The sequence below is a fragment of the Magnolia sinica genome, chromosome 15, assembly GCF_029962835.1.
Source record: "Magnolia sinica isolate HGM2019 chromosome 15, MsV1, whole genome shotgun sequence".
NCBI lineage: Eukaryota > Viridiplantae > Streptophyta > Magnoliopsida > Magnoliales > Magnoliaceae > Magnolia > Magnolia sinica.
Window position 1 is genome coordinate 5,713,455 of NC_080587.1, and position 72,089 is coordinate 5,785,543.

The following is a 72,089-nucleotide window of genomic DNA, read 5'->3' on the forward strand; positions in this document are numbered from 1 at the left end:
GAGCACTAAGACTTGAAACATGTAGTGGTGACCACCATTACTTTTTATATAACCATTTGCATACTTTTTTTACACACACACTCCATCCTTACACACGCACACAAATCCTCACACTCACACCTGACGCAGGGGAGGACGTGAGGTCGAGCACCATCTTCCTCAAGAGGATAACTATTCCGAATCCACGGAACTTCTCTGGACTCCTCACAGAGACTTCTCGAATCCACAAGGAAAGAAAGTAGAAAATAGAAATAAATTCTAATAAATTCGAAATTGATTAATGAATAATTGATAATAAGTTCACAACCCTTTAAATAAGGGTATCAAGCAATGGGAAAGAAATCATAATCAAACTACAACTCAAACTCCTAGAATCCGCGACTTACTATAAATAGTAAACTTACTATTTATAGACAGTCGTGATGTCTACTAGTGCGCAAGGTTTTCGGCCAAAAATAGTAAGTGTCCTATTTGGCTTCACCAAACCGTTCCCCTAATTATTCTAAGCTCTTTTCACGTTGGGCGCAACTCCTAAAGGCCGACGGATGAAGAGTTATAATCAAACTAAAACTTACTATTTATAGTAAAAACGAAATTAAAACAGGGAAAAGACCGTCAATCAAGGGGTTTTTCATAATTCCGGGCTGCGTAACCCAACGTAGCTGGGTTGGTTGGCTAAAGGAGCTCGTTCTACCCCAAAATCATATATTTTACGTTAACTAACTCATTCTGGATTGCGAGATATGCCCGATCAAAGGTCCGATGGTCTGGATCACTTCTGTCGTCGACCGGGCCTTTTCTGATCCATCTTGGCCATGAAACTGTCCGCGACCCGCTCTACATCAGTCCCCTCCACTTCAAAAGAACTCGTCCTCGAGTTCTCATCCTGCGCTGGTTCATGATACTCGGTCAGGTCCGTGACGTTGAAAGTCCGTGAGATTGCCATGTCATCTGGAAGATCAACAACATAAGCGTTGTCATTGATCTTTCGGATGATTGGTACTGGTCCAATCTTTTTATTCTTCAACTTATTGTACGTTCCGGTTGGAAATCGTTCTTTGCGCAGATGGACCATTACGTGGTCACCCACCTCGAACACTTTTTGTCGTCGATGCTTGTCGGCTTACTCCTTGTATTTTTCGTTCGAGGCATGTAGCTTGGTTTGTACTTCCACATGAATGCCCATGATCTTGTCAGCCATATGTTCCGCTGCAGTGCTCATGCCTGGGAGCTTAGACAGAGGGACCAAGTCTAGTGTGTGGCGAGGTACTCGTCCATAAATAACCTGGAACGGGAATTTTCCTGTCGAGCCGTTCACCATGTTGTTGAATGCAAACTCCGCTTGAGACAAGGCCAAATCTCACTGCTTCGGTTTTTCTCCTGAAATACATCGAAGGAGGTTTCCCAACGTGCGATTCACAACCTCAGTTTGACCGTCAGTCTGTGGGTGGTAGGCGCTGCTGAACTGAAGTCGTGTATTAAATCGAGTCCACAAAGTCCACCAAAAGTGGCTTATAAACTTCGTGTCACGATCAGAAGTAATAGTCTTGGGAACCCCGTGTGGCCGCACAATTTCTCTGAAGAATAGATTCTCTACGTGTGTTGCATCGAGAGTCTTCTTGCATGGAATAAAGTGCGCCATCTTGGAGAAACTATTTACTACCACGAACACCGAATCTATGCCATGTTGTGTTCGTGAGAGACCAAGCACGAAGTCCATAGATAAATCCTCCCAAGGACTATCAAGCACGGGTAACGGAGTGTAAAGGCCCATATTATGAGATTGCCCCTTAGAGGTCTGACAAATATAACAACGTTAGACTGTCTTTCCCACATCACGTACCAATTGCGGCCAGTAATACCATTCTTCCACAAGAGCTCGCATCTTATCTCACCCAAGGTATCCACTGAGGCCACCTCCATGTAGCTCTTAGATTATCAGTTCCCTTAGAGAACTATTTGGGATGCACAGTCAATTTTTCTTGAAAAGGAACCCGTCTTGCATATGTAAGTCGCCGAGGTGACCTTCTTGGCATCTAACTCATGCGTCCTTGAAGTCGTCGTCATCGGCATATATGTCTTTGAGGCGCTCGAACCCGACAACCTCATTGCTCATAGTGACTAACAAAGTTGCATGGCGACTCAGTGCATCAACTACTTTGTTCTGTTGTCCTGACTTATGTTTTAGTACGAACGTGAATTCCTGCAAAAATGAGATCCATCTAGCATGCACACGGTTAATGTTAGCTTGACTATTAATGAATTTGAGAGCTTGATGGTCCGTGTAAAGTATGAATTCCCTTTGAATCAAATAATGTCGCCAGTGCCGCAGTGCTTGGACCACCGCGTATAACTCGATCTCATATGTAGACCACTTCTTACGTGCATAGCTAAGTTTCTCGCTGTAGAAGGCTACCGGCCTACCTTCTTGAGACAAAACTCTCCCAATTCTGACATATGAGGCATCACATTCGACTTCAAACAGTTTGTCAAAGTTGGGAAGTACAAGAACCGAGATCGTGGATAATTTGCGCTTAATTTCGGCAAAGCTCCTGTCGGCTTCGTCAGTCCACTGAAACTGCCATTTCTTCATGTAATATATGATTGGTGACACAATGGTACTGAAATTTTTCATGAACCGACGATAGAATGTCGCCAGTCCATGAAAACTTCACACTTCATGAATATTTGTAGGAACCGGCCATTCTCTGATTGCCTTCACCTTTTCCTCATCCACCCGAATGCCCGTGGATGTGACGACAAAACCCAGGAACAATAGACTATCAGTCATGAAGCTGCACTTTTTTAAATTGAGGTACAGTTTATTTTTAGTGAGCACTTGAAGGACCTTCTTGAGGTGTTCCATATTAGTGGTTTCGTCTTGACTGTATATCAAAATATCATCGAAGTAAACCACAACGAACCGCCCAATAAAAGGTTTCAGAACTTGGTTCATCAACCTCATAAATGTGCTAGGCGCATTCGAAAGATCGAAGGGCATGACCATTCATTCATATAGTCCTTCCTTAGTCTTAAAGGCCGTTTTTCATTCATCACCCGACCGAAGTCGAATCTGATGGTAGCCGCTCCTTAGGTCCAATTTAGAGAATATTTTTACACCCTCTAGCATGTCCAGCATATCATCCAACCGTGGTATAGGAAACCTGTATTTTATGGTGATTTTGTTGATGGCTTGGCTGTCAACACACATGCGCCAACTCCCATCTTTCTTTGAAGTTAATAGAGCTGGTACAGCACATGGACTCATGCTCTCTCGAATAAGACCCTTACGGATCAACTCCTCTACTTGTCCTTGCAGAATCTCACACTCATTCGGACTCATTCGATAATGGGGACGATTCGGTAAACTGGACCCAGGGACAAAGTCGATATGGTGTTGGATATCCCACATGGGGGGTAACCTATCGGGAAAGTCATCGGGCCAGATTTCTTTGAATTCATATAGCAGGGGCCTTAGTCTTTCAGAGATGTTGGTAGGTTCGAGTTCTTCCCCTTTTACAATTAATGCATAAGTCTGTCCTATTTCCTTTGATTCTTCCACGAAGTCCCATATGGTTAAGAGAAAATGGCCCTCCACTTTAGAAGTTTCAGGTGGTCCCTCTGGATCCATAGGGGCCAATATGGTCTTTCGGCCATCCTTGACGAAGATATATATATTATCTCGCCTTTTATGAGTGGCGTCACGGTCAGATTGCCAGGGCCGATCGAGTAGTATGTGACATGCTTCCATGTCAACCACATCGCATACTACTTCATCCTTATAATGTTTACCAATTGAAAAGGATATGGTGCACCGTTCAGTTACCTTTGTTTCGCTGACCTTCTTGATCCAACCAATTGTATATGGAGAGGGATGACGCTCCGTTTTCAATTGTAATTTTTCCACCATGACCTTGGAGACGATGTTCTCGCTGCTCCCACTGTCAATGATCACGTCACAAACCTTTCGATTCACCGTACACCTAGTGCGGAAGATGTTATGCCGCTGTGGATGCACTTCTTTTCTTGGCGCATATAATAGTCGCCTCACGACGAGTGACTCGCCGTGATCTTGCTGAATCCAACCTGAATTATCTGCTTCGTCCTCGATGGTATGCTCCTGTTCTTCAATATCTGGATCTTCATAAGCGTTATCAGCACTACCATCATTGATGGCGAGGTTTGCCACTTTTCGCTGGGGACAAGTATTTGATAGGTGGCCCGGTTGGCCACAACGATAGCAGTTATCGGACTTTGGCCGAGCATAGGGGTTCGGGATTCTACTTGGACCAACAGTAGTCAATACGCCCCTTTGGGGTCTAGCTTGCCCGCTTCCCTGATCTCGGTTCTCAAATGTAGGAGGTTGAGTGCGTGCTCCTACGGGCTCCTTCCCCTTAGGCTATGTAGTTCCCTAGGGCAGACCTGCCACAGGGATCCTTGCAGTAAGATAGGTCCGTGTGTTAGGACGTTCAAGTTGCGCTTCTGCCCGAGTAGCCAACTTGATCGCATCATTCATCGTCCAAACGGACTGCATCTGGACCCGATCCTAGATAGCCATACGTAATCCACCGTTGAATCGGGCGACTTGCTGTGATTCAGTCTCGACCAAATCGTTAGCGCCGCCAGGCGGTAAAATTCTTCTGCGTATTCTCTCACCGACCGACTACCCTGTCGACAATTTTGGTATTGTTGGAATAATACCTGATTGTAATCGCTGGGGAGGAATCGGGCACGTAGTAACTGCTTCATCCGCTGCCAGGTGCGGATTGGTACTTTCGTTTGCCTGGTTCACGCGAGTTGCAGTTGTTCCCACCAAGCAGAAGCTCCTCTTTTTAACTTGTAGGCCACAAGCTTGACCTTCTTTGCTTCAGGGATGTCCATATAGTCGAAAAATCGCTCAACTTCAGAAAGTCAATCGAGAAAATCCTCAATGTGTAATTAGCCATTGAAGCTAAGAATATCAACCCTCATCTTGAATTCTCGATCCGTTCGATCTACTCGATCGCCGTCATGTTTGGGGTGTTGGAAGATTATGTCGTCGATTTCCTTCTTACTGGAGCCCCCTTCCTCAGGAATGACCCTTGGATGCACTGTCGGTACTATCCTGCGATCAGGGCGATTAATTGGGGGTGAAGGATTGTCACCAGGAACACGGAGTTGCCTTAGGTTTTCCGCCAAGAGATCCGCTATGCGGTCGATGGAAACCTGCAGCCCTTACATGGCTTGTTAATTCCCTCGTTACGCTACTTCGAAAGCTACCGCCGTTAAAAGTAAATTTCCTGGAGCACCGCCCATGGGATTGTTTCCCGACCCGTCGTTAGAAGCCATCAATCCAAAGAGAAACCTCGCTCTAATACCAAACTGACGCAGGGGAGGACGTGAGGTCGAGCACTGTCTTCCTCAAGAGGATAACTATTCCGAATCCACGGAACTTCTCTGGACTCCTCACAGAGACTTCTCGAATCCACAAGGAAAGAAAGCAGAAAATAGAAATAAATTCTAATAAATTCGAAATTGATTAATGAATAATTGATAATGAGTTCACAACCCTTTAAATAAGGGTATCAAGCAATGGGAAAGAAATCATAATCAAACTACAACTCAAACTCCTAGAATCCGCGACTTACTATAAATAGTAAACTTACTATTTATAGATAGTCGTGATGTCTACTAGTGCGCAAGGTTTTCGGCCAAAAATAGTAAGTGTCCTATTTGGCTTCACCAAATCGTTCCCCTAATTATTCTAAGCTCTTTTCACGTTGGGCGCAACTCCTAAAGGCCGACGGATGAAGAGTTATAATCAAACTAAAACTTACTATTTATAATAAAAAACGAAATTAAAACAGGGAAACGACCGTCAATCAAGGGGTTTTTCATAATTCCGGGCTGCGTAACCCAACGTAGCTGGGTTGGTTGGCTAAAGTAGCTCGTTCTACCCCAAAATCATAGATTTTACGTTAACTAACTCATTCTAGATTGCGAGATACGCCCGATCAAAGGTCTGACGGTCTGGATCACTTCTGTCGTCGACCGGGCCTTTTCTGATCCATCTTGGCCATGAAACTGTCCACGACCCGCTCTACATCAACACCGTAGTAGGATTTCACCACCTATGAGCACTCAAACCCCATACCTCGTGTTGAAACTCCCGGGAGTCTACCAGCGAGGCAAGGATAAGGACCTAACCATTTGCATACCTCGTTAACGATAGTAGTTTATTGAATGTATGCATGCTATTCAAAAATTGATACATTATGGCTTGTAATGGCTATTATGATAGTAATGACTGTTATGTAACAGTCATGTGGGGCCACAACGTCTAATTTACACAAAAAAGGCCTATAATAGGTTGATATATTTTCTTCCTTTAACAAATTTTAACTATTATTCGACCTTAACAATTGTTGTGGTGTGGGTTATGCCCATATCGTAATGGCCATAATGTTGGTCATTATGGCCATTCTTGTTTAGGGCTAATTGAGATTAGGGTTTTATGAACATTCCTTTCTCTAATTTATATGAATAAACTATAAACAAAAACGCACTATAGCTCATACGACCACCCAAACTACAATATTCGCACTCTAACAGCTACCATTATTGTTATTGAATATCTCAATGTATAATCATTAACTTTACTCATGGTATTAGTTTTTTGGGCTTGAAATAAGATGACTATTGTCTAATAAAAATGAAATTTCCACTTATATCTAAACAAACCTTAAATTTAGAATCCCACCTTTTATAATAAAGATAAAAATAATTATTACAATTTCCAAATCCACACCTTAAATTCGGTAAAATATTATCTATCACGTTAGAAAGTTTTGCAAACTAAAACACCCTTGATCATGGAGGTAACATGGCCTACTTCAGGTGGGCCTTATATCAAAAGTGCAAGTCCTGTCTGGGTCGAGGTATGATTAAGCCCAGCCTGCCAAGCAAAACATAAGCCCAATCTATGGCTGGGCCATGATGGGCCAAAATCAGCCCAAAGCCTAGCAATAGCACTGACCCATTGACCCACTTTTGTTCAGGGTCTAACCAACAATGAACTGCCTGACTCTTCATCTACCATGCCCAAAAATTAGGTCAGTTTAATAATTATTTGGGCTGTGCATTTATGAGAATGCCCTTGAAAACACAAATGGCCCAGGCTTGGCCACGCACGAAACCCCCGAATCTGGTACGATTAATAAATTGGCTTGAACTTTTTCTTCGCCACAGCCCTCGGGCCCAACACATCAGCCCAAGCCCAACCCAAAGTGTGCCAGGTTTCTGCAAGCCAGATCATGTGGAAGGGGTGGCCTGGGTGGGCCCTACCATAATGTCTTTCTGCAATCTACTCTGACCATTAGATGTGTCAGCTCATGTTAGACCCAAGGCCCAAAAATCAGCTACATCCATGATTGAGGTGGGCCACACTATGGGAAATAGTTTGTAGAGAGACACCCACCCTTAATATTTTATGGGTGTCACCATGATGTGTATGCACAATGCACTCCAACCAATAGCTGAAATGGGGCCCACCCATCATTCTCAGGCCCATCTGTGATCCCCAAAAATTACATTATTTCCCCTCTTACACTTTCCAATTACAGTCCACCTAAATCACGGATGATGCTTGTTTTTTTAGCTCTAGAACTAATATTAGGTCACACACCTGGTGTAGAAGTAGATTTGAAAAACGTATTGTTGGGACCCACTAGCAACATCACAAAGAGACAGTAGCGATTGAATGCCTACCATTGAAAAGTTTTAGATCAAGCTGATATTTGGGGTTTCGCTTAATCTAGGTCTGTATGACCTTGTGAATAGGTTGGATGATAAATAAACATCACAATGAGCCCTAAGAACGTCTCAACGGTAAGGCATGAATCATATATTATATATTTACTTGGCATAAATATAATACCCGTCAATGAAATAGTTAATTCTTTTTAATTAAACAATTAAATATTAACTAAAGAAAATAAAAGCACCCATATCCTTAAATATTAAGCCATCACTACAATAATCCAAAGCTCCAGTTGACGATGGTCTATACAACGGCCACTGTCCAAAGTTGTTTCGTTCTCTGGGAACACATTGTTGTTTATTTGTCATCTAACCCATTCATAATATCACATGGACATGGATAAAGGGAATACACAAATATCAGCATGATCCAAAACTTTTGTGGGGGGCGGGGTGGGGAGCCAAGAAGTTTTCATCAGTAGCGGTTCAGTTTCCATTGTTTCCTATGGTGTGGTCTACTTGAGCTTTGGATCTTCCTCAATTTTTTGGTTCACGCCCTAAAATGGGAGGGCAGAAAGGATGAATGGCATGGATATGTTACATACAACGCAGCGGACCCTATAGTTTTTACCCTTGAGTACCACTATAAATAGGCAAAGGAGACTGGCTTATTATTTACAATCTTTTGAGCTATATGGCAAGGACTCGTGAATGATGATTGCGTGTCACAAAAGATATCTTCGTCCTTAGTCGTGATTGATTTCTGAAATACTCGATGACTATCCCAGAGGATAAGATAATATATTATAAGTGTATTTGAATTCTAAGGTGGTGTTCTATCCTAAGCCGAGGTTGGTAACGAGGCCAATGTAGATTTCCGAGGTCAACTTCTAAAGTTTGAAAATAAAAAATTGAATAAATGAAGTTCCACCTTGTCAAGGGTTCGAGTATCCATAGGTGGTGAAATTCCACTAGCGTGAGTGTGTGGGGTGTGTGCGTGTGTTAAAAAAAAAAATCATGAATGAATAATGCAAGCCATACATAATCTACAATGATCATAATGATTTATCCTTTTAAACACCAAGGCCAATTTATAATATTTGGCCAACAATTTCCTCCAAACTAACCTAGCTTAATATTAAGAACCTTTTACAATCTTGACATGGTCATTTACTTGGCCTTACAAGGAGTAGTTAGTGACTTGTCCATGCATTAGCCAGTTAGAATATTACCTTAGTTGGCTTGACTGTAGTCTCTAACTTGGCCTCATGGTATAGGTTTAAAGTGGTAAAAAATGGACTTTTAAAACATTCAATGCAAAATTTCCATCATCAAAATGCTAAAAACCCAAAAAATATAAATATATAAAGCATGGAGTCAAATCTAGAATTCTGAAATATCACACAGCAAAGCCTGAAATTACACAAATTTGACAGATTAATGCTGCAATTGCATAAACTAATTAAACAACAAATTCTAAAATTTCAGGGAATTACACAATAGTGTTGGAATTACAAAAAAACTGTACAGATATATCTGTACCTATAGTATATCTGATGGTAATAACCCTATGAACGGTTTGGATGGCATATCAACGTCATGGTCACAAGTGCACTTGATTAGGGGTGTCAATGTGCCGGGCTAGGGCCTAAAAATCTGAATTTTGAATAAAGCTGTCCCATTGACCCGGCCCGAAACAGTTCAAAACCCGGGCCGAGAGCTACCCAGGCCCGGCCCATTGACAGCCTATTGACTTGATAATTTTACTTACACGAGTACGAGCCTCTGTGAACATATTTTTGGGAACCACTGGCAGCCTACCTGTTTCCTACCAAAATTGTATTTAATGGGTCGTCACCAACCTTTTTTCTGGTTCATTTTAAGCCATGAGCCCAAAATTGATGCATATCGAAAGCTCAAGTGGACCACACCACAAAAGACGGTGGAAATTGAATGCCTACTTTTGAAAAGTTCTCAAGGACCATAAAAGTTTTAGATAAAGCTGATATTTAGGTTTTCGCTTTATCTGCATGTATGACCTCATAAATAGGTTGGATGATAAATAAACATCACAATGAGCCCTAAGAACGTCTCAACGGTAGACTTCATTATCCCCACTTTCTTTCTTTTTTTGTAACGTAGCACTCAAGTATATTCAATACCGATCCGGCACCCAAAGGCATGAATCATATATTATATATTTACTTGGCATAATCCAAATGCATACCATTATATAATACCCATCAATGAAATAGTTAATTCTTTTTAATTAAACAATTAAATATTAACTAAAAGAAAATAATATACCCGCTTCCTTAAATATTAAACCATTACTACAATAATCCAAAGTGACAGGTAAAGCTCCAATCTATGTCCATTACAATAATGGGGTATTTGATTTTTCAAATCCTTAGTAAATACTGGTATACAGGTAATTATTACTTGCAACATGTGTTTGAAAAAGGATAAAATTCCTCCACCTCAAAACCAGTATGAAAAGGGCTGATTTAAAATAGTGGGTCCACTGTTATGCATGTGACTTATCCAAACCGTCCATCCATTTTACCAAAATGAAGTAAATCCAAAGCTCTAGTTGACCACACCATAGGGAACGATGGTCTATACAAAGGCCACTGTCCAAAGTTGTTTTGTTCATTGGGAACGCATTGATGTTTATTTGTCCTCTAACCCATTCATAAGGTCACACGGACATGGATAAAGGAAATACATAAATATCTGCTTGATCCAAAACTTTTGAGGCCCCGAGAAGTTTTCAATGGTAGGCATTCAATTTCCATTTCTTCCAATGGTGTGGTCCACTTGAGCTTGGATCTTCCCAATTTGTTGGCCCATGCCCTAAAATGAGGGGTCACAAAGTATGAATGGCATGGATAAGTCACATACAACGCAATGGGCCTCAAGTACCACTATAAATAATAATTACTTATTTATAATGATTTATATGGAAAATTAAAAAACTAAATACGTCCCAAGTTCAAAAGCTTAAGGGAAATTAAATCTAAATAAAAATAAAGATAACTAGAAATCTACTCATGTATCTTGGTGAAGTTGTTGTGTTCTTAAAATTCAATATCCACAATAATGAGTGAACTAGGCAACTCATATATCTCACACAAGTTTTAAAAGAAAACATATTCAATCCGAATAAAATATATTTATCAGAATATGGTAAGTTTTTATGCAAAGTTTGTAAATCAAAGATTGAATAAATGAAGTTTTCAATGTAAATTCACATGAGATAAATCATGAATGAATAATGCAAGCCATACATAATCTACAATGATTATAATAGTTTGTCCTTTTAAACACCAGGATCAATTTACAATATTTGGCTACCAATCTCCTCCAAACTAATCTACCCTGATATTAGGAACTTTTTACAATCCTAACATTCTCACTCACTTGACCTTGTAGTGAGTGATTGGTTCATACATTAGTCAATTAAACTATTGCCCTACTTAGCTTGACAGTAGTCTCCCACTCAGCCCAACGGCCTAGGTTTAGGGTTTAGGGTTTAAAGAGGTAGAAGTTGAGCTTCTAAAACTTTTAATGCATGAATCTCAATCGACCTACTTATTTACACATTAATGGCTTTCAATCCACAAGACTCAATCCTTCCACTCATTTTCTAACATTCTGAGTACAATTCAAATAGTTCACATAATATATGATTTTGCTAAAATTAATATTTCAAAAATAAATAAAAAATACAACGCCATAACAATGTGAGGTTCAGAAGTTCATACCTTCATGATTAAAAATATTCAATCTCCTCAAATGGTCCCCTCTAAATTATGGGATGCCCTAAAAATCAGCCGTATACAGAACTCAGGTGGGCCAAACCATCTAAAATCATGTGAAGACACCGTTAAAACATATAAAAGCACTTGGTGGGGCCCACGTGAGTTTTTGGTGTGAACCCTCATGCAAGTGGAACACACATAATGGATGGGCTGGATTTGCAAACCACATCTCAGTGGGCCTAAAAAATTGATTATGAATGTTTTAATGGTGCACGGCCCCTCCCCACTTCTGTATGTGGTGTGGCCCAAAAAAGTACGGATTGACTTGATTTTTGAGACTAGGCCCACGATGGAATGGTGCATCTGACTGATGAGTTAGATGTTCGAAAAGAATCACGGTGGGGCCCACACAGCTCGACCTCATGGGACGGACTCGTGAATGATATATATATATATATATATATATATATAGTAAAGCCTTAAATTTCACAAATTTGACAGATTAATGCTGGAATTGCATAAACTAAACCAAAAAACCCTAAAATTTAAGAGAATTACAAAATAGTGTTGCAATTACAAAAAACTCTAGGAAGGCAGACGTTTTCATTTCCATTGTTTCAGTCGAGATGGCCCACCTGAGTTTTCAATCAGCCTGATTTTTGAACTCTTGTCCTATTGTGGTCTTTAAAAGTTGATGGACAAAGTGAATTTGTCACAAACATCTCTACACGCCCCACACAGCACCATCCACAAGTATATCTCTGTGGTTAGGTCACTGGCAGTCCTTTCTTTTGCTCCGGTGGTAGACTCACAAGTATATCTCTTGCTTCGAGTACCCATAGGTGGTGAAATTCCACTATGGCGTAAGTGTGTTGGGGGTGTGTGTGCACGTGTAAAAAATAAATAAATAAATAAAATAATCCACTTCCGGTGAAAACATGTGCACTTGATTAGGGGTGTCAATGGGCCAGGCTCGGGCCTGAAATTTTAAATTTTGAATAGGGCCATTCAAATGACCCAGCCCGAAACAGTTCAAAATCCGGGCCGAGAGCTACCCAGCCCGGCCCTTTGACAGCCCTACTGACTTGATAATTACTTAACACGAGTACGAGCATCAAGTAGCACAGAGAAAGAGCTCCTTTGCATCCTTCTTCCCGGCTATAATATCACTTCTCTCAAAGGACAGACAATCCTACGGACCGTAGCCTGACCAGTCGGCCCCACAAAGGTACAGCTGTTAATGGGCCACGTACCCGTTTCTTTTATAGATCTAACCTTGGGCATGACCTTACTACCTATGGTTAATAAATGGGCAAGAGTAGAAATGGGAAGATTGGAACTTTCCAGACTTCATTTTCAGAGATTTGGTAATCCATCATTAATGCTTTCTCATTATACAAATTAAATCCATGATCCGTCAACGACATGTAGGCCCCACTCCACATGATAAATGTCTAATCAAATGGACCACCTAATTTCATTTACAATGAACTGTAGTTCTATTGAAGATTACTGAAATTCTATTTAAGAGTCTTGGAGATTTATGTCACCGACATTGGTGTACATTCGAACAGATCTAACTGGACCATTACAGGCCAAAAATCTTTAGATGAGTCAAGAAAGTTGGCGCGAATTAATAACATGTGTCATCCGAATCAAAGCACTTCTTACGGAAGATCTACACAAGCAACATGTTGTGCATTGGTATGGTTGTCTCATGTTGGATCCTTGCCCTTCTTCGGGTGGTAGACTCTAAGGAGTTTCAACACCCGGTCAAGGGTTTGAGTATCCATAGGTGGTGAAATCCCACTACGGTGTGAGTGTATGGGGGTGTGTGTGCGTGTGTTAAAATAAAAAAAAAAAAAGAGTCAACTTGTTAACGAAGGGCTTGTTTGGATTCACGTTTGGGATGGTACAATATCGTATTAGGGACCATGATGGGACGTGACCCATGTTTGTTTTAGAACGCCCGCGCAACGCATTCCACGCCCTCGAATATGGCGTGAAACCAGTTTTTGTAATCGAGTGTACATCACCTGCTCATACATCTAAACTCGGCCACCAGTAGACTAGTCGAAAGATCGTCTTGATTCATCTTCTGGGTTATGATTCATCTAAAGTGGGGCCCATGGTTTGGACGATTTAACTTGCGTTACAAGAAATCCAAGTGTCAATCATTTTAGTTGATGCATATGAATCTTCACACTCTGGATAGCAAGCAACTACCATATCTATATATATATACAACATATGCCCCTTATACGTCGTATCCAAACATTGATTTGTACTACAAATTTTGTATACATGGAATGGCAATACGTCCTATCTAAACATTGGTTAGTGGCACGTTTCTACTGGATGTATTCTAAATTTCACCCAACGTATACATGAACAGTATCGGAATACAATACAATACAACCAAAACGTGAATCCAAACACGCCCTAATATCAGGTGGTTGACTAATACGGACTAAGTATATATATGAAGTTCAAGCAACAATAGATCTCTATAAACTTGGGTTCCAACCTATAGCTCCGTGATAGATAGACTGCATTTTAATATTGAAGTCATGGTTCGAGTGCCATATAATTGGAGTGTCTCTTAAAAAGGAAAGACAAAAAAAAAAAAAAATCTCTACAAGCCCCTCACTCTATGGTCTTCATCTTTTTTTTAAAAAAAATAATAACATGGAATTAATCTGCAGCTTTTTTTTATGCAAATAATAGGAAAAATAGGTATATTAAGAAGGGGGCAGATTACAACTTAACCTCAAAGTAAATCTAAACAATGAAAACGAACAAGCAATGTAGTCCTATTATAAAAAGAGACTGGAGAAATTTGAAAATTACTTTATCCTAATAGGCTTTGGCAATGGTACCAATGTAAGAATTTTCATAAATAATAGTAAAAATAGGGCTCGACCTATAAGCAAAATTGAAAAAATGAAAACCAATAAAGAAAATCGAGTCATAATATAAAGAGAACTCTAAAAAATCTTTTTTTTAAAAAATAATAATAATAAAATAAAATAAATAAAAAAATCACCTGCATTGATGAAAGCAATTTTCCAAAGAATCACATCACTTAACTTAGAATTGACACAAGAAAATCAAGTAATAGCATGTTGTTATTGTCTCTGTTTGCCGCCACTTAACCGTTCTTAGTATAAATTAGGGCATAAATTTTCTCAAAAATATTATCATTTTATAGTGGCCTCTCTTGGAAGAAATTAGTGGCATATATGGATACCACGAATCTAAGGAGAAAAGAAATAATTTGTTTTTCTTTGAACGACAGCCATAGTTCTTCATAATGGTAATTGTGGCCATAACAGCCACCACCGCTACTGTTCATACACAACACTATGGCTTTCTTTTTCAAAAAAAAAAAAAAAAAAAAACCATGTATTACCACATAACAGATCATTAAGGAGCATTGCGGGCTGTTTTTGTTGCAGCGGCGTCGTTATGATCCCATAACATGTTTGGTGGCCACTATTACCTTTAAGGACCACAATGGCCATTGCATAAATATTGTTGCGTACCATGTTGACAAAGTAGTTACTTCAAAAATAGATATGTCATATCCGTAACGGTAACAATGGTGACCATTATCTTATATGGGGTTGTAATGTCCAATTTTTATTTTTATTTTTTTAAAGCCCATAATGGACCAATTTAGGGTAGGTATCTTTTTTCTTTAAAATTTCTTTTTATCATTATTGTGCCATAATAGCTGTTACAGGACCCATAACAACCATTATGGCCCATATGTAAATGGTCATAAGGCTCACCATTATGGCCACCACCATTGTCATTTAATATCTCACAGTATATTTGTATCCTTATCTACTTGTTGCTTTTCTAGGACAAGAAATAAGGTGACTATTATTTAATGAAAAAGTAATTTTCACCTGTATCTATTCCAGGCACCTAAATTTAAAATCTTACTTTCTATAGTAAAGATAGAACCGGTTCAAGTACTTATAGGTGGTGAAATCCCACCACGGCATGAGTGTGTGATGGTGTGTATGCGTGTGTTAAAAAAAACAAAATTAATATAAAAAATATAAAAAAAAAGTGTTTGGTCTCGCTCCCGCACACCTAAATGAATGATTGATAATGTGAGGAACCTTCCTGAATTAATGTCCATCTCCACAGGGTGATTTGAAAATGAGTATAATAAGGTGACTATTATTTAATGAAAATGTAATTTTCACTTGTATCTATTCCGGACCCCTAAATTTAAAATCTTACTTTCTATAGTAAAGATAGAACTAGGAGTTTCTAAATACTTGCCGGTCGCGGTTTCGTTCTGCGCCAGTGCCAGCCTCGTAGACCAAAAATGTGCAGGTTGATCTCTCTTGTTGAGTCTGCATTCATTTATTCAACTTGACACGAGGGAAGGGCTGACTCTTAGCTCAGCTTGGTCTCACTCCCACACATCTAAATGAATGATCGATGATCTCAAGAACCTTTCTGAATTAATGTCCATCTACGAGGGGTGATTTGAAAATGAGTATATCCCTCTCCTTGTAGGGCCTTGAAAGATTCTCTTCCAAACAACCAAGTTATAATTATATTAATTTATTTATTTTTTTATTTTTATTTTTTTGGAAAGTTTTGCAAACTCGAACAGCCTCATTTTTCAAGGAGGTAACATGTTCTACTTCAGGTGGGCCTCATATCATATTGGAAGTCCTGACATGCCCAAGCCCAAACCCAGAAACAGAAGCACTGACCCATTTACCCACTTTTGTTCTGGGTCTGAGAAGTTTATTAGGCCTGTTTGACTCTTCATCTACCATGGCCCAAAAAATTAAGAGAATGCCCTTTAAAACACAAATGGGCCAGGGTGGGCCATGAGCGAAAGTTTAGAACGGGCATGATTAATAAATTAGCTTGAACTTTTGGCTGCGGCCCAGCCGTCGTGCCTGACTCATCAGCCCAAGCAGGGCCCAATGTGGGCCAAGTATGAAAGCCCAATGAGCTGGCCAGAACATTTGAAGAGACTGATCTTTGTTTCTTTTACATGCGCGCGACGACAGTCTCTGGCAAACCAAATTGGCTATGGGCCGAGTGGGCCGTACTGTAACATGTTTCTGCAATCTACTCTGAACATTTAATGTATCAGGTCTTTTTAAGCCCAAGGCCCAAAAATCAGCCACATTCATGATTGAGGTGGGTCACACCAAAGAAAATAGTTGGGAAAGACACGAGCCGTTGATTTTTTTACAAGCCCTTCATGATGATTATGTAAATTCCATGCCAACCATTAGATGCCATCCATAGCCAATCACCCCTTTGCCAGCAATGGGTGGTTGGCTATTGCCCAAGTGGGCCACTATGCAATCTACTACCCATCAAATGTGTCAACTCATGTTAGACCCAAGGTGTAAAAATCAGTTACATCCATGATTAAAGTAGACCATACCAAGGCGAATTGTTGGCAAGAGGGACGGCCACCCTTGATTTTTACAAGTGCCACCATGAGTTGTGTTATGGGTAAAAATAGACCGATCAAATGTATAGACTCGAAGATTATAGATTGCTTGAGGGCCGAAAATTCACCAGCGGCATCAAAGGTCGGCCTCGAATATCCAACGTTAACTTCGAATACAAATATAGTTAGAATATATTGAGATAACGAAAGAAGATCTATTCCGTAATATGCAATCATCATCCAAGAGGTATTGTCATATACGTCATCACCTTCAAAAGCTTATAAATACACCCGCTGTCATGAGTAAAGGTATACAACAACTATCCCGATTCTTCTACTCCTCTTGCGAAACTACCTGACTTAGGTATCGGAGGGTAACCGGCCTTAACTGGCGCCTCCAATGTCTTCTCTTATTTTTCAATAAATTGCAGGTACTCCGGCTTACAGGAGGTGAGGCAGTATCGACTAGATTTCTACATCAACAAGTTGTATGCGCAATCCACTCCAACCAATAGTTGTGTCATCCACTATTTAGCATAGGGCTCAAAAATCACTCTGACTTGTGATTCAAGTGGACCACACTAAAGAAAACGGTTGGGATAAAGACGTGCACCTTTGATTTTCATGGGGCCTACCATGATGATTATGCGAATCCATACACTATCCAATGTCACACAATTTTGAAATTGCACATAAAGATCCCATGGTGTATACACGAAAGCTTGATGGAACTATAAAATAATAACTATGTCTTAGAGGAGATGATTAGGACCAAATAAAATTTTCGCCTTTTAATAAAATTGTCAACTTAAAATAACCTATAACATTAGTGTTGAAACTCTTGTGAGTCTACCACTAACCCATGAGTAGGGACCCTCATTTTGAATTGGTTTACTTCTTGGTGGATGGAGGATAAAAATTTATAATAATAATAATAATAATAAAACTTGGATTGAATTATATTTCAAACCTTTGATCATTTAAATATTTTCATTATAGGGCTTGCCCAAGTACGGCTGTAAATTAGCTGGGCTGGCCCATCGGGCTTTCCAGCTAGGCTTAAGCTGGAGTATCTGGGCCACAGGTCAAGTTCAGGCTTAAAACTCAAGCCCCTTTTCTAAATGCACCCAGTTTAGAGCACTACAACAGCACGTCAGCCCAGCCCATGTCCAACCTGGCCAGCCCATTAGGGTAAGATCATTGGAAATTTTTTAAAAAAATCCCCACCATTAGCAACCCTCTCTCTCTCTCTCAAAAGGGCTCGGGCTCAAACCCAGCGTAGACACTTCGAGCCAAGCTTGGGCTGGATTTTTGGCCCGTATGGTCCGGGTCGGGCTTGGCCAGACATTGGCCCGACCTTAACTGGGCCTTTTGATACTCATGCCCCCAAGGCTTTTTCAGCAAGATTATGGCTAGGTCCAGGCCAGGGCTTAGGGTACTATGGCTAGGGCTAAGCCCACTGCCACCCTAAAACAAATCACTTTGGGCAGTGTATACAACAGTCCCAAATCCACACCAAGTGATAGATTTTGCCTGAACTTCAATTCCATGGTTCTCAAATGAAGTGACATTTTAGGGATGGCGATGCACCGGGCCGCCCTGATAGCTGACCAGCTTATGAGGCGGTTTGGGACGGTCAAACTAAGGCTAGAAAATGTGAACCATTTAAGCAAATGGGTCGAACCCACAACAAACCATACCCAACTCAGCCCACCCATATAGATTATCAATGGGTTTGGCTAAATAGGACTAGAAAATGTGGCCCATTTAAGCAAATGGATCCAACCCACATCAAAGCGTACCCAACTCAGCCCACCCATATAGATTATCAATGGGATTGGCTAAATATGACCCCACCCAACCTGACTCAAAACCTGAAACAACAGATAGAAGATAAGTATAGATGTGATGTATGTGTATTCATTCACTAAATGGGCCTGATTATGTGTTCGTTTGGGGCCCATTTGGTTTCTGGTCGTTCGTTTCCAGAAACAAACTTGCCAGCTTTTCCAAGGAAAAACAGAAATTAAGCTTCCTCAAGATTTCCCCAGTCTCAACCAAACAGAATTTAAAATTTCCTGGAAACATTTACCCTTTCCCAAGATTCCAGAATTGGAGTTAATTTTGGAATGTTCTGTTGTTGACGTCTTAAATATGTGAGTAATAGAGTTTGTCAAAGCCATCGACAGATTGCTCGGTGCCATTGAATAGAGTTTGATGTCATCGAACAGGTGCTCGATGCCATCGGAAAAATCCAAAAAATCCATATTTTCTTGCTAAAATGTTTTTGTGATTTACAAACTATCAATGCCATCGAACTACCATCGAATGTGCCATCAAGCGTGCACGCAGAATTGCATGAGTGCAGAATTTGTTTCCAATTTCAATTGTGATTCTCGTAAAAACTATATATGTGGGTGTAATTAGGTTGTGGGAGAATCAAGAGGTCTTTCTAATTCATTCCTAGAGTTTCAAGAGCATAGCTTGGGTTGTAAAGAAAATTCAAGACTTGTTCGAATTGGTAATCTCTATCTTTTGTAATTTCTACTTTCATAGTGTGACTGTCGCTGGATGCTGTGGTTTTTTCCCTCAAGGGTTTTTCCATGTTAAATGCAGCGTGTGTGTTTGAACTTAGTTGTGCAATTGGAGTACTTTGCTTGATTCAACTTTGTGTGTTTGCTTGATTCAACTGTGTGCTTCCACAATTCCCAAACATGTTCATGGTCCCCAATGTGGATGACTAGGATCTTTTGTAAACTGTGGTTGAAATGAGAAGGGGCCTTCTTATTCTATCTCATCCACAAGCAGAGAAAGCAGGAAAATACTGGCCCACTCAATACAAGTTCTGTTTATCATGGCACCCAAACACTAAATACATAATTACAGTAGTAAAGCCACATCACAATTTGGCAATAATCCAAATTCTCCGTTCGTATGCACAAGTGAATTGAATTGCAGATAATCAGACTCACCCAAAATAAGAATGCTCAGAAAGGAAATTACAACTTGGTTATTTCCTTTCGGGTATGTTTGGTTGCACCGAATATCATGAAATCCATGACATTAGGTGAAACCGAATGCATCCAGCTATGCGAATAATAATTACAATTCAATTCAATTCAATAGTGCATCCAAAGGCACCCAAAATAACACAATGATCACACATGGAAGGAGATTCTATATTCAAAGAACTGACATAAATCCATGACTAGCAATTTTAGTTAACCTTTGATGGGAACTTCAGATTCCCATCAAATCTCTGTCATTAACAGTTACAGATTTCAGTACAAATACATCAAAGCTTCTCAGTTATCCTGATCATAAAAGAATTCACAGCAACGGTATCCAAAACAATCCAAGACGACTCGAACAACTCATGGAAAAATTCACCTCCAATCTCCTCAGCTGCAGCTCTGAATGCAGCCCCAAACGCATTCCCTTGAACCGCACCAAGCCGTGGCTTCCCGCACACCCCAACAATCAGAACCTTGCCAGGTTCTCTTGCTAAGCAAGCACAGATCAAAGGCTTCATCTTCGCCCCCTTCTCACGCAATGCGTCCATCAAGAAAAAACAGAATTTCGTCAATGCTTGCGGATAACCCAACAGCTTAGTGTCCAGTGCATCCTCGAGCTTCACCCACCGGAACTTCCGTCCACTTCGTATGAAGCCGCTTTTCATAATCGCCGAACTCCCTTGCCTCAAAACCGCCCGTTGCACCTGAATTGCATTTTGCATACCCTTTCTCAATTTATCAAGATTGCTCAAGGATAGAGCCGAATATGCAACCCAAAACTGCTCAGCAACTGAAGAATCATTCACTTCCATGAATGATTCTAGCAATGCCGTGACCCCATAAACCACATCAGCAGCCGACACCTTTGAGCTGTAACCATGCAGCCTTAGAAAGCTCCGGTAGTAGAACTCTGTCAGCCCATATTCAGGCAAGAACCTTTCAAACTCATCTTTCATTTTCTGTTTTACTTCAATGCTCATGTACTGGAATTTCTGCTGGCAATCGACAAGAGCAAACCCCATTCGGGCAAGAAGCAGCTTCAGTTTCTTCAACCCATTGTCACTCCATGTCTTCAGTTTGGTTGCGATGTAAGAAGAACAAAGCATCGAATCAAACAGGTTCCATTCCCGTAAGAGCATCAGTCTCGGTTCGTCTTCATACGCTATTCTGGAGGCATCGGGTGCTCGGATTTTTGTGCCATCTTTCAGGGTCACAGACGTAACTGCATCCAGATTACCTGAGCTGTTTATATGCTGTTCGAGCTCCATTACTCCAGCTTGGTACCGCTCATTTGTCAGCCTCTCGTGGACGAACTGATCAGTGAGAGATACACAAGCTAACCACAGCAATTCATTGGAGTTTTTCCGGAGCAAATGAGATAAATCAAACATAAGACAGCCAGACGGCCTCCCATGGAAAGTACCCAACTTGTAATACTCTGATTTCAGCTTCCCAAAAAGCTTAACAGGATCTGACTCCGATTCTTCTGAAACCCGTCTCCGCTTTCGAACCCCTCCTTCACCTTCCTCACCCTCGCTCTCACTATCCTCATCACTATCAGAGTTCTCATCAATCTCATCATCACTGTTCAAGTCTGATGCACTTGCAAGGGCAGACACATCAAAATCATAGGCCAGATCAGCCTGGTGCTCATCATCGCGGGTGTAAAGAACAACCACCTGATCATTCTGCTCGCTGAGATTGTGGAGATGGATCGGACGGTGGCTATCGACAACAAAAACACGAGCCGCTGGGCCCAGACTGAGAATCCTGCGTAGATCACGATGGCAGCCCCAATTTATGAGGAGAAGTGAGACAGGCTGATCAGACGACCGGAGATTTGGGCCTGCAAATTTGTCAATTTCGCTAAACGAGGAGATGGGGTAGCAAGAATATCTGATGGAATCGGAAGAGAGGATATGGGTTATGATTTTGAGAGCGCAGAGGGAATCAACGTCGGACGTGGATGGGAATATCAATAAAGGTGATGATGAAGAGGCAGAAGCAGCATCGCGCAATCGAGTATAGAAAGATTCTATTCTGTATTCCCTCACCATAATTCCTCAATCAGGTATTCTAAAATCAGCAAAAGAATGCAATCTTTCGTAACAAATGACGGAAAACATCATCAGATTCAAATTACAAAATCACCCAAAATTCACCCATCTATCATTTCATCTAAATACTAATTGAAACCAACCTTTTTCTCTCCCAATTCTTGTTTTCGCCCAACTCAATTCAGTAAAAATTCAACATTTCATACCAGAATCGAAATGGGTACCTAACAAAATCAATAAAAAGATTTAAAAGGGGGAAAAAGAAAGAAGAAAAAACAAAGAACAGCTACAGCTAAAACTACAATGATTGGCCAAGAACAGATTGGATTTTGCAGTCAATCTACTAAAGAAACAGATTCCCGGAAAAAATCCATTTCAAATATATCCAGAAACTAACAAAGATTCCAGTTTGGGATCGCTTTGAACTCGAAGATCTGTTTTTGTTTTTTCTAAATTTGGCGGGAAAATGTACCTGAAAATTGCTGTTCCTTAAGAAAGATCTGATTTTGGTAGAGGGATCGAAGTGGGTTTCTGCTAGAACGAGCTTCCAATTCTTCCTCTCCCTTCATCCGCCACTGAATATCAGAGAGAGAGAGAGAGAGAGAGAGAGAGAGAGGGAACGAGGGTTTTGAAGGTTTGAACTTTCGAAGAGCGTTTTGTTTTTTAGACGTTTTGAAATTCAAATTTCCGCGAAATTTTGGCGGCTAACGCGAGAATCTGAGCTTTATGAATTGGGCAGTCATTTGATACTCTGGCTGCGTGCGACGCTTGATACACAGGCCCTTAGAAATTACACGTGGAAAATATGAACTCAAATTAAACCGACTAAATTGTGGAATCATTGTTTTAAACTATATTCTAAAGATTAGATTCATTGAAAAATCCTAACCTTTTGATTCCTGGACACTTGTTTTTCTGAAATAACGCCATTGGATTCTTTTTTATTTTCAACCGTCCAGTATACTATCAGAAATCTAAAATTTAAATAATCAAATAGTTTCAAATTTTTGTTCATGATACATCTAAACTGGTACCCATAATTTGAACGGTTAATATGAATTAATATTATGCCAAGTATACAATTTTTTAGTAATTTATAACTGCCTGCGTATCATCCATCACACTGCTGGCGTATTAAGGTATTTCTCATGTGATTTATCCTTCCGGCAGTGATCCGTCATTGTCAGAGTAGGAAGATTCGCGCAGGGAGAGATTGGAGAGGCTGATTTGCGGTACGCATGCCAATGTGGAATACGTGTAAAATATCTGCACCATTTATCAGATAGATAATGATGCATGTATTCGTTTTTCTAATCTAGGTCGCCTTAGCGATCACATCAGCTACAATATAGCCAACGGTTTATATTAAACGTAAATGACTGGTCCACTAGATGACTTGATATTTTATTCACAGTACGATCACAGTGATACTAATCTGATGAATGGTCCAGATCTGAAATAAATTGGCCATGTTTGCATGCATGACGCGAATGGTCTCTTCAACTTGTCTTCAAGCGAATCGCCTTAGAATTTTTCGATAGATAAAATGTAAGAAATGCCGAGGAATATGGACCGTTGATCCTCGGCATCCTTCTCATGCACCTTTGGTCCGCCTGATGAGTTTGACACTAACTGTGGATCGGTTGTTATAAATGGTCTGACCCACTTGTTGAACGGCTCAGATTTTACGCAGGTTTGGGCTTGCGTTTCTGCCGCGAATCGCTTTGTTTCGTGATATTGCAAATGATTTTACTATCTTCCGTACAAGTCTCACCCATGTACTACTATCCGGACCATTCAAATTGCGGGGCCATCATCAATTTCAGCGCAGCTTTAAAATAACATTGATCGAGCAATCCTATCCATTGAATTGGTGTCCATTAACTGGATGGTTATAAGTACCAAGTGGTCCGAATTATATAAGGGAAAAATTCAGAAGATCAGTATCATCTCCACTTGGGTCAGTGATTTGAACGGTTTGGATGCCTGCAAAACTATGCCATGAGTACTGTGGCCGAGTCGCACCCACTATTTTAAACGGTGGCGATTATCCCTCCAGTCTAGCACCTATTTCGGACTTCCGCGGTTCACCTGCTCAACAAGGTCCGCAGCGTGTCCGGTCGCTAGTATGAACGGGACTCGCGCGCGTGCGAAGGTCCTTCACGCAACACGTGGAAACTGGCAGTGTCTGCATGATCCGGGCCGCTAATCAGGTGGGCCCCTCTTTTAAAATTCCTTTAACACGAAATTCAGGTTGGTAAACTCGTCAGGTACGCGAAATTGTAACAGGCCTGCGTAAAGGGACAGATCACATTGACCCACTTAATGAATGGCCTGGATCTTGCTCACGTGTTTCCAACAACTCCCTTCCATCTCTTGCAAGCAACGCCCATTACCAGGGGATATGGCCAACATAATTTGTGGGCCCTACATAGGGTTGGCTCGCTCGGCCGACCCTGTTTTGAAAGTAGAAAAAAAACCCATGGTCAAGATCCTAGCCCAACAAGAGCCACTCGAGCTAATTGCCAGTACGACTGTCCCAAGTGTCCAAGATCCAGACCCTTCATCAGGGAAACGGATTGGCTACTTCCCCTGACACCAGCCAATGGCTGGTGGTCGGTGCTCTGTGGGCCCACCATGATGTATGTGTTTCATCCATGCCGTCCATCTATTTTTACAGATCATTTTACGGTATGAGACAAAAAATGAGGTATATCCCAATCTCAAGTGGACCATATTACAGGAAACAGTGTTGAATGAGTGTCGACCATTAAAAACATTTTGGGGGTCATAAAAGTTTTGGATCAAGCTGATTTTTGTTTTTTTCCTTCAAATGGGCCTGTATGACCTAATCAACATATTGGATGTTAAATAAACAGTACAGTGGCCCTTAGGAGGATTTTAATGGTGGATATCCAATCACTATTGTTTCCATGCGGTGTGGTCCTCATGAGATTTATATCCCTCTCATTTTTGGGATCAAGCACTAAAATGATCTGTAAAAATGGATGAACGGAATTGATGAAATACACACATCATGGTGGGGCCCACAGAACACAGAACACCAACCACCAGCCACGGGGCCGGTGGCAGGGGGAGTAGCCAATCCGTTCCCCTTCATCAGGGTCCATTACCTAACCTATGGCCCACTTTACCAGAAATCTCAAATGTAATAAACAAGGCTCTCATGGATAGTGGGGCTGCCAATCAGAGCACGCTGACTTTTGTCCTGGACATGACTGACACATGTGCAACGTTGCCACGTGTGAAAGATGCGTGCCACAGTGCATTGAAAGAAATATACAATTCTCAACACAAACAACCCAGTTCTTGTTCAGCCAGCATTCTGTATGGTGGGACCACCTTCCCCTGATCCACACCCTCCATCTGATGAGACACATGGATCGATGTTGCCAAATCAGTTCACCCAGTGGGTAATCCTAGCCATCCAATGATTAAGATACAAAGGTACTTGAGAGAATAAAATGGCAGACGGACGGTCCTCTTATTCAACAGAAAAAACGCATGCCCAGTCAACAAGATGAACGGTCTGGATCTATTGGTGTGCCCTACCTGTATGGAACCCTGAACATTTCTAATTTAGTAACATGGCAAGATTTGATTGGTCCAACCTCCTACACAGAACCACTTTCAAACATGCTTCGCTGGACCCACTCTAATGGTTGCAAAGTCCAATCAAATCTCTGCTTTGATTGACGCAGGACAACTAAAGCTCGGGCAAATCAATCCATTTATGTCATAGTCAACGTCTCACATCCCATAGTTAGGTCCTCGACCTGGGTGGGCACTATATCACATGAGTTCCACCTCACACGAGCCACATGCCCCACATCCCATAGTTATGTCCTCGGCCTCCTCATGGGCCCCACATAACATGGATTCCACCTCACACGAGCCATCCGCCCCACACGGGCTGCCCACCCTAAGTATGCCCCCGCATCTCACAAGTCACCCCACTCGAGCACAGTGTGAAAATGCCCCTGCATTACCGATGTTTAGTGACCCAATCCACTCCCGAGTTTTGGGCCATGAAACCTCCTCATTTGGAACTTAGTTTGTAGATGTGGAGCCATGGTTGCCCTATCCAAGTCATTGATCTGACAGCCCCCATCATGGATGGACGTTTGCCACCCAAAATCTCACAAATTGGAATATCCTAACAATCCAATCTTTGGGCTTTCATCCATTGAATGTGGTTTTGTCCATGCATTTCCTTTTAGCCATGTACTTGCATGTCGTCTGCGGAAAGGTTAGAGTTCACCAATTGAGAGGATATTTTGGGAATCGTCCATCCACGATGGGGACCATCGGATGAATAGCTTAGATAGACCAATCATGGCCCTACATCTACAAACTAAGCTCAGAACTCAGCCTCATGAAATATTACTAAAATTCAGAAGCCTCAGATGCAGATGGGGAACCCTGAAACTGAAAGTACTAAAAACTGCACATTCAACAAAAAGGGGGTGAAAAACCTGCATTTCCATCTCTCAAAAATACATTTCTTTGGGATTCCGCAAACTTGGTAGAGAATGAAAATTTTCGATCTGGAGACTACATTACATTAAAGAAAAAAAGGTGAAAGATTACCTTAATATATGACATTTATGCTTTTTTTTGCATTCCCGCTTTTCGTCTGCTCTTTTACAGTAATTTGTGGATGTCTCCCATGACATGAAGACACTTTCTTTCCATTATGGTGATGTATCTCTTCCTTTTTAACGGTTTAAAATCATTATGTTTCTCGCATTTTCCGAACTTCCTCGTGTATGGAATGGAAAAGAATAGTGGGGATGTATCTTTCGCCGAAGCTTGGGAAAACCACCTGCACCAGATAGCAGCCATGTAACGGTTTTCCAAATGGACCCATGAAGCAAGAATTGGAAATATAGAGAAATGCCCCATGCAGATGCATCTATGGAAGCCAATCATAAGTGACCAATGTGTGGTAACTCGGGCTTGTGCACTCTCCGTGTCATTCATCAGGCGAGTCCAATGGAAAATGATCCCTAGCCCAAAAACCAGGCTGGTCCACTCATCAGGTGGACCACACATCTATAAGAAAAGTGCATGGTTACAAAATGGATGAGAAGTGGTTCACAATCAGCATGCATGTCTGGTCTACAACATACCATCAATCTGCCAGATAAAATGGGACAGATCTAGCACACTACTAGTATGGAATGTCTGGGATGAATTTGCAAGCTGCACTCTTGGTTTCAAGTAGGAAGAGATTGTTGATGCAGAGACTTTTCAAGAAATGATAGCTAAAGGAGGAAAAAAGCCAGCCATTCACAGTTCAAAATAAAATTCTAGGATTTGTTAATTGTTGTGCAACAAAAGAAAATTTCCAGAAAACTTTCAATTTCAAATTGCAATGGATAATTGGGTTTATTTATTTATTTGCCAACCACAAGTTTAACTCTGCCAGTGAGAGTATGTGTTCCCATTGCCAGTCCAAGCCTGGATAAAGGAGCGAGGTATTAAAAAACGGTAATGGCAGTTATGCAAGGGTAACAGTGGGAACCGTTACACATTACGGGACCATAGTGGCCATTACAAAAAAAAAAAAAAAAAAGGCCCATAACGGCTCATTACGAGACCGATACAGTTTTTTTTAATTTTAGAAAGAAAAAAAAAATATGATTGTAATGGCCATTACACATGCACAACGGCCATGGCCACCGTTAACGTTATTGAATATCCCAAGGAGGTGGCTTCTATCAAGTTGGCAACGGCATCAAACTTCCACCTCGAACTTTTTTCATGATGATGAACCTCGTGTTCCTGGCAGAAAGGCCAAGGCCCTATTTGGTACATGCATAAAAATGAGCCATGTTCACGAGGTGGGACCTGTGAGTCATGTTTCTGAATGTTGATATTGGTCGGCATATCGGCCTAGCGAAAAAATGATACGATACAACGTCGCGTATCAGTATCAGTATCAGGGCCGTATTGGTCAAGTTTTTTTTTTTAGCAAAAAAAAATATGAATAAAAATTAGAAAAAAAGAATGAGATATCTAAGAATCTATCTTCTTTTTTTTTGTGTGTTTTGACTATATATTTAATGATGTATTAGAGCATTCTTTGATGAGAATGTTGTTTGTCAATTTGATTTGTCGAAGGTCAATTGAATGGGCCCTAATTGAACACAAATCTAACATGATTTGATAAGCAATGGCCCCTTACATAGGAAATACAACAAAAAGAAGATGAAAATATTTATTTATTTTTTATTTTTTTTTAAAGTAAAGGTTTACCCTTCTTTCCCATTTTTCCCATACTGATCTACTTCGCTTCGATTTGTCAAATCTCATTCAAATAATTTTTTTGATCCCAAAATAGGTCTAGATCTAGCTGATGAGCTTTTAAGATGTTTCTATGGTTTAAATGAAAAGAAGAAGAGACATGAGTGAATTATATTTTTTAAAAAAAAAAATTTCAAAATTGGGGTTTTATGGGCATATCGACACTGTATCATTGTTGTTATGCCCCATATCAGCCGATACAAACCGATACGGGTCAATTTAATCGTATCGGGTCGATACAATCCCATATTGCGTATCAACTCATGCCGATATGGATAAGATACGGTTGTATCAGTCAATACAATACCAATATTCATATCCATGGGTATGGTACCCTTCAATGTCCATTTAAAACCAAAAGTTCACGACTCTCCAAAGACTAATTGCATAGGTAAATTTGTCCATAGCCACTAACGCTATATATAGTAGAGATATTCAAGCACATAGCTGCAGATCTATTATTCTTAATCCTGATAAAATTACTATATGTAGTTCTTCATTCAGATCAGACTAATTTCTTATGCATTATATGTACAACCGACATGACTGACTTTCATGCACAAATCTTCCATTCTGGGAATTGAATCAATTCACACAAACAAAAACGGTTACATGGAAATCAACCAGTCTGGGTGCAGATATGAATTCACTTGTTTTATGGGCTAGACTATGGTATTTGTAACTTGCTTTGGCTTAAACTATCAGTGACTTGTTGATTTGTTTCTCTGTACATGCGGCAACCCTGCATGGGATCCAAACCCATCATCAGATCGGCTCTACCTCAACCGGGCCACAACCCAAAAGTCAAATTGATCTGACAATCACAACCATTCTACTGCAGGACTTGGGAAAAGAGTATAGATGGTTATTTATAAAATTTAAATAAATAAATAAAAAAGAGGAGTCAAATGGAAGTTCCTTTTCCCTCCCTTTTTTCCATAAAACACACCAAGCCAAAGCTTAGTTTTGTCTAATTGGTGTGAATTTCAGCATGCAGCTCACACAACGTAGTTCCAAGAAGAAGATTGGTTTGGATCTTGTACGCATTTGCCACGTGTGAAAAGCAAATTGCTGATAACTAAGGTGAAAGGAAGTGAAAAAGGTTATACTAGGTTTCTCCATTGTATTACAGCATATTTCATTGAAAGAAGTTCACAAACTAAGATTCCTTACAGTGATGAGCTTTCCAGCATTTTCAGGTCTTTTCGCAACACTAATTGCAGCAGCGGCAGCAGCTCCGGAAGAAATACCAACCTATGAATGTGTGTAATTGTTCAGCATAACAGAAAAGGCAATTTATTAGATCTATTTTAAGTAGATCTAGTGCAAGACCTTTGAAATAAATTGAGAATACCAACATTATTTCATCCAAGATTCAGTATTTCAGTACAGGAGAACAAAAGTTTTGATTCTATTGAAATGCTGAAAAGAGTTTACAAGCTTGGGCAATGAAGAGAAAGGAGTTTGGATGCCATTAAATCATAGTCGATTGCCCAGTGTAGATATAAGCCATCCGTGTTAAAATCTTAGAAGTCTCACAGACTTGACTCTATCAAGACATTGGTCTAGTTAAACAGGAATCATGTGGCATGTGGCCCACATCTTTCAATGTATTCCCACATTTTTTTATTCTGGGAAGTGGGGTCACATGGTTCTGTAATCCAAAGCGTTGATCTATTGTGCCCAAGGTATTCAATAACAGTGATGGCCGGTGTAATGACCATTACAATATGGACAGCATGGCCTTTACAGCCCTAAAAAGGTCAAAATGTTTTTAAAGGAAAAAATGTATCAACCCCGTATCAGCCCGTTACAGGCCATTATTTAGATCAGGCATTACAGCCCTGTAACACGTAACAGTTCCCACCGTTACCGTTACCTAACAGCCATTACTGCTTTTAAACAAAATTATTGTCTCCCATTGTGTATGAACAATGCCTTAAAAATCACTTTATAAAAAAAAAAAATGCCTTAAAAATCTCCATCATAGGAAAAGTTAAAGCTTTTGGCTTGTGGTGTACAGATAGATAGTTAACAAGAGAAAATACAACAAAATCCACATTCAACTAAAAACAGTCCTAATGTTGGTCGATGGAATTCCAATTGGGACTTGGGACATTCACCACCAATGGTCGAACTCAACAAACCTTGGTTGGGATTATCTCCATTTGTAACAATTGGAATTTTGTATATACCATCCTAAGAAAGTAGCCGCATATCATATAATTCCTCCAGGTTTAAAAGAGTTATTTAACAACCTGAAAAAAGTCAATCGATTACTTGAATTATTCCATCTACCCCTCATGAACTCAAAAGTGTCTAAATACAACGCAAGCTCTTCATGCTCAAAAGGCTGGATCAAGTATTCAACTTAGTTCGAACTCAACTCAAACTTGGGTTTCATGGACCCAAATTGTTGTTTTAAATCTTTAAACCTTTAGAAATTAAAACATGGAAGGTGGGTCTCATTATTAGAAATTTAAGGAGATGTAATCATTAAACACTACAAAGAGAAAAGAAACCCACCTAAGGACATGAGTAAGTTGACCTGACTCAATCAATACTTGGATCAAGTCAAAACTAGGGCTGTCAATGGGTAACTGGATCCATGGATACCCGATGGACCCGACCCGTTTTTAATGGGTCTCCAAGTCCCATTTTTTGGACCCATTAAGAAATCAGGTCAGGTTTAGGTCTCGCCTTTTGGACCCGGTTGAAAATCAGGTCTAACCAGGTTTGGGTTGGATCCAAGTGGGATTCAGTTTTAATAGTAAATGTGTATATGTTTAATATGTGTTGATTATTATAGTAAAAGAAATGAGGTTTCCTAAGCCACACACATGTAAGAAAGCCCATTTCCACACCATGCATGTGTCAGAGTGGCATTTGTGTAAGCGATCTCATCCATCTATCAGGTGGACCCAACCATGTAAATGCTCATATTTGTCCCAAACCCAACTCAAAACCTAGATCCAAAGACCGGACAGGAAACCGAACTCAATTGGCTCTGGGTCCGGGTCTTCAAGGATTAGAACTAGACCCAAAAGGAGATGGACACACAAGGACTCACACCTGGCAGACCTAAACCCGGTTAGCCGGTGTGCGGGTACTACAGGACTTGACCCATTGACAGCCCTTGTCAAAACAGACGATTACTTCCAAACTGGAAAAAGCTCAACCAAGTACTCAAAAATCATGTACTCAACCAAGTTCTGCGTTGACTCTTAACTTGGGCTCTATGGAGCCTGAGTTGGTAAGAAGGAAAAGGGATCACTTACGACCTCTTAACCATCTTATCAGTTATCATAAGTTCATACTAACTTAGAAGAGGACTATTGCATAAAAAAAACTTAGAAAAGGACTATGAAATAATGATGTGTCAGTGAGTTTGCAATTGGTAAAAATGTACCAGCAACCCTTCCTTCAATGCCAACTCCCTTGCCATTTCAACTGCTTCACCAGTCGTCACCTAAAAATTTACTAAAATAAATCAATACCAACCCACTCAATTGTCAAATACAAAGGCCAGATAGGAAGAAAACCGTAGAGAACAATCAAACCAAGAACTGGAGTATAAACGAGAATCCATGTTGCTATTTGATCGATTTTAGGGTCCACTTGGATACACTTTCACAAAAGGTGGGTTCGAAGCCTGTGTTTTCGAGTTTGCATTTTAGTGCCTATTTGTCAAGCGGTGAAATGGGAGTTTTGCAAATCATGCAAACGCACATCAAAAACCTCAGTTTGACTCAAAGGGGTTCAAACCTCAAAGTCCCCTTTGGAAGGTGCGTCCAAATGGGCCCTTAGGTAGTGTTTGAAAGTTACTCATGAATCGGCTCTATTTGACTCTTCCAGTGTACTAACTTTGTTTTGAACCGACCGAGCACTTAGGTGTCACTGAAAATTGAAACCCAAATGAGCAGGATATCATTTTCTGTTTTGCTGCCCCAAAATAACATTTTGTTTCTTAGCTGAGATGAACAAGAATTTTTATTTTTTGAAGGGGGGGGGGGGGGATGCTCCAGTTCCATTTCCCAAGATACTTTCAAAACTATTCCCTTTTTGAAAAATAGTTTTGAAAGATACTTGGGGTCTGAAAAGGCATATAGCTCCAGCTGCACTTCCCAAGATACTTTGAAAACTTTCTTCTTCTTCTTTTTTTTTTTTTTTAGAAAGAGCTTTGAAAGATACTTTCAAAACTATCCTTAACTAAGTACCATTTTGCTAATGAGGAAATATATGATGCTCGACCAAGCTTTTTGTTCTGCCCAACAAACTGTAACATGTTGGGCGCACCTCCTGGTGATCCAAAAAAAATTACATGGTAGCCCATCCATGCTGGAGGGGAGATAATCCCCAAAATGTCCTCCATCAGATTATCCTATGCCAGATAGGCTAAGCATTTTCCCTGCTTTTCTGTCCTGAAACATGGTTGACATAAGAATGGGTAGTTCCTTTTCTTATCTCAAGCATGCTTTGGCACTCGCCCATCATGTCCAGCATGGGTAACCACAGGCACCCAACCTAAGATGCCGAACTGCTGAATAATACACAGCACTTGAATGGGCTACTAAATTGAGTGGAAGTAAAACAAAGTAAAGCAGCCTGACCTTCAAAACCTCGTCAAGCAATTTAACATCCAAAATGCTCGGCACATAACCTGCACCAGCATTTTATATGTCATAAGCAGTGAGCAGCACATGGCAAGGGATTTTCAAGAAGCTTAAAAAGGACTGCAGTAAGAGTAGATTCCATTCACCTGGATGTTCCCCAGAAATAATACTTGTCTCGGCCGGTTCTACTCCAACTACCTAGGCAAAAGGAAACATGTGAAGATAGTAAACTAGTAAGTTACAAGTATTTGAACCTTGGTTTGAAAACATTAGAAACAAACAAATAGCTCAAGAAAAGTGGGCCCATTTTTCTGCCTCCCTCCCCCACACACCCACACCAATGGTTGGGGTTTCAGCATCAGGGGTGAAGATACCGTCCCTGAAAAGTCAATTCTTTATTTGCTAAGACTCAGAAGAACCTTCCTCTTACAAGTGGCCCATCAAGTAGGCCACATAAGGTTCAGGCCACCATTTGTACATGTTTAAACTTAAAACTAAAGCTTTGTACATGGATGAAACCTATTTTGAAGTGCATGGATAAGCGTTTGCAGGTGGGCGCACGTGCATGATTTTGAAAGATCTTAATTTTGGTTAGGTCGTAGGATCTTGTTCCCCCTTATAGAAGCTATTGGAAAGCTAAAAGACAGATGAGGAAATAGAGAAATATAATCTTTTACTGGTATGTACTCTTATGTAATGGTGTCTACATGTAGATACAGCTTTCCATCTTAGCAATGTCCAGAAGACCATCATCGTCATCACCTTACCTTGACCGAAAATGAGGTTTGCGCAATTTGCCAATCTACCCATAAACATTTTGCAAAAGACAAACTGTTTGGCCCATCCATAATGCGTGGATGGCAGGATGCCTCCTCTCTTCCTGCCCCTGTGCCCAAACACAGACGGGATATGGAAACTGGGTTGCGAACAGGCTGAGCTGTCTGTATTGGATGGGCACTAAGCTCTTAGGGTGCATTTGGTTGCACCAAATATCATGAAATTTCATGATATCTTTTCACCAAATTAGACTTATTTGGTGCAACCAAATCCACCCTTAATATCATGAAAGTGCAAAATATCATCAAATTTCATGGTATTTGGTACAACAAAAGGCACCCTTAATTAGCAAAGGAAGAAAAGTTTTTTTAAGTGGAAAAAGGAGGAGAACATTTCAAACCTTAATATCTTGGTTCATCATTTTCAGATACCGCCCCGTGCCTGTGACGGTACCTCCAGTTCCAATTCCCGCAACAAGAATGTCAACACTGCCCAGGGTGTCCTCCCATATTTCCGGGCCTGTAGTTTCGAAGTGTATCTGTAATTCATCCAAACAAAATCTCAAATGAAATAAGGAAAAGAAATTGATATCTAGACAGCATGCAGCTTTTACAATCCAAGTTTTGAATGGAAACAGAAGCTAGTTAATTTGGACCCAAAACCTTTGTATTGGCCGGATTATCAAACTGCTTAAACATGTAAGCATTTGGTGTTGTGCGGGCTATTTCTGCGGCTCTATCAACGGCTCCTTTTATTCCTTTTGTTGGGTCCGTCAAAACAATCTCTGCCCCAAATGCGCGAAGAAGAACACGCCTCTCGAGATGTATAGACGCAGGCATGGTTACAATAAGCCTGTATCCCCTGGCTGCAGCAACAAAAGCAATACCAACTCCTGTATTTCCACTAGTCGGTTCTACTAAAATTGTCTGCATGAAAATAGAAATCTGTATGTGATGTATGATGCTCTAGAAGCTTAAAAGGCCGTCACATGAAGCAATAAAAGAAGCTGATATTTGTTAAGCCCACACGCACCTCTACACACAGTCATGCATGCCATGTGTAGAACATCTAAGCCGTGCATCAAATGGCCTCGCCATGTAGACAGCCCCACATGAAAAATCAGGCCAGTTAACTCACCACGCGGCTACGCATGCATGAAAAGATGGATGGCTTAAAAAGTTGTGAATGGTCTCCATTCAAATACACGTCCCCCCAATTAGTAGACTAGCCAGACTTTTGGATTGGATCATTTATACAGTGGGGCCAATCTGATGCATGGCTACCATATCATATATACAGTGGGTGCATTGCGTAAAGATGTGAATGGGCTCAGCAAAACTAAAAGAAGCTAACCTTTCCTGGAGAAATAACTCCTCTTTCTTCAGCATCCAATATCATACTATGCCCGATTCTGTGATGTCATCTATAGATCATTAAATCATCTCATGACAATTTAGAAAGAGCTACGACCAAGAAAAATGCCACCATCCATTCAAAAAACCAGAAAAAATAAAGAAAGAAATAAATAAAGAAAAACACCTCCATGACCATGGGAGAAAAGTCACCTATCCTTGACACTTCGGCAAGGCTCCATGGACTCGAGCTTTGCAGCAACATTTGCTACACAACCTTCCACAACATGGTTGAGATATATCATTGGAGTTTTCCCAATCAACTGATTCAAAAATACAAATCAGATAATCAGTTATGGCTTCAAACTTGTCCAATACCCATTAAAGTATGTGGCCTACACATATTACTTTGTGCATAAACGGATGAAGTTATTTGCTTCTTCCAATTTCAATTCTTATAATTGGAAAGACAAGGGAGGGCATAAACAGAAAGCTAGACTTATGGAGGGATGATTTAGAATCTAAAGGATTTAAAATTAGTCAAACTAAAACAAAGTGTATATATGGAGTGCAACTTTAGTAATAATAGGAGTGACAACAAAGAATTAGTTAAGATTGCTTATCAAGAAGTTTCCTAGAATGGCCACTTTCGGTACCTTGGGTCAATAAATGAGTGGAGAGATTGAAAAGGATGTTGCCCAAAGAATTCAAGCTGGTTGGAAGAAATGGAGATGCACCTCTAAAGTTTTATGTGATCATCGTATATGCCCTCAAACTGAAAGGGAAATGGGAAGCTATTAGACCAGCCATGCTTTATGGGACAGAATGTTGGGCAATTAAAGAATAACATCTTCACAGGATGAGTGTAGTTGAAATGAGGATGTTCAAATGGATGAGTGGCAAGAAAAGGAAGGATAGAATTAAAAATGAATGAATTCGAGCGAGCTTAAGAGTACCAATAGGTAATAAGATGAAGGAAAGTAGACTTAGATGGTTTGGTCATGTGCAACGGATACCAAGAATCGAACCGCTTAGTAATAAGTCAGTACAAGATGATGGCTCTAAAAGGGCAAGGGGAAGATCCAAAGGGACCTGGATGGAGGTAGTAAGAAAAGACTCGATGGCCTATGGTCTAACTAAAGGCCTGGCCCTTAATAGAGTGGAATGGTAATCAGGATTCAAGTAGCTAGCCCCGATTAATTAGGATAAGGCTTAGATGATGATGATAATGATTAGCAATAATAACAACACATCATTTTGATTTCTCAGAGTCTATAGGTTTTTATATCAAACAATTACATCCAAAGAATCACATTCATATAGAACATGCATCCAAAAACCATAATTTTATTCAGAATAAACATACCATCAACAAAACATGTCATATTTGTTAATGGTTATTGGTTAATCTTGGTGGATCCCACACATGGGTCCCCTTGCTTAGCTTAGTAGGCTTTTAGTCTATTATTTTGTTAGTTGCACATGGAATAGATACGAGAACATAGGTTATAACTCTCATTATATAATGGGGTGTTGCTGAGTGTAAAAAGTGCATTTGTAGGATAAAGTGTTCTTTTCTGTTTTCTCTTGTGCCTTAAATTTTTCTCTTTTTCACATTATCTGTTCAAGTGTGATAGCTTCCTTTGGGTGGGCCCCTTGTTCATGTGTGTGTACACATGTGGTTTTGCAAGGGCTGCTAGTTCACATGATTCTCTAGGTTTTCCATAGGAACTCTGGTGGAGTTGGCACGAAAACCATCTAGGTTGATCATTATCACACGTGTGTTATATCTACAGAGCATTTGCAATTGTCCAATGCATGTTGTGATATCTATAATTCGTTCCATGATCATGCCACCTACAATATTAGGGTTGCTCCCCAAGCAGGAAAAAAAAAAGTCCGCTGAATCAAATCTTGCAAAAGCCTTAATGCTCCTCACCCATTTGATCACCTTTTCCAAGCCTAGAGAAAAGCATCATTTTTCGTTCACAGATTTAGGGGGGGAAAATTGACAAATGTGTGCTGTGTAATAATATTTAGTTAATGATGTGGTAAAGTGAAAAATGTTTTTTATGTTGGAATGTGCAAATACCCTTCTAAAATAAATAGAAAACAAATTTCCAAAAATAACATTTCCCATGACACTTTGAATCAGTTTCCCAACACGAACAAAAAGATATAAATAAAAAATAAAAATCAAACAAACAAATCTACCATCACTCTCCATGCCACTTCCAATCAAAATCTCAGTAAATAAATAAAAAAACAAAAAAAAAGGACCTAAAAATAATGCCAAAGGAAACATTCAAACAAACAACATCCAATAAATTTCGAAAATAATAATGAAAGAAAAGAAAAGGAAAACCATCCAACCCATTTAAATGAGACTTTAAACCCAATAAAATTCTACAAAAAATGAAACACAACTAAGAAATCATGCATATTAAAAAATAAATAAATAAAATAATATTTAAAAAAAAAAAAAACCATTTAAATGGCACTTCCAAACTAATCTTTTATCCAAACATTCAGCACCCAAAAAGAAAGAGGGTTGCTCAAGTACATCCTGACCTATTGCAAGATGATACTTTAGGACTTTATCCATTGGATTTTATTTTTTTAATGACCCAAATGGTGCTCAGTTTGGATAAGGGGTGTCCAAAAATATTTACCAGATTGAATATTTCAACCCTTTGATTACACAGGTTATGGTGACCGTCCATTTTCAAAGCAAAAGAACCAAGTATGAAATGGTTGAAATAACCCAATTTAAGAGACTTTATTTGTTGTCTGTCTACTACACAAGTTAAGACTCGTCATATAAAAGGTTTGGATCATTGGAAGATGATTCAGATTCAAATGCAAACCTAACGTATCACATTGCAAACCTCCCGAAAAACTCAAACAAGAGACCAAAAAAAAAAAATCTAGTAGAATTGAAAAAGAATACAACCCTCTTAAATGAACGGCAATTCAAAATCAAATGAACAAGGCCATTCAACGGCAATTCAAAATCAAATGCATAAGAATATTTCTTATTTAAGAGAATAATAAAACGAAAAGGGGAAAAAAAATCACCTGAGTTACATCGTCGGCGATGTTGACGGTCTCGAGCTCTTCTCTGAGGCAGGGAGAGGTTGATTTGGGAGAAAGGGAGATGGGTTTTTTCGCAGAGACGCTATTGATGCGAAATGGGGTTGGAGATTTGAAAGAGAAGAAGGTAATCCGCCGAGAATGAGAATGAAATGAGGTGGGAAAGAGGAGAGGAGGCGGAGTTACAGCCATTTGCTGAGGTTTTTGCAGGGTTTTAGCAGAGAAGAGGACTGAAAGGATTTTATTATCCGGTTTTGTTGTGGCGTTATTTTATACTCTGAAAGAGTATGATTGCTAGTACACATGCAAACATAAATTGTATATTTGGAATATATGTATGTCAAATAAACGGATCAGATTTCGGGAAATTCTGTAGATTGGATATATGATATAAAAAAAAAATTTAATAAGGTTTATTAGATAATTAATACATCTGATTAATTGATATTTGTTTCTTTAATTTATACCGTCCATTGCATTTAAATTTAGCCGTCCATTAAATGTCTAAGAATCTTCCGGTTAGGATTGTATTTTAGCGTTGTTTTTAGGCTATGGCTAATCTCCATGCTGGTCCACTATTTGAATTTAATTGAGGAACATATATGCCACGTGGATTATTTATACTGCATAAGTAGTACCATATTCTGTCAAAGTAATTACTTCAGTAATTTTCACTTCAAGGTATTCATGCCTTTCAAAAGCTCCTTCGGTGGAGTTAATTCTATTGAGGTTTGATGATTCCACACGCGTGCCCACACGCAGACACACGTGCGAGGTTGGAAGACCAGAGCTGATCTGAGCCTTTCATCAGAGATCATACTTGAATCATTTGCATTAAAGAGCAGGCATTTGGCTTAGTTGGGCCACAGATGTACCAAATAAACTGACCGTCGAAACAGAATTTCTAGCCCTCCATTTGTTTTGTATGTTGTGGCCCACCTGAGGTGCGAAAAGGCCTGATTTTAGGCCGAGAGATTAAATAGTAGCCCACTTACCACCCGATTGAAAGATCTGATCTTCCATACGTGTTGCATATTGGCAAGTGTGCCTGTCCGTTGATTGGTGGCTATCGAGCATGTAAATTTGCAACGGGTCCGTTCTCAGCTTATAAAGTCTACTAGTTTGATGGCCGTGATTACAGATGTTTGAGAGCTGAAAGAAATCAAAGACATCCAATGAGATGGATCTTGTAAGGACCATGAATATTTATAAGGAGATCTGAAAACGATTCGGTACCGAGCCAATATTTATAACGAGATCTGACAACGTACTGGTACAGGACCTTTAAGATTTCTTTGACTTGGCTGAGAAGATCAGAAAACAACCGTGCACCATAATCGCTAAAGATCCTTAACAAGCTAGGAAACCTAGTAAGGATTTGTCTCCTCCAAGCATGTGATGAAGAGCTTGGGATACCATGCCAAATACAATTAATATACACAATACAACATTGATTGCCTTAGTGTATATTTCATCCACTCATGCCCAATTACAATGCAGAATATCTACAAGTTTAAGTTAGCTTAAATCGCTACTATCCAGCACCACCATTACAATACTCTTAAAAGTAATATAAATATCCGCAACTTTCTATCATCATATACCTGGATCTACCAAGTACTTACTAATTATTTACTAAGCTTCTTTTCTTATTTTGTTTATTTACTAATTATACTAAGTTTCAAGTACAAATTAATAAAATTGATATTATTAACCTTATTTTTAATTATGTTTATTTATCTTTATTTTATTGAGAAATACAAGGCCTATCATGATCGTTGAAAGAAAAATCCTTAACATGAGATTAAAAAAAAATCATTTAATAGGACTAACCCCGACCCTTCTAAATTGCCTGTCATTGTAGCCATTGTTTGCTGAGAAGGTAGCCAATTCCACAGATTAGGTCTTAATTAGTCCATCTCAGAGCCAGGGTTCGATAGAACTTAAGTCAATTATAACTCTTGCGTGCCTTTATTATCCTAATTGTACACATTAACAGAGTTAAGCCTCTATTAACACACATAAACTCATGTTTGATTGAATGGCAGAAACGTCATGTGATCTGCTGACCATCTGCCTCCATTGAAAGACATAAAACAAGGGGAATATATATATATATATATATAAAAGGTTTTATACGTCGAGCTCATGGGAACTCCCCATGAGGTCAAGCTGTGTGGGCCCCACCATGATGCATGTCAAACATCTACCCCATCAGTCAGATGCACCATTCCATGGTGAGCCTAGGGCTTAAAAACCAAGTCAATCCATTACTTGTGGGGGCCACACCACAGACAAAAGGTGAGAGGGGTTACCCTCCATTAAAACACTCATAATCAGTTTTTGTGCCCACCGAGATGTGCTTCAAAAATTCAGCCCATCCATTATGTGTTTCCCACTTGGATGAGGGGTCCGACCAAGTTTCAGACGCATCCAAATTTCAGGTGGATCCCACCAAGTGCTTTTATATGTTTTAGGCATGTCTTCACGTGATTTTAGATGGTTCTAAATATGATCCACGAGTGCATCCTAGATTCCTTGGACCTGGACCTGGACCCAGACCCAGAGCCGAATCTAACACTACGGGTTCCAAATGTGGATCCAGACCCGAACAGCCTTACCAGCTGCACAACAACGAGTCGCTTCTTTTGATTTAGTCACCCCAGCCGAGTTGACTCGGTGACTCAGGCATTTGGTTGCAAAACACCATATGCAGTTTAGGGAAGGCCTGTTTAGATGGCAGGAAATCCCGACTTTTCGCAATTTATATCTGAAAAATATCTGAATCGAGAAAAGTCGGATGGTGGGAGCACCATTCTTCAATTCACCTCATTCCCTCTCCAGCTCCAGCAAATCCAATCCAATTTTATTGGAGTGGTGGGCACACAAACAGGCCTTTACAATCACAAAGCTGTCAAATGCTATCAAAACTAAAATACAAATCAACAGAATTATGCATCCAAACACCACCTAAAATTGTGATTGATGAACGCCATGCCTCAGCCGGCAGAGAACAATCACTGGATGGTGGAGGGTAATAATCAATTCTAAGAATGAACCTGGTTCGATCTTATGATGAATAGGCCTTGCGGCTCGCTAGCCCAACATCAGGCAATCACATCACACTCTTCCGTACACTCCTATGACTCTCATTTCCTCTTTCCACTATGATGCCTGCCTTTTATCGCTCGCAACCGAACAACGGATTCGGTTCAACGTCTATGGATTCCTTTACATGAACAATGCTAAGGTAGGGTCTCTGACAGGCTCTTAACACAGAAGGGGTCAAAAGATCTTGCAATTGGAGTGCCATCCCTTCGTAAGGAGTGTTTGGGGTAGGCATTCCCTGGGTGTAGGGACTTCCTTTGGGGTTCCAATTAGCTACTGTAAAATTTTGAGCCAAAATACGTTTTCACAGTCTCAAGATCATGCATGAGAAAATTTATGACACGAGCATCCAAAGAGCTAAAACCCGCTACAAAATTCAAACACAAGTCTCTTGAAAAGAAGAGATAAGAATCAGAACTGGAACTGCATCTCCGCAGCATATCCCAGTGCTTCAAGGTGGGCTGCCATGGCCTTGTTCATTGGAGGTGGGCCACACCTCAAAATCTGCAAATCGTCAGATCGAAACTCAGAATGCATTCAACACACCAAAGATTGTGGAAATTGTACAATGGACAGACATTGATTTGCTATATGGTTCTAAATCTACCTGGATGTCGGGTGCTGGTGCTGGGCAGTGAGCTTGAATCATCTCCTTTGACACGAACCCGACCCCTCCGTCCCAAACTTCAGGAGGCTGGGAAAAATTTAAAACAGACGATACGTGAAAATGAAAGTCACAAATTGAAGAAATGAGCTCACTTGCTATTTGTAGTCAGTTCGATAGATTTTCTCTATTCTGCTCACCGCAAAATAGGGTTTCAGCCCAGTGGTTTAAAACATGGGCCAGACTGGGGAGTCAGACCAGTGGGGACCAGAACCAGCCAACAAAATAGGCCTGGCTGGCCAGTTAAGTAGATAACTGTTTTGTTGAAAAAAAAAAAATGCATAAATCAAAGACTGAACCAACGACTTCCACTGGAAAATCAAGGCCACCTCTAAAAACAATAGGCTAAAAGCAGATTGGTGGTGCATTTGGTTGCACCAAGCATCATCATATTTCATGATTAATCAGCCTAATTTGGCGCAAAACATCACAAACCAAACAAGCCATATCTGTTAATTATTTGTTCTTCTATGATTTTAGATGAAGCAGATTTCTGGGCCAAAATGGGCTGCGCAGGTCTCACCAGTTGCACTGGCTGTTTGACCAAACTGCCCATGAAAATAGTTCAAGGTCCAGTCCGGGTTTTAAAACATTGGTTTCTGCACTTGCAATATAAGACACCATTCTACGATTATAGTGGGAACAGTTTCAATAGGGTGCAATTGCCATATCGTGCCTAAGGCTGATCCAGATCGTTGATCTGATAGGCCTGAACATGGATGGACCATGGTCCAAAATTCACTCAATGGAGCAATCCAGCCTTTGATCCGTGACCCGGCAGTGCATGTTTTTTTAAAAAAAAAAAAGCAAGTAGAGAAGCGATTCCACAATCAATGGAAAAGAGATTAAAGATTGGACGGCAACGATTGTCACAATGGGGAAACTTTTCAGACATGTCCATCCATGGTGGGGCCCATCAGATCGGCACTTGCGGATAACTTGAAACCTTCTATAACAATTAGTTCCTGAAAACAAAGGCTAATTCGTGTTTCTCACTCCAAAAATACTCACAAGAACTCAGGAAGACAGGCAGATTGTGAGACGCAATAACCACCACATGTATCAGGCATGAGATTTTAATAGAGATGTCTAAGAAAGAGGGCAACAACGGACCTGATTCAGAACATAGTATATTTTGAAGCGATTGGGATAGTTACTAGCAAGGCCATCCAGCTCCTCCTGCAAGTGGAAAGTGTAAGTTTCATCAGTGGGCACACAAAATAAAATAAAATAAATGAAGAAGAGCACAATCAAGAAAGGCTTAAGAGGCTGGTTCTGATTGGTTGAGCTGGATGAAGAACGGACTTTCGTTGCTAAACACTGGACGTGAGAGGTTGGGAAGAGGATCCAATCTGCCCATCTAGCAGTTCCTGTCCATATATGTCCCATGTTTGGAAAATTCCTAGCCATCAGTTTCTTCAATCGAATCTATTTTCATCTCGACTATCCATGTGAAGGTCACATCGTCCATATGGATAGGATCACCCATTTGTTTTGGATTTCTACTGCAAACGATTCATGAAAAGGACCTACTAGATGGATGGTGTGGATTCACTACATCTGCCACATGTTAGTTATTGGACAGGCAAATAACCCTTCCTGATCCACTAAGAGTGTGTTTGGTTGTCATGAAAAATGTGTTTTAATGCATTGTTCTCTCAACGAGCACTGTCAATGCTTGATGAAAGCATACCAACAGCTAGAATTTAATATAGTGACCTCCTCAAGTATTCAATAGGCATGAAATTTGCACTTGTATCTGTGATAGCGAGTCTGATGAACAATGTCTTAGGCAATTTCTATGTAATAGCCTAACAGGTATGACAAATACATTATTCCCATAATATAAATTAAAAATCCCAACACCTAATGTTTAAACATACATCTCTCATAATATATAGATTTTTATTATACAATATACATCAATACAGAACAATACATGAAAAATATATATATATACAAAAAATAGTATAATAATTGTAGTACGCAATAGTAATACATAGCGAGACCATACCCAATCGCAAACCACCTAAAAAGATGAAAAAGCAAAGGAAAGTAAAACATAGTTGATGACATAAGCGAGTGTAAAGTTGACATAAGCACAGAAGAAAGGAAATACCTTGTACCTGTTTGTTTTGTTAGAGAAAGAGTGAAGGAAAATGCTTCTCTTTCCCTTTTCCGGTATTTGGTTTGCAATTTCTAAGTAAAACCTTTTTTCCTTCCAATTTAACCATTTAAAACATCAAATGAGAGGAAACCCCTTTTCCCACCAATTGGATTTTTTGAAGGAAAAAAAAAAAGTTTTACTCCCTTGTAAGGAAATATCAATTTCCTTCTGTTTTTTTGTTTCTCCAATAGAGGAAATGTCACATCAATGGTAGTTTTCCTTTGTTTTCCCTCGATCCAAACAGGCAAGAGGTTCTTTTATCATGGGATACCAGTATCAATACCCATTACCCACACCAATTTCTATGCTTTCGTATGTATACTATTAAAAAAACAATGGAGCAAACTTAAGGAAATGTCACATCAACAGTAGTTTTCCTTCGTTTATCCTCAATCCAAATAGGCGATAGAGGTTCTTTTATCATAGGATACAAATACCAATACCCATACCAATTTCTACGCTTTCGTATATATACCATAAAAATAAAATAAAATAAAGAGACAATGGAGCAAACTTAAGGAAACATACTACTAAATGAAGCGGAAAAAAAAGGCTATAGGAAAGTAAGCAATATTACCTTCAGAAGAATATCTTCAAATGTGACATTGGCATAAATCAGATGTACATTGGTGCTGTCTTTTGGATTCTCCAATATGGCTCTAGCAACCTGATGGGCATCCAGAAACAGGTATCAAGGAATACACTATCCTCAGATTTATAGAAAAGCTATGCCGCCAGATTAACATGATTTAGTGTGACCATACACCGCAGTCAGACAATATTGGTTAAAAACAACCAACATGGAATTACAGGATTGTCATAAACTTACTTGAAACATTGGAGTAATGCCAGATCCTCCGGCAAGCATCCCAAATGCTCTAACTTGGCCAGGTTGATATTTGAAACGCCCCTAGAAGCATGCAAAAGAAAGAAAAGATTTAGGAAATCAATGGCAGCAACATAAGTGGGTGCACTTTCACATTGCAATGAATGCATCCTGACCACTGTTATAAATTGGACATAGGTACGAGGTGTCACAAACATGGACATCTATGAAGGTACAAAACCGATGATCCTAGAAAGCATGGAAAGATACCTTTGGCCCCCTTACAGACATGTAATCACCGACACGCATCTCACGGAAATGGTGGGACATTCTTCCTTGTGGATACATCTGCATTTCCTCGAAAGTTGGAGCACACAGACAAGTTAGATAGAACAAAGAACATGCAAATAAGTCTGAGAAACAGAGTGGGGGTAAGCCCACATGGACAACTACACTTGGCTAAACGAGCCAAGACTGCAGGTGGACATTGGAGCCATGGATCATGGGGGACCACCATATAGCTGATCTGACCCAAAATCAAGCAGGTCAACTCATCGAGTGGCTGGTTCTAAAAAAAGGAAAGAGAAAGAAAGAAAAGGCCAATTTTCCACATTCATTGTGCATGTGTTGCCAGCATGATGAGTGAGCCAGCATCATTTTAGGGCCAGATCATCTGCATGGTCGCCAACCTGATGCATGGCTTGGTGGTCTCACACACCATGTATAGAGGTGCATATGGAGTGGGTGTGTGTGTGGAGGCTTAATTAAACACATCTTAAATAACATGACTCAATCCTTAATGAGTTGAACACACATGCACGCATACACACAAAAGTGTGCGTGCCTGCATGACTAAATGAAAGCATATGAGGCAAACCTTTATGACTAGTTCAAAGTATCCGACATCTGAATCTAATGTAGTTGGTGTATAAGGTTTAATAACCTCATCGCCAACACTATCCTTTCCCCTATCCAAGCCAAAAATAGATATTTCAGGATTGAAAACATCAATACCAACCCTGAACACCAAGCACAAAGATCACCCTCAAGAAGAAGAATTTCACCTGCAACTTATATGTTGCCCAATTGGAAGACCCAACACTGACGTGGGTGTAGGAAGAGCAAACCGGAACTTAGCAACATTGTGGCTGAGCTGCACGCGTTCGACAAGTTTGAAACCCTTGAAGTTCTCGGGGTCCAAGCAACCTAAAACAGCAACAATTGAATAAATTAATGAATCGAAGTCCGTAACTTTTTGCTGTAGAATCAATAGAACATGTGAAATTGCAGACCGGTAGATAATTAAATAGCTAATTTCAGAGTCTGAAAACACCCATAACTGCACAAAACTGAAGAATATGTTGGAGGTAGGACAGCATAGGGAAGTAATCAACACCAATATGAAAATGAGTACAAAAATCAGAAACTGAAAAAGAATAGAAAGGGAAGGCATATAAATAAGCATTTTTCTGAGAGAAAAAAAAAAACATTTTTCTGAGAGGTTTTGCTACTCACAATCAACACTACAGATGGTTGCTTGTGCATCTCTAGCATTTCAGTAGACATGGCAATCATCTATGTGCTTGGAACATTTGATCTAGTGGACCACTACATGCATGAGCCATATCCAAAAATCACAGATAGCCAAACTAGCTTATCTGGCTCATTCTGACTATCACGATCATCACCCCTATCGTCTTGAGTCTTGCCCATCTTCATATGGGTCTTGTAGAGATTCCTTTCAATGGCCCTCCAAATGTTACGAGTAACGACAACCACATGTTGGCTACTCAAAAGCATCTCATTGCACGGAAATGTCAATGATGGCCAAGAATGTTCAAGAGACATGGGAAGAGAATTTGCAGGAAGTTAAGAAGGAAATTAGAGCATTCAAGGAAGATATTGCAAATGAATTTAAGGAACTCAAGGAGGTGGTGAGAGCTTTGAGCCCTTGATTGAACAGGAAAAGCTTTATGGGCTTCAATCTCTTTTATCTAGCGCTCCAAAGAATGGCGTGGTTACAAATAGTGTGGCAACTCAAAAGGATTCCTCCTTTGGATTGGTTGGATCTATGGATAAGAGGAATTCAATGGTCAGATCAAAGGAAATTCAAGTAAAACCAAAAGATCAAACTGATGGATGATCCAATTGAAAAGATTGAAGGTTTAACAGATATGGACGATCCGATGGTCAAAGAGATGGATAATGCTACAATCATAGTAGTAAACTCCATAGAGGTCAACACAATAGTACCATCTCAACATCAATCAAGGTATGCAAATCGGAAGCCAACTGTGACCAAGGGGCCACAATCGACATCTAGAACATGGAGGACCAACAAGAAGCAAAGGAAAAGATAGTGTGTGTTTCAACACCATATTATGTACCAGCTACCCGTTAGCCATGTAGGTCTCTACCATCAACTGCCAATGAAGCTGAAGAAGATGGGCAACAAACGAGGATCTTTGCCAATTTAAACTCAAGGACGAGTTTTTTTCAAAACCTGGTGAAATTGATGCAACCAAGTAGCCACACAAGCCGATTGATCAAGATTTTGTAGAAAAGGCCCACATCTTACATGTGCACACTCTGCACGTGTGTACAAGAAAAACTGCCCACTTTCCCGTTTGTAAGTCATCCCTACTTTCCTTTTTCTTTCAAATCTCCACATTAGGAAATATCTTTACTTTACATTTCTTTTAAATCTCTACATTAGGTAATTTCTTTTGATATTTTTATATTAGGCAAGAAGTAATCTTAGATTCTTCTTATTTAAATACTTTAAATACTTTATTTTTTTAAGTAGTTTCTTATTTTTCATATCTTTGCTAGCTAGGAATTCTATTTTTATATTCCATAGTTTTTATTGTAGATCATAAGGAATGATTATAAATAAAGCATAGGCCTATGAAATAAGATAAGTTGATTGATATTTTCTTCGAGTAATTCTCATGGAGGGGTGAGCAATCTCTAGTTCAAGACTAGAGGATTATAGAGCTTGCTCATAGTCTGGCATTCGTGGTCTTTGGCATTCGGTTACAGGATTGTTGGGTCCTTTCCCACAATCTCTTTCTTATTTTCTTTGATCTATTTGCTTCCCCTTTCAGGGTTTGAATTAGCAATGGTTGATTCACACACACTGGATGTGGGGCTAACCATGATGTGTATGGTATATCCAATCCATCCATCATGTGTCCCTTGGTGCTCTCCTAGGGCCCAAAAAGAAAAAATTGGTTGATTGATTCATCAGGTGGGCCATACAATAGGAAACAGTTGTGATGGGATGCCCAACATTAAAAACCTTCCAGATTGTGCGGGGCCCACTATGATGGGTGTAGGACATCAAATACATCCATCATGTGCGTCCATTGATGCTCTCTTAGGGCCTCGAAAAGAAAAGCACTTTTTTTGTAATTTATTAAAAAAAGAAAAAAACTGCGGGATTTACCGCTTCAAGCTCTATGGTGTGAATGTCCACTTTCTACATGGTAAACGCTTTACAAGTTAGCCAAACACGCAAAACTATTCACCCATAAACACATTAACACTTAAAGCTAAAGATGACAAAATGTAAATAGTTTGCTTGTGAAATTCTTTACAGGTGTAAAGCGTTTGCAACTAAAAATTTTACAACCAACCAAGTGACCCTAAAAGAATTTATATTCTAGACAACATTGCATATAGGTGAAAACCGTTTTTCATTGCTCTACATTGTTCATCTGGTTGGCCCTGCCCGAGATGGCATCATCGTTGTCATCGTCATCTTAGCCTTTCTCCTATTAATTTGGGTTCACCTCTTAAAAAATAAACACCCAACCCAAGTTGGACCAAGGCATATGCATGTAGTTGGCTACAAGGAATAGAAGGGAGTCCTGGGATGAATGACAATAGACCAAAAGTCTTCCCCTCCAAAGAATACCATCCACTCAGCCAGTTGACTTTCCCTACCCTATATGGGTCATTGCCTATATTTTCTTCTTAACCATCCATTTACAGCCCAATTATCAAATGTCAAGAATGGTCCAACGGCAAAGTTCTTCCCTGCATCACCTATCTACAGTAGGTCCCATTAGATTTTATTTATATATTTTGAAAGATAAGAATTTTATTAAGGCCGGCGGCCAAGAAACAGGAAATCAACAAAAACAGGAACAAAAGAAAGCAAAAAACAACACAGAAACAAACACTACCCTACAATCAGGGAATCCATTCCCTTATACACAACTCCACCCTATTACACACCCCCTCAGGGCAACCCCTAACATTACAAAAACAGCTATTGTTCCTTTCTAACCAGATTAGATAAACATCCCAAATTGCTAAAAATTCTCACCCTGCCAGTACAGGATGCTCCCCCGAACAAAAACACCAGTTATCGATTTGGATTGAGCAATGTATTTCTTCACCAAATTATCAGAATCTATACCCATACTTGCAAAGGGATTTTTACTGCAAAATTCATCAAGAATTCCAAATTTACCAACCAAAAAAAAAAGGCCTCCACTGATTTTTAGTACAAAAACATGCCTTTCGGACTGCGAAATGACCACAAGGTCCTTTGCATATTCTGTAAAAGAAAGGTGGAATTGAGCATTGTGGGGCCCATATGGTGTGTATATGAAATCTAACCAACCAGTCCAATAGATGCCTCCCACCAAGATGATCCGACGACTCAAAAAACAGGCCGATCCAGTAATCAGGTGGTCCCCACATGAATCCGGGCCGTGTACATTATTTCATATGGTGTTGCCCACCTGATAACAGCATCGACCTGATTTGCAGGTAATCTAATCATCATGGTGGACCACACCTGTTGTCATCAGGCCCCACAATGCTCGACTCCACTACTACTTACAGAGAAACATACAAAGGACATTGTGGTCATTTCACTCTCCTGGAAAATCATTTTTTGGACTTCAAATTAGTTGAGGCATTTTCTTCTTTTTCTCGTAAAATCAGATTTCTGAGAAATTTTGCCTTGAAAATCCCAAATTGCAAAAGTAGATTACAATTCATTAAAATCCCAAATTGCAAAAGCAGATTGCAATTCATACTCTGACCACAACAGCAACAACAATAACAACAACAACAACAAGAAAAGACAGATCATTTGGAGAACAACCACATCAAAATCCCAATCTTGCCAATAAAATATAGAAATTAAAATAATAAATGAATCTAAATTACAAGAAAAATTAATAAACCAACTAAGATTTCAAGAAATCAAATAAAACCAATAAATTCAAAATAATATAAGATAATAAAACAAAAAAACAAAAAATGTCATAAAAATATAATACCCTTCTGCTTCTTATTGAGATAGAAATAAGCAGCTCCGGCGCCGATAGCAACGACGGCAACCGCGATGCCCAAGATCTCGATCCTGACCGTCTGTAAGAGTTCCATTCCTGATCGACGGTCGAAAGTAACTCTTTTTCTTCTCCTCTCGAGAGAGTGAAGAAGTGAATAGACTATATATTACGGAGGCAGATGGAATTTGGTCTACCTACTCTTCTCCCCCATCTCTCTCTCTCTCCCTCTCTCTCCAGAAGGCGAAAGCGTTGCGGTTCTTCGCGCGAAGAGAGATTCAAGAGGTGAATCACGGTAAAAGAGTCAACGTATCCTAAAAGACAAGGGCGCGGATTAGATACTGACAAGTTCAGTATCCAAATCGCTACTGAAGTGACGTCACCAAGCTCTGTGGGCCCATCATGATGTGTTTGTTATATCCATACCGTCCATCCATTTGGAGAGATCATTTTATGCCATGATAAAAATAATGAGATAGATATAAAGCTCAAGTGGATCCCACCATAGAAAACAGTGGGGACAGTGACATCCACCGTTCAAAGCTTCTTAGGGGCCACAGAAATTTCCGATCAAGCTTATATTTTTGTTTTCACTTCATCTATCTCTATGTTAATTTATGAATAGGTTGGATCTAAAAAATACATCATGGTGGGCGCTGTGAATGTTTCAATGGTGGGTGTGACTGATCCCACGGTTTTCTGTGGTCGGTCCATTTGAACTTTAGATCTATATCATTCTTTTCTAATGCCATAAAACGATCTTTACAAATGGCTGGACCGTATGGATACAGTACACGCATCATGGTGGGGTCCACAGAGCTTGGTGACGTCACTTCAGTAGCCATTTGGCTACTGACCTTGTCAGTATATAATCCGCGCCCAAAAGACAAGATCTGTGGGCCCACCGTGGGCCACCAGGTTGGTGATGTGTGGTACACCAGCCAATCCGCTTCGACCCTGGTGTCTGTCTATCGTCAACTCCGTCCAAGCGCCGGGATATCAGATTGCGTACCGAGTTACTCAGTAGGCTCTTATCGTACTGAGTAAACTTAGTTGGGCCCACCTTGAATATATGTGGTCTATCCACTCCGTCCATCCGTTTTTCCATCTAATTTAAGGCGTTGAGCCCAAAATTTATGCATATCCAAAGATCAAATGGATCATACCACTGGAAACAGTGGGGATAATGATTTCCATTGTTGGAACCTTTTTAGGCCCCACAGTGACGTTTATTTTTCATCAAACCTGTTCATAAGATCATACAGACATGGATGAATGGAAAACACAAATATAAGCTTGATCCAAAACTTCCGTGGCCCTCCAAGTATATTTCAACGGGAGACATTCAATTGAACTTTTTCCTATAGTGTGTTCCATTTCAACAGTGGATATTCCTTTTTTTTTTCTCATGACCTAAAATTATCTGTTAAAATGTATGGACGGCGTGGATAATATAAACAAATCATGATAAACCTCACAGAGTTTACTCAGTACGCTAATTGTAGTGAGTTACACACTACGCAATCCGCTTCTAAGCGCCGGGGGTTGCAGCCTTGCAGGGAGTGGATTAGGTGAGGTCGGATCCACCGAGGTGGGTGGGAACCTGACTGGATTGGTCCACACCATACAACCATTTTGAAAGCTCATTTTAGGCTGACCCAAATCAGAGTTGGACCACAGCACAAGAAACGGTCGTGATTGAATCCATGCCATTAAAGTCCACCCCGCCCATATATGGCAAGGAAAAGGCACATGTGTGGAGGGGCCCACCATAATATATTTGTTTATCCACGCCGTCCATCCTTTCTCTAGGATCATTTTAAAGTATGAACCCAAAAATGAAAAAGATCCAACGCTCAAGTGGACCACACCAAATACTCACGCCAACGCTTTAATACATACGTACTCTAAAATTATAAACATAGCATACACCGTGTAACATTAAACCATGCACCATCCAATTTTAAACATAGATCATAAGTTGCTTCGTTGTAAGTAGCTTATCTACTTATTCAGCTGAGGTAAGTATGTTCAGCCGTCAACTACATACTTATCACATAAAAAGATGAAAACTATGTGTATCATAATTAATTATCTCTCAAGTTTGTTTGGGCCTCTCACATCCATCATTCATCATGTGGGCCCAACCTTTGATGTGGACCATTCATTGCCTGGCCCTCATCTCTTATGTGGGCCATCCATCACATGGGGCCCACTTGGAGTGGTCCATTCATCATTAGAGGCCAACCTTTAATATGTACCTTTGATATGTAGGGCCCACATTTGACACTGGTCATTCATCATGTAAGGCTCACTATCAATGTTATTGTCTATCCTCGGGGGCTCACATTCAATATCCACCACCCGTCATGTGGAGCCCACCTTTGATGTGGACAATCCATAATGTAGGCCCCACTTTAATGTAGTGGTCCATCATGCGGAGCCTCCTCAAATATGGATCACGCGTCATTAGGACTGACATTTGATGTGGACCATCCATCATGTGGGGCCCACCATTATTAATTACCATCATGCGGAGCCCACCTTTGATGTTGATTGTCCATCGTGTGAGCTCCACCTTCGATGTGGGTCAAACATCATGTAGGGCTCTAGGTCATTCATCATTAGGGGCATACCTTTGATGTGGACCGTCCATCATGTGGGGCTACTTCAATATAGGTCATCCATCATGTGGGGGCCAGTTTTAATGTCCAGTACTGCGCATCTTGCAGAGCCCACCTTTGATGTGGATCGTCTGTCATGCAAGCCCTACCTTTTGAAGCGGGTCACCGATCATACTAGCCTGCTTTGAATATGGGCCTTTAATCACTATGAGTTGATGTGAACCATCCATATGTGCGCCGACATTAATATGGGGTCACCCTTTATATGCACAAACCTTTTATGTAGACTGTCCTTGTGTGAGCCCCACCTTTAATGTGGAAGGTCCACCGCATGGGCCGCATGGGACCTCTTTTGACATTGACCCTTGTAAAGAGGCTCCTTTGACATGAATTGTGAGAGCCATGAGTTAAAAAGCTCGAAAAAGTTACATATTAAGTAGCTTCAGGCACATGAGTTATTTTTAGCATAATGCTTACTAAAATAATATGATTAATAGTAATTTTACGATATAATTTTAAATTTTGTGTTACTAAACATTTAAATTGGAAATCATAATTTGGACAATTTTATTTAACTTTTAAAAAAAAAAAAAAAAAAAAAACACCCACACAACCCCAATAGGAGAGTACATCGAGTCGAACCAAGTCCAGCTCGTGTTAGCTCGACTCGGCTCAGCCATTGGCTGACCTCGGCTCAAACTCAGAAAAAACAAAGGGTCCATGTACGTACCTTCCTTGCCACCGGCCACACTTCAACACCCCTAACCCACACACACACGGTAGTGGGATTTCACCACTTCTGGATACTCAAACACTTGACCGGTTGTTAAAACTCCTCAGAGTCTACCACTCCGAGCATGAGTAAAGATCCGTATGCAACTCATCTACATCCTACGTATGCAACTTTTTAAGTGAATTATTAAGTACCTGCGTGTCAACCTTAACGCATACCAGTGTATCAAAGGGAAAGTTAGGATTTCAACAACCACGGTTAAAAACCTTACTGGGTCCCACCGTGACGTCTTTGTGCCATCCAACCCGTGTCCCACCATGACGAAGGACAGAAACCAGATATTAGCGTCGTCTAAGACTTCGGTGGGCCCCAGGAATGTTTCCATGGTGGGTGTTTCCATCGCTACTGTTGCCTATGGTGTGGCCCACCATGGATCGGCCTGATTTGTGGGGCAGTGGATGCCACACACACATGCATCACGCAGAGCTTTTCGTTGAAGGCACTACCTACGAGTGAGTATTACGAACAATCCACGTGACGTCCGTGTATAATATCCATGTACGATGGAATGAGATTTGCTGCTCCCCCGCGCGCAGGAAGATCCTGCTGTCGGGAGCCACGTGTGGCCCACTGAGACTTCGGTGAGAAATCCACACCGTCCATCGGTTTCTCTATCCAAAATTTAAGTGGACCACACTACAGGAAACAGTGGGACCATTGAAAACTCCATGGGCCACCACCATGGTATTTATATGCCATCCAAATCTTCATATGGTCACTATAACTGGGATTAACTGACATGAAAATATTATCCTGATCCAAAACATCTGCTCCCATCAGTGTTACGACGGCGGTCGTTTCATCCTCATCCTGTAGTGTGGTCCACTTCAGTTTTGGATCTAGCATATTTTTGAGGTCCTAATATCATACGGAGAAACTGATGGAGGGGGTGGATTTCTTACAAACATGATCGGTGGACTCACATGGTTTCCAACCGCAGGAACAACTTGCCTTATGTGCCAGAACGGAGGTGTAGAGCCATTCCAACGCAGCAACGAGGCAGCATTATATTTTAATTGAGACCGTCCATTGGACTTCCGTGATGTTGATTATAAATGGTTAAAAATTTAACTGAGATAGGTGTTGCTTTTATTTTAATCTCAGTCACGATCACGTGAGTTTGCCAGAATTTAATGTATGGTTCAATTCAAATCGAAGAGCTTTGACCCCAAGTGTTAAGATATGTAGATAGGTTATGATGTCAGAAATTAATTATATATGACTGGGTTCTAGTAAGATTAGTCACCTATTCAGCTACTTTTTTTTTCTTTTTTTTTTTTTGAGAGGGGGGTTAGCTTGTTAGTAGACACCCCACTGTCAATCCACGCTCCACTGCTAGCCACCCCACTAGGGAATCGATACCATGACCTCGAGTGTTGAAACAAGGTATCTACTCTCAGTCTACCACTTAAGATATCGATCAGGGTGTCACCTATTTAGTCACTTGCATAGTGTTGTTTAAGATAATTAGACAATAATAAGAAAGTAGGGTTTATCCCCTGAAAATGGTCATACCTTTGTCTTCCATACTAAATGATTTTTTCCCTTTAGTACAGATAAAATGAAAATGAAATTCTTATAATCAGTTGCGGAGAACAACTATAAAATGCTTATCTGGATGAAAATTTTCACTTGATACTCGAATTGAATCCAACACATTAACGCAAATTCGAATTACAGTTAAAGTTAACAACTATCTTGATTATTGTTATTGATTATACTAAGGAATGTAAATAACAAATAAAGGTAGAGATTATACTAAGGAGGTGTTCGATGCAAAGTATTAAATGAGATTAGGTGGGATACAATTGCATTCGACCGATGCAAATTATATCTAGCATTTTGGGAGAATGAGAATGGCTGGGATTATGGTAGATAAAATTGCATTTGGTCTCTCTTAGATTGTGAGCGTTGAAGCATTGCTTCTTAACCTGTTATTTAGAAAATTTTGAAAAGGTTTGTTAATGTCAGCGAGTTTTGTAGGTCCTGCTATGATGTGTGGGTTGTATCCACATTATCCACCCATTTTTTAAGATCATGTTAAGGCATGGGCCAAAGAATCAGGTAGATCCGAAGTTCAAGTGGACTGCACCACAGAAAGCAATGGGGATTGAATGCCTACAATTGAAAACTTCTTGGGGCCTACCGAAGTTTTGGGTCAAGCTGATATTTGTGTTTTCCCTTTATTCAAGTCTGTTTAATTAACCTCGTGAATAAGTTGGATGGCAAATAAACATCATAGTAAATCCTAGGAAGATTTCAATAGTGGGCATTATTGTCCCTAAATCGTAATTGCAAAAAATGGAGTCCATTTGCAATTACGGTCTGGATGGTCTAAATGCCATATAACAAAATGGTCGGCTCAAACAAAATCAGGGTAGGCATCTCCTCCAGACTTGTCTCTTGTGTTGTGGCCTACTTGAGTTTCGTTTTAAGCTTATTTGTGAACCCTATCGATGATAGAGGGAATAGATCTGATGGACTGATTGAGTGTTGTGAATACATCACGTGGTCATCCATATGAATGACTGTCCAAACTTCAGAACAGGATGAGAACCATCGCAAGAGCACTCTCATGACAGTTGAAGTGGAATATGGTAGAGCCCTCATCATTGTACATGCGGCTAGGGTACATATGAATCAGGGCCTCCCATTTAGTGTGTCGCATCATGTATGGTCTATGGTGTGTGTGTGTGTGTGTGTGTGTGTGTGGAAAAGAAAAGAAAATCGAGATTCTATTGGCATCCGACAAAGTTTAGTAAAAGTGATGGCCAGGATATCCAATTGGTGTAGTTTATGAAACATGGCCCATCCATGGTAAGCCCCAAGGTTTAACCTTTTTTAGTCTTTTTACAAATAAAGATAGTTTTAGTGGTGGGCCCAATAGTGGATGAATTCTCTCCCATTCTTGTAAACGGGAGATATATGTCAATGATGAAAATGAAGTTTCGGACAAACTTTTTGTAAAAGTAGATATGCATTAATTAAAAAAGAATAAAATAGTTAGGTGTGTCTAGATAGACAAAGGGACTCCCCGCTTTCTATGTTGTGTTCCATGGAAGGTCTATATCTACCTCATTTTCAGGCTTATGTCATAAAATGAGGTTATAAAATGGATGAACAATATGAATATGACACATATATATTATTCTTAAGGCCTGTTTGGCTAGGTGGATTGGAAGGGCTTGGAAGTTAAATCTTGGGATTGGCCGAGCGTGCCAAATAGATTGGGTGATTTGATCCCGGGATATAACAATCCCATGGATCTTAAGACAATCCACTAGCAACACTATCATTACCTTCAAATCCCATCCAATCCACCCTAATCCGTTCAAATTTGGCTGGGACGAAGGTTTAATCCCGGGATTGGCCGGGCATGCCAAACAGACTCGATATAGCAATCCCGAGATATAGCAATCCCATGGATCTTAAGATAATCTACTGACAACACCATCATTACCTTGAAATCCATGCCATCCACCCTAATACCATTCAATCCCTTCTAATCCACCCGACCAAACGGGCCCTAATGGTTTCAAATGCTGGTTGGTATATCTATTTAATGGTTAACAAATGAAGGACTGAATGACACCATGACACAAACAAGGTATGGAGTTATGTTTGTTCTATGGTATCCTATAGTAATAATGACAATATTTCTCACATGCAATAATTACATTTTTTTATTTCCATACCAGATAATCAATCTAATACCTGCACCAAATGTCCCTATGACAGATATAAATGACTAGAGGTGTACACGAGTCGATCTGAGTCAGCTCGACTCAGCTCGGCTACTTGTTGATCTTAGCTCGAACCTAACTGGCCAGCTCAACTCAGTTCAGTTCGGTCAGCAGCTCGGGCCAGTTTGAGCTGAGTTCAAGCCAAGATTGAGCCGAGTTCGCTTGCGCAGCATTTTCACAAACACATGAACTGCACTTTCAAAATCCAGTTGTATGTAAAACAACAGGAATAGATTTACAAGTATTTCATCAAATACCTTGTAAACAACTTAAAATTCAAGAAAAAAAAGGATATTTATTTCATATATGTACCTTCCTTGCCGCCAGCCACACTTCATTGAGTCATTTCATCAAACACTTGGTGAGCAACGGCAATATCAAAGTAACCGAGTTACATAACTGAATCGATCCAAGTTCGAATCGAGTTGGGTTTGATCGGAGTCAAGTCGAGCTTGAGTAATCTCGAACTCGGTTCAAAATTTTTTCGAGCTCAAAAAATCAACTCGAGTCAACTCGAACTCAAATCAAGCTTTTTCGAGTCGAGTCGAGTCGAGCGAGTTACAAAACTATCTCTGCTCATGTACATCCCTATAAATGACAAATAAAAACAAAAATTATACTAACAATTGCAAATGACTGCTATTTATAACCTTAAATGGATCATCTACATGCTTCTTATATTCTCACAATTGCTATGTTTCAGCGTTACTGCTTTTCTGGCCTGCAGGTAAATCGGATTTTTATGGGTGTAAGATGTACAGACGACCGTATATATTCAAGTTTGTTCTTTCCATTCCACCTTATCATATCCGCACGTGCTCGGTATTCTCACCAATGTGGTTTACCTCGAACATGCCCTGGTTGATGGATAAGGCCAATGCAATCATCAGGTGGGCCATGCTCGTATGAGAAAAAACGATGGTAACCAACGGCCTATATTAGATATACTCGTGCGGCACACCTGATGATTTGACGGATGGAGTTTCATACAGTGATGTTCACGTGGAGCGCCAACTATCACGGATCTTGCACACGTGTGGCATCTTCGCACACGCGACTTGAATCATGGCTTTCCTCATTCCTCGCGCGAATCACTTTCGAAGTTGAAGGAATTCGTGCGACGATGAACTGAAGAGGCGATTTACACCACTCGTGAAAAACTCGACAGCGTGCCCGATCTACACCGCTCATCAGAAATTGACAAATTTACATAAATCAATCATGTCAATTCATCAGGTGGGTCACAACCGTATGTTAAATGCATACCAATGGTCATCCTTTCTCTAGGTATTTATTTTCCTCTTATATGTGTCCAACCTGATGATTTTACATCTCTATTTATCGTTCCCCACCAGATGAATGGACCTGATGCCTTTCAAATGTGCCACATTGGCACATACTCGCGAATCGTTTTCTCTAATTATCCTCGCGCGATTCTCTTTAATCTTTCCAATATCTTCGTTGTTGGCAACTTTGACGAGGAAGAGCGGCTGTAGTTTTGAGTATATTGCTACGATTCTCCAGAGCCACCCCTGGATTAGGTAAGTGAAAGCAACGTACGACTGTAAAAGGGACTGGGATTTGTAGGTTATTACAGTATTGCCATCTTCTCTATCGGCGTCCAGTTACGGGATCTATTTGCTGGGGCCCAGAAAATGAATAGCAGGACACACATTTGGTGATCCAAACCGTTCATTTTCTTGATCATAGATTTGACTTCCTTAAAACGAACGGTCATAAGTTATGGTTGTCCAAACCATTTGAATTTTGGGCGATGGCCCATCTCACTGATTAATAAGTCAGATATACGCACTCCAGATCCACCAATGCACGAGCCAACAAGGCACACGTGTGAGATGCCGGCCATTCATCACGTGGGCCCCACCATGTATTCATGGAGGATCAGAAAATTGTGTCAGCCTAATCATCACGTGGGACATGCACATTCCGAGCACACACGTGCAACCACTTGATCCCAATGCTGGGTTGGTTTTTCTTACCATACAGTGGGCCCCACCAAATGAACAGTTGGGATGTCACACAGGCGTGTGCAAAATTAGTACGTGGGGGAGAGTGACATCCAAATTCTAATGCTGACCAATAACGATAGCAAGACCCATTTTATACAACAGATCTAGCCTGATGTGAATTCCATCCATCAGCTTACCGCACTAGGTCTTAGCCCAAAATCAGGCAAATCCAAACCATAGGAAAAAGCGGAATGGGCCACATATCATTTCTTTCGTGGCCCACTGAATATTGGATCAGTCTGATTGATTTTCTGACGCAGGGATGAATGTGATAAGGTCGATGATCTTCCTCAAGGATAACTACTCTGAATCCACGGAGCTTATTTGGACTGATCACAGAGACTTCTCGAATCTACGAAGAAAAAAATAAAGAAGAATAGAAATAAATTCGTAATTTGATTGATTGATAGATAGCTAATAAAAACAAATTTCCAATCCTTTGAATAGGGATACCGAAGAAATTTAGGAATTAAATTATAACTAAAACTCTCTAGAATTCATAACTTACTATTTATAGTAAGTGTCTTATGTGGTTTAATCGAGTTATTCTCATAATTTTTATAATCACTTTTCATGTTGGGCACAACTACTAAAGCCCAATGGATGAAGAGTTATGATCAAACTAAAACTTACTATTTATAGTAAAAATGAAATTAAACATGGAATTTGCGCGTCAATATGATGGAATCTCACAAATTCGGCATTGGTAACCTGGCATCGTTAAGTTGGTTGGTTAAAGTAGCTCGTCCTACCCCAAAATCATATATGGTACGTCGAGTAACTCATTTCGGTTTGCGAGATATGCCTGTTGTGTGGTTCTGACAGTTTTGATGACTTTCATCTCTGATCGGGCCTTCTCTGATCTATCTTGGATATGAAAGTTTCTGCAACCCGCTCTACATCAGTCCCCTCCACTTCAAAAGAACCCGTACTCGATTTCTCATGCTGCTTCGGTTCATAATACTCGGTTTGGTACACCATAATGATACTTGGATTAAAAGTTATGATCAATTTACAGTTCACCTTTTTTTGGTCCAACCATGTTATGAATGTATCTGTGACATGTTCTACATCATACTCAACTGCTTGGAAAAAACTTGTCCACATTCTTTCTGATAATGCAGGCAATTAGGCAGGCCTCTTTTTTTTTTTTTTTTTTTTTTTTTCCTGTTAGCTTGTTAGTACACCCCACTGTCAGTTCACACTTCACCTTAGTGTTGAAAGGAGGTATCTTTTACTCAGTCTACCACTTGAGATATGGATTATCCTTGTGACAAGATCAATGTGGTTTTGTATATCTCGTATGAGAATCATTTTATTAGGGAGTTTATTGTGCACAATCGCTTGAATTCCTGCAAGCAGTAGCACCTGCTGCTTCATATATATATATATATATATATATATATATATATATATATATATATATATATATATATATATATATATATATAAAATTAATGGATATATGCTTCTTGTTTAACAAAAGTTTGTTCAGTTGTAAGAGAATGTCCCTCTACTTTAGAAGTCTTGGATTAGTTTTTACTTCCCATAGAAAGAAGGCCAATCTTTCTACCTTATTTAGTAAATGCAAATACGTTATCTTGACCTCTATGTATAGCAATAACATCAATATTATTTTGTCATGGTCGATCAAGTCACATATGACAAACTTTCATGTCAATTATGTTACAAAAGACTTGATCATTATAATTTTTATCAATTTGAAAACGAGACAGTATATTGGTCAGTTACCTTTGTTTTGTTTACATCCTTAATCTATCCAATTGTTTACAGATATGGATGTTTTTCTGTTTTCAGTTATAACTTTTCCATCATTATTTTCGACACAAGATTTTTCACTGCTCCTGACATCGATGATCACGTTAAAAACTCTTTAACTTACACTATACCTCGTTTGAAAGATGTTGTCTCTTTGTAATTCTATTTCTACATTTGGCATGGATAATGGCTTCCTCACCATTAAAGTGGTGGCCTGCGATTTACCATCACCTAATGGTGCTTTGCAGAAATCGGGGTTGTGTCGTATAGTGACCACAGGCGATTAAGCATTACTTTGAGCTCGAGGTGGAATTAGTGTATTTACAATACAGTTGAGAGTTGCCTGCAGCCCTTGCATGGTCAACTAACTCTCCTAGTGGAAAGCTTTCATTCTTTCCGAAAGATAACGAATCCTTGGATCACCATCCATAAAGATTTTTGTTTATACCTTCGTTGTTTCCTATCGGCCCGAGGGGAATCCTCGCTCTCATACCAATTGACACAGGCATGAACATGATAAGATTGATCACCGTCTTCCTCAAGGATAACTACTCTGAGTTCACGGAGCTTCTCTAAACTCCTCACAGAGACTTTTCAAATCCATGAGGAAAGAAAGTAAGAAGAATAGAAATAAATTTTAATAAATTTGTAATTTGATTGATTAATAGCTAATAAAAACAAATTTAAACCCTTTAAATAGGGATACCAAGACTAGGAAGAAATTTATGAATTAAACTATAACTAAAACTTCCTAGAATTCGTAACTCACTATAAATATTAAATTTACAAGTTATAGTAAGTGTCGTATATGGTTTAACTACGTTATTCTTTTAATTTTTTAAAACACTTTTCATATTGGGCACAACTCCTAAAGCCTGACATATGAAGAGTTATTATCAAACTAAAACTTACTATTTATAATAAAAACAGAATTAAACATGAAATTTGGATATGATAGAATCTCACAAATTTGGCATGGGCAACTCTATGCCGGGTTGGCTAGCTAAAGTAGCTCGTCTTACTCCAAAATTATATATAATACGTCGACTAACTTATATTCCAGTTTGTGAGATAATGTTTGTTTTAAAGTTCTGACGGTCTTGATGACTTCTGCCTCTAATCAAATCATCTCTAATTCATCTTTGATATGAAAGTATTTGCGGCCCTCTACATAATTTTCCTTTCCATTCTAGTGGACTCACCTCACCTTATTAATAGGCTGTGGTTGGATGTTACATACCCACTACAGTGGTTGTACTTACCCGGTGTTCCTTGTACTATGGCCCACTTGAGTTTTGAAATGGCCTGATTTTTAAGATAATGATGTGGTGAATTCAAGGAACCACAAATGTTGGTGGATTCATAATGAGCCCACCACGATGGATGCTTTTTGTATACACGCTGTTTTTCAATTTTTCCGGCTCATAAAGAGATAGGAACCTCAGGTGGGCCACACCACAGGAAACAGTGGTGATTGAATGTCTACCCTAAAAAACTTCTTAGGGTTAATGTTAATTTGCCATCCTGCATGTTAATAATATCAGCTTGTTCTGTAACTTTGGTGGCTGTTAATGAGTTTTTAATGGTGGGCGTTCGGTTACTATGGTTTCCTATGGTGTGGTCCACTTGAAATTTGGAACTACTTTAGGACCTGTTTGGCCCGACCTATCCCACGGTTTTAGGAGGAATGGGATCACGATATCCGATATGCATGACGAGCCAAACAGACCGGGTGAACTCGTACCGGGATATAAGCAATCCCATGGATCTTAAAACAATTCACTAACATCACCATCATTACCTTAAAATTAATCTCATCTCTTGGTTGGATGGATTGGAAGGTAAAATCCCAGAATATGCCGGGCGTGCCAAATAGACCCAGTGGACTTGTCACTGGATATAGTAATCCCACGGATCTTAAACCAATCCACTGCCACCACCATCATTACCTTAAAATCGCCAAACAGGCTTATGTCCTGAAATAAGCTGCCAAGATAGATGGACGGCATATATATAAATAAAACACATGCATCACGGTGGGCCTAATGGTCACAGATCCAACGACCTCAGTGGTCCTGCGTATCGCCGATACCACGTCCTGCATTTTGGGATTGCGACGTAACATAAGTTGGTGCAGCGAACGCATCACGGTAGGTCCGTCGGACGCGGATTTCCTGCGAAAGCCTTTCGCAGTAAGTTCCTGCGCAAGGATGCTGGGTGGGATCCACCGAGATGTTTGTTTAAAATCCTCCCCTTTCATACGTTTTAAAAGCTCATTTTAGGACGTGAGACCAAAAAATAGTTATATATAACACTCATGTGGGCCACACGAGAGGAAACATGGGGTATTCAGTGAGAACCGTTGAATCATTCTTTTGGCCATAAAAGTTCTATGTCAAGCTATATTTTTAGTGTTTTCACTTCATCCCATTCGGAATGACATTATAAACGGTTTGGATAGCATATAAACATTAAGATAGAGTCCAGGAAGGCTTCAACGGTGGAAATTTCTTTCTCCAATTTTCTCTCTGGTGTGACCCACTTGAGTTTTGTATCCGCTAATTTTTTGTCCCATAACTTAAAATGAGCTTTCAAAACCGATGAACGGAATGAATTTCTATCATACATTGCAGTGGGCCCCACCCAGCATACTTGCGCAGGAACTTCCTGCGAAAGGCTTTCGCAGGAAATCCGCGTCCGATTGCGTCGTACCCGGCCCGTTTCAGCCACAAACGGGCAGTTCTATGGGCGGGCCCACCCTTATGTGTCTATTTATCCACGCCGTTCATTCATTTTCTTAAATAATTTTAACTTTTAAGCACAAAAATGAGACAGATCCAACGCTCAAGTGGACCACACCATGGATGACTCTTGCATTTAATGCAACACAAGCTTATTATTTGGTTTGCTCTACTTGAGCGTTGGATCTGCTTATTTTTGTGCACGTACCTTAAAATAGTCTGAAAGAAGGGATGGACGGTGTGAATAATCAGATGAATAATGGTGGGCCCGCACACGGAACTGCCCGTTCGTAGCCAGAGACGGGCGAGCGTCCGACGCAAACCGCGTCCAGGTCCGTCACAGGTTCTCGCTTCCGGTGATAGTGGCATTTCTGTTAATGTATGTAAATCTAAGGTTCTTCTTAAGTTGGGCTGAGGGTGATCTTGGACTTTTAAAGAAGGATTATGTAGGCAAGAGATATTGAAGGTTGGAAAGGGCATATAAAGTAATTTTCTAAGATCCTATTCCCGCCAATGGTTTTCACAGCAGTGACATCGCACGTGGTTTTCTGGGGAGTAATTTGATACTCCGGCCGTACATGACGGTTGATACGCAGGCGCTTTGAAAAGGCAAACATGGCATATATTAACCAAACATAAACCATCTAAATCGTGGAACCCACAATTATTTTGAATAACCCTAATATTTGAATGTGGACACATGGTTATTTTATTTTAACTGTCCAATAACGTCCAGAAATCTATTGTTAATAACTAATTTTTAACGGTATACAAACATTTTCGAATGGTTGAACGGTTTATTTATCATTATTTTATGCCAAGTAAGCAATTTCTGAGTAAATTCTAAATGCATGCGTATCATCCATCTTACTCCGCCAGAGTATCAAAATGTCATTTTTCTTCCCTACGACACAGCACGTGGGTTTCGAGCGAGAGCGGAGTTGGTGCGACCCCGTCCTCACCCAACACGGTACGGCCCTTACTATGGGCGCCAACTTGATGTATTTATTCTTTATCCAAACCGTCCATCCGTTTTTCATATCATTTTAGGGTATTATTTAAAAAAAATGAATCAGATCCAATTATCAGGTGGACCATAACATAGGAAAAGTAGTGATTGAATGCTTTGCAATTAAAAATTTCTTAGGCCGCACGTTAATGTTTCCGTAATGTTTATTTGATATCCAATCTTTTGATAAGGTCACGTAAGCTTGGATGTAGGGAAAAAATATCATTTCGATCCAAAAATTATGTGGCCCATTAATGGTAAATCACCACTGTTTCCTAAGTTATGGTACACCTGATAAATGGATATGCTTCATTTTTTATATATTATTTTACAATAATCTGAAAAAACGTATGAACGGCGTGGATACAAAATATATTCATCAAGGTGGGACCCCCGGTAAGGGCTGCACCGTCTTGCGTGAGTCCAGGGTCTCACCTAATCCGCCTCCGTTTCTAGCTGCAATCTTGGACCGAGGTTGGTGGAAGCATTCAATGCAAGGCAGAATGCCAAATTACCCATGATATTCAACCGAATAACACAAATGCCCTCATTGGGTCGACTAACTCGTATTGACCCTTGACTCACTCAACTCGACTCAGCTCCGCAAGTGAGTGCCAATGGGCCCGGCTTTTCACTGGGCTTGGGCTTGTATCCAGCCCGGCCCAATCCAACTTCATATGTACACGTCTTATCCTAAGGTTGACCATAGCCCGGCCTGAACCACATTCCCTTAGCCATGCTGGTTCCACGGTGAGAATATAAAAAACTGGTTGACTCGTTGAGTTACCGAATCATCTATGGCCCAATAATCGATGAACATATCCGCCGTACATTCGGCAGGCCTTTGATGATTTTTCCCCCCACTAAATTTGGACCATGGGCCGTTTCCCACTGTTACCATGCATTCATCAAAGAGTGAATTTTGGGCTATTGTTATCCAAAATGGACCCACGATTTGACCGATTTGGATGTTGCATGTATATAACGGCATACTTCGGGCCTTGCATCGGCTAAGGACCTGGACATGGCCCAAACACAATGTGGCCCACTGGCTAAGTAGACGACATGGCCAAATGAGCTGGGTTGGGCGAGGCTAGCTAGTGTGTAGGGGTGGAAATGGTTCAGGTCAGTCCATGGATTGTTGTGTGTTTGGGCGACACTCGAAGGGCAGCAGGTTGGACTTGGGCTTGAACATGTAGGATACTAAATCGGTTGAACTGATCAACCCCAGCTGACCCACCTATTTATATTGCCAATGGGTTAGACCGGATGACCCAGCCACCTGAACCACCGACCCTGCATGGCATGCTTAAACTTATATTGGGCTCATTGGGCTGGGTCAGTCGAGCCGAACCCAATTATAATCAAATGGCCTGGGCATAAATTCCTCGCAGAGGTCAAGCCCAGGACACGACCTGGTAGATTAGACATCGTAGTCAGCTCTATTATTCATGATGATAGTGGATTCCATATGCATTCACAATTATTATAAAATCTATGTGAATTAGAATAATCAGTTGCATTTAGCAGCCTTTGTGTATGGCACCTTATATTTAAGAGAGATGATTTTCACTTGTGAATAGGCAGTAATAGAGTTGGGCACGGTATGTCCCGACTCCGGGAACTTGACTCGCCGACTCGTTCAGACTTGGCTCGATCCACACCTAGTAGACTTTGTCCAATCCGAACTCAAACCTAGTCAAGTTCAGGTTACCCAGTAACTTGACTTGACTCGACTCGAAATCCAACTCGATACTAACTCGACTTTATATATATATAAAACTCATATTTAACATTTCACAAAGAGGGTTTGAGCATTCATAGGTGGTGAAATCCCACTATGGCGTGAGTGTGTGGGGGTGTGTGTGCGTGTGTTAAAAAAAAAAAAAACATTTCACAAAGAGGTTGCAATTCTGGCAAGTGCACCTAGTTTTTGAGTTGTGATTTCAGCCTTTGGATACCCACTGCACCCGATCTAACTCAGTGCCGACTCGACCCGACTTGCTACTTAGCGCCTGGGTTGGACTTGGTCTGGATTAGTCCAGGCCAGACTTGGACTCGCATCGGGTCAGGTATACTGAACTCGGTAACTTGGTACCGAGTTTGGTCGAGTTCAAGTCAAGTCTATTTCAAAACCGGATCGATTCGGGTCAGCCCTAACTTAGTTCCTCGATGCCCAGCTATAGGCAGTAATCATTCAAATCCATGTGAAATAAAACCACCTAATTTTGCTGGTCTTAAAAAAAGTGTTTTTGTTTTTTGTTTTTTTGGTGCATTTGATGTGAATTGAAAGCACCAATCACCAGCTATTGATGACCCGTAACACACTTTGGGGGCATTTCCCCATCTACGTCACCCATCAGTGGTCCACATGTTTTCTACAAATAAGAGGGTTCTGATCATTGGATTACGTATAGTTCACACACGTGCAGGGTTCTTTGCATGTGGGCCCAACTATCTGGTGATGACCAAACCGTTGATATCTGATGGTCCTGCATGTGGATGGAGCATATGCCTCATAAATCCTTCCAATTGATATATCCTCTCCATAGAATGTGGACCATTTATCCATCTTTTCACTTAACTATCTAACAAAAGGCCATTATATCAAAGGGTTAGGATCTTCCAACGGATGGTTTCTGAGATACCGAGCTGGAGCCCACAAAAATCAACATTTTGGATGATCAAACCACAAGTTCTAAAATGGTTGAACCGTTCACCCCATGATGCAGGACTGTCATTCCCTATAACGTGCTACTCGTGTAAGAAATCTGCACCAAGAAAATGGATGGCCTTATCACTGAGATCAATCATCCCAAAAAATCAATCTGCCCCGCTCATTTCGACTCAACTCAGCTGGGCAAGACCCCAAATGAACCACTTCCTTAAATATGTTTTTCATAAGAAAGTCAAAGACAAATATTGAAACCCAGACCTTTAGCAGTGTGAGACCCATTTCCAATCTCTGAACCTAAAACATTTAAAATTATTACATTTCGAGTCAAGACTCAGTTCGACTCTTCGAGTCAACCCGACCTTGCTAGCCATTGGGATGAGTCAAGTTTTCAAGTGTTTTAAGTCATGTAGCCCGCACCAGACATGGATTGCATTCAGCAAGCAACTGACGAGGAAGGACATCGAGTCCGTCCCCATACGAGCTAAGAAGCGTGTGGATGGAGTTGTACGATAGACCTTCTCCCTCTTTAATGCCTTTCCTTTTGTGAGAGACATGTTGGGGAACCATGCAGGCAAACCCTAAATTCGAATCACATGACGAGAAACAAATGCAAACAAAATATACATAGGAACAAGTGATTTTTATGTGAAAAATCCTTGCGGAAACAAAATTACAGCATGAAGTGACGAGCTAATTTATTATGAAAATGAATTATAAGAGATGGAATCAACTTACAAATGTGAAAACCTACGTTTTCTTCATTCAAAATCCTAGAATCGATTTAGCACTCATTGTTCTCTTTTAATCCTACAATTACACCCACATATATAGTATTATACCTGAAATAAGAAATATATCGCGCAATTATGTAAAATTGCGCGTGCCATCGATCTAAGCATCGATCAATCAACATTGATCGAACAACTCTCGATCGATCGAGCCTCCAAATGTTTCATCAATCAAATATGCTTAAAAGTGTATATAGAGTTTATATGAATTTTTTGAATTTTGTCGATTGTCGAACCTCTAAGGTCAATCAATCGAACTTGTCCGAAACTGTCAAGAAACCAATCTGTCTAATCTGAGTTTTTGTCGAACAATTGACTCTATCTCTCGATCACTCAAAACCCTTGTTTCTTTAAAGATTTAAGACATCATAGACAATAATCTCCACAATGGCTTCAATCATCATGAATCACAACTCCAAGCTCAATTTCTAATCATCTCCTCATAGTAATAACATCATCGTTGCTTCTCGTTCATATTCCGTCTTCATCAAACCTTTGCTATATCTAGAGAAGTCAAACATAATTTGAACTTTTCTGTGGGAACCACCTTTGTAAGCACATCCGTCCGATTCATGCTTATATGGATCTTCTCAAGAGTAACACCAATTTTCTCAAGCATCTGTTGGAGGAAATAATGATGAACATCAAAATGTTTAGTATGAGAATGATATAACAAATTCTTTGCCAAGTTGATCGCACTTTCACTATCACAATTAATCGGCATGGCTTCCTTCTGAAGACAACTCATTCATCATTTCACATAACCAAATACCTTCCTTGAAAGTATCTGCCACTGCCATATACTTAGTTTCGATTGTGGAAAGAGCAACCACAGACTAAAGTTTTGACATCTAACTGATTGCTTCACCTGCTAGTACAAATGAGTAACTGAAAGTTGACCTTATGTTGTGTACATTCCCTGTGTAGTCCAAATCAACATATCTTACTAGTTTTTCCTCTAATTTTTCAAATGTTAAGATATAATCAGTAGTATCTCGTAGATAACGAAGTAGCTATTTCATTATCTCCGAATGTTGCTTATGAAATTTGACATGTATATGCCTATAATACCGACTGCATGAAAAATATCCAATCTCGTAGAGGCTATTACATACATCATATTGCCAACATTGCTTAAATAAGGCACATAAGACATATACCTCTTTTCTTCATCTGTAATGAGACATTGATACGATGAAAGCTAAAAATGAGCAGTATGGGGTGTGCTAACTGGTTTAGCATTGTTCATCCCAAACTTTACAAATACCTTCTTAAGGTTAAGATAATTGTAACTTGCTCCCCTCCTTATCTCTATGCATATCAATGTCGATAATCTTCTTTGTAGCCCTTGAGTATTTCAATTCGAATGTCTCATATAACTAAGTCTTCAATATATTAATTTTAGATATACTATAACTAACAATATGTATGTCATCAATATATAATAGTAGTTAAATGAATTCTCCATCACTCAATGTATTAAAGTAGACATATTGATCATATTCACTACCGGTAAACTGCAGACTCATTATGAAAGTATAAAATTTCTTATACCAATGTCTAGGAGACCATTTAGGCAGTACAACGATCTCCTTAACCTGCAAATTTTATTCTTAGACCCCTGTATCTTGAACCCTTCTGGTTGCTTCATATACATCTACTATTTAATTCCCTATGTAGGAAAGTAATTTTTATATTTATTTGTTCTAGTTCTAAATTATATTAGACAACTAGTACCAACACAAATATGATAAATACCTGCTTAACCACAGGCACAAAAATCTTCCTGAAGTTAATACCCTCCTTATACGCATAACCCTTTACAACTAATCTAGCATTGTATCTATCCTATTTCTTCTTTTAAATTTACTTATAACCAATCACTTTATGCCCAACGGAAAGCTCCACTAGCTTCCACACTTTATTTTTATACAAAGAGTTTATCTCATATTGCATCACCATCATCAAGTACTTTTTAGCATCTGTGTCATCCAATGCTTCTTAGAGGCTACGTAGATCCTCTTCATCTGTAACGAGAGCGAATGTAACATTCGAGTCATCTTTAGATCTCGTCGGTAATCTGCGATCTCTCGGCAGATTTCTCCTCACATGTGGCTGCTCCACCTGCTCCTATACCTCTTCTTACGGCTTAACTTCTACCTATGTCTCGCCTTTTTCGATTTCAACATCAATTGCCGCTGGCTTTTCTGTTCCCTTGTGCTCATTCTTGTGGAATAAGGATCCTCATCAAACCTGATATCATGGTTTATCGTAATCTTCCGTGTGACTCAGTTTATAGTCACCATATCCTATAAAGGTACACTTTTTCACCCTTCAGTCTAGCATATCTCTCTAAACTGACGGGACATGAAAGTAAGCATCACAACCAAATACCTGTAGCCTTAAATAGTCTACATCATACCCCCTCTACACTTCTTTTGAAATTTTACAGTATATTGAGGTAGGCAAATATTAGTTCACCAAGTAATAAGCTGTATTGACGGCCTCATTACATAATTCTTTACCCGATGCAGCATTTCTCATTGCTTCGGGCTCTTTCTAAGAGAGTCTGATTCATTCATTCCGCCTTACCATTCTGCTCTGGTGTATGCCTTACTATATTGTGCCTTACAATTTCCTTATATTTACAAAATTAATTGAATTCCTTCAAAGTGAATTCACTATCATTGTTTGTCCTCAATATTTTCAATTTCTCCCATGTCTGCTTTTCTACTATTGCCTTACATATCTTGAAGGTGGTGAAAATATCGAATATGCTTCATAAAGTAAGCCAAAACTTTTCTAGAGTAGTCATCTATGAATAAGACAAAAAATGATGATCCCCCTCTAAAAATAACAGGTGATGACCCCCATACATCCGAATGCACCTAATCCAGTACACCCTTACATGTTTTCCAGATTAAAAAGATAACCGTGATTGTTTACCATAGACACAATGCTCACATATATTAAAATTAACACTTTTAAATGTAGAAATCAAATAACGATCAGAAAGTACATTCATATTGCGCTCACTCATGTGACCTAGGTGCTCATTTTACAAACCTACTGACGTGGATTCTGTGTACAGATGCTGCATCTCCACCCGACACAGTATTCCTGATCAGCTTGTAAAGGTTACCATTCCGCTGTGCCTTCATTATAATGATTGTCTATTTTGAAACTTTTAGGACATAATAAAACTCAATAAATTTGCACCCGACTGCCTCGAAAGCTCCCACAGACATTAGATTCTTCCTTAGATCAGAAAAGCATGTCACATCGGTTAGGATACGCTTAATCCTATTAAATATCTTGACACACCACAAATCGAATTCTAACTATTTCGCAGGCACGATCATTGCCCATAAGAATCATGCCACTATCATACTCGATGTATATGGTGAACTAACTCTGGTGAGGACACATGTGGTACGTTGCCCCTGTATCTAAAATCCACTCATTGTTAAGTTCATTGTATAAGTGACCGACCTTGGACACTAAGAACACATTACAACTACTCACTCCTACATTCGATTCCGCTGAATTGGCTTCCCTCGACGATTCATCTGATTTCTCTGCTTTCTAGGCTTCAGGATTTCGATAACTATCTTCATATGCCACATCCTTATATAGTTCCAGCATTTCATC

At 40.0% G+C, this 72,089-nt stretch overlaps 3 protein-coding genes across 4 annotated transcripts; all 3 read right to left on the bottom strand.

The window, feature by feature from the left end:
• Positions 1-20,104: 20,104 nt before the first annotated feature.
• Positions 20,105-22,873, bottom strand: LOC131227631 (uncharacterized). Its single transcript, XM_058223434.1, has 3 exons — positions 22,488-22,873; positions 22,159-22,239; positions 20,105-22,058 (listed from the first exon to the last, which is right to left on the bottom strand). The coding sequence occupies exon 3, from the start codon at positions 22,013-22,015 to the stop codon at positions 20,240-20,242; it is 1,776 nt and encodes a 591-aa protein (XP_058079417.1). The 5' UTR covers positions 22,016-22,058; positions 22,159-22,239; positions 22,488-22,873; the 3' UTR covers positions 20,105-20,239.
• A 3,614-nt stretch (positions 22,874-26,487) lies between these two features.
• Positions 26,488-38,417, bottom strand: LOC131227402 (cysteine synthase). 2 transcript variants are annotated; one of them, XM_058223198.1, is made up of 10 exons: positions 38,166-38,413; positions 35,301-35,410; positions 35,089-35,146; positions 34,398-34,661; positions 34,136-34,273; positions 33,105-33,156; positions 32,956-33,005; positions 31,755-31,814; positions 29,519-29,599; positions 26,488-26,861 (listed from the first exon to the last, which is right to left on the bottom strand). In XM_058223198.1, exons 1-10 carry the CDS (start codon positions 38,370-38,372, stop codon positions 26,772-26,774), a joined length of 1,110 nt encoding a protein of 369 aa, XP_058079181.1. In that variant the 5' UTR covers positions 38,373-38,413; the 3' UTR covers positions 26,488-26,771. The 2 variants fall into 2 exon arrangements, 1 of the variants encoding a protein (XP_058079181.1); XR_009162238.1 differs by lacking the exons at positions 26,488-26,861; positions 29,519-29,599 and having other exon boundaries at positions 31,763-31,814; positions 33,105-33,152; positions 38,166-38,417.
• A 3,127-nt stretch (positions 38,418-41,544) lies between these two features.
• On the bottom strand, positions 41,545-50,454 carry LOC131227418 (NADH--cytochrome b5 reductase 1-like). Its single transcript, XM_058223224.1, has 9 exons — positions 50,246-50,454; positions 46,010-46,151; positions 45,823-45,913; positions 45,216-45,293; positions 44,949-45,029; positions 44,697-44,786; positions 43,066-43,131; positions 41,896-41,982; positions 41,545-41,792 (listed from the first exon to the last, which is right to left on the bottom strand). Exons 1-9 carry the CDS (start codon positions 50,349-50,351, stop codon positions 41,700-41,702), a joined length of 834 nt encoding a protein of 277 aa, XP_058079207.1. The 5' UTR covers positions 50,352-50,454; the 3' UTR covers positions 41,545-41,699.
• Between the last annotated feature and the right edge of the window lie 21,635 nt (positions 50,455-72,089).

Excerpts from the sequence above, each read along its gene's own strand:
- LOC131227631 (XM_058223434.1), bottom strand. The coding sequence starts at position 22,015 with ATGGTGAGGGAATACAGAATAGAATCTTTCTATACTCGATTGCGCGAT.
- LOC131227402 (XM_058223198.1), bottom strand. The coding sequence starts at position 38,372 with ATGGCTGTAACTCCGCCTCCTCTCCTCTTTCCCACCTCATTTCATTCT. Across the intron at positions 33,006-33,104 it reads TATTTCTGGGGAACATCCAG|GTTATGTGCCGAGCATTTTG; the intron begins GTGAATGGAATC and ends ATGCTGGTGCAG. Across the intron at positions 31,815-32,955 it reads TGCTTGACGAGGTTTTGAAG|GTGACGACTGGTGAAGCAGT; the intron begins GTCAGGCTGCTT and ends GTAAATTTTTAG.
- LOC131227418 (XM_058223224.1), bottom strand. The coding sequence starts at position 50,351 with ATGGAACTCTTACAGACGGTCAGGATCGAGATCTTGGGCATCGCGGTT. Across the intron at positions 45,914-46,009 it reads GGGCAACATATAAGTTGCAG|GGGAAAGGATAGTGTTGGCG; the intron begins GTGAAATTCTTC and ends TGGCTTGGATAG. Across the intron at positions 43,132-44,696 it reads TTGAAGATATTCTTCTGAAG|GAGGAGCTGGATGGCCTTGC; the intron begins GTAATATTGCTT and ends TTCCACTTGCAG.